The sequence below is a fragment of the Peromyscus maniculatus genome, chromosome 6 (assembly GCF_049852395.1).
Source record: "Peromyscus maniculatus bairdii isolate BWxNUB_F1_BW_parent chromosome 6, HU_Pman_BW_mat_3.1, whole genome shotgun sequence".
Classification (NCBI taxonomy): Eukaryota; Metazoa; Chordata; class Mammalia; order Rodentia; family Cricetidae; genus Peromyscus; species Peromyscus maniculatus.
In genome coordinates this window covers 137,957,886-138,029,974 of record NC_134857.1, presented here as the reverse complement: position 1 = coordinate 138,029,974, position 72,089 = coordinate 137,957,886, and the positions used below count along the sequence as shown (strand labels likewise).

Here is a 72,089-nt window from a genome sequence, read left to right as displayed (position 1 = left end):
GTTTTGTTATCTGTAATTTTACTATGTGAAAGTTAAAAACCTTCCTTTTTGAAAAAAAGAAAAGGGGAAGTGCTGTGGGATGTTCTATATGTTAAAAGTGTTGCTCTGATTAGTTAATAAATAAAACATTGATTGGCCAGTAGCTGGGCAGGAAGTATAGGCAAGACAAGGGGAAAGGAGAATTCTGGGAAATGGAAAGCTGAGTCAGTGAGACACTGCCAGCCGCCGCCATGAAAAATGAGATGTAAGGTACTGGTAAGCCACGAGGCACATGGCAACTTATAGACTAATAGAGATGGGTTAATTTAAGATATAAGAATAGATAGCAAGAAGCCTGCCATGGCCATACAGTTTGTAAGTAATATAAGTCTCTGTGTGTTTACTTGGTTGGGTCTGAGCGGCTGCAGGACTGGTGGGTGAGAGACATTTGTCCTGACCATGGGCCAAGCAGGACCAGAAAAACTCTAGCTACAAACTTTTATCTTTGGAAAGGCTTTCACCTGATTACTGATTATCAATTCCCTAGACTACACAAGACTCCATAGCTTGACCAAGATTCACTCCATGAACAACTCAGATCTTAAGACCTCTAACGGCATGAAGTTTGGAGTAAGGAGAATTTGACAGTGCAGAGAGAGCAGGGCAGGTGGCTGTTGAACCCTTATGGAATGTGAGAACAGTATTTTGCTTTAAAATGCAATATCTTATCAAATATTCCCAAGGACCAATTCAATGGCTAGCAAGGGCCTGTTCCTAATTCCCAAGGTGAATAAAGGGAAAGGAAGCTTTTAAGCTGTTGGCAAGTCTATCATGGATTTTCCCTTCAGGAAGGGCCTTCTCATCTTCATGACTTTCTTGAGAATTAGCTCTCTCTGTGCCCACCATCCTTCATTTTTTCAGTCTCTCAAAGAAACTACACTCAGGAACCACTGGGCAATTAGATAGCAGGTTAGATTTATCTTTCGCATAATTCTTTATTGGGACAAACAACTTCAGTTTAGAGCTGGAGAGATGACTCAACAGTTAAGAGTGCTTGCTGCTCTTGCAGAGGACCAGAGTTTTGTTCCCAGCACCCACACTGGATGGCTAATAACCACCTATAACTCCAGCCCCAGGGAGTTACACTCTCAATACCCTCTTCAGGCACCACACACATTATGTGCATACCCACAGTCAGGCACATGCATGTACACTGAAAAAAACTTTAAGGAAATCATTAAAACTGCTTTGTTTCCTTACCCTATATTCAATTATGTATTATTTCCAGAACTTAAAATAATAACAACAACAATAATAATATTCTCATAGAAACTGAGCAAAAAGGTCAGATAAGGCAATCCTTGGTATAGATATGGCAATCCTTGGTATAGTTCACAGGATCCTGTAAAACAAAGAACTTGTCCATGATTAGGAATCCTCTATTCTTTATAGAAATGAGTATTCATGGCTCCCATCTAGTCTTTAGCTTGCTAGGTTTGGGGTGTGAAGTCTTTTAGCCAGACACAAAGTCTTTAGTACAAGTGAGCTCTGCCAGACAGGTTACTGTTGCTTCTAGGAGTGCCCCACGATCTGGCCTTGTTGGAGGAAGTAGTCACTGCAGGGTGGGCTTTCAGGATTCAAAAGCCCACGCTAGTCTCTGTCTCTGTCTCTGTCTCTCTCTCTCTCTCTCTCTCTCTCTCTCTCTCTCTCTCTCTCTCTCTCTCTCTCTCCCTCTCTCTCTCTCTCTCTCCCTCCCTTTCTCTGATTTCAGATCAGGATGTAGCACTCAGCTACCTTTCCAGCACCTGCCTCCATGCTACCATGCTCCCCACAGTGATGATAATGGACTCGGCCTCTGAAATTGTAAGCAAGTCCCCAATTAAATGTTTTCTTTATAAGAGTTGCCTTGGCCGGTCGGTGGTAGCACAGACCTTTAATCCCAGCACTCAGGAGGCAGAGGCAGGAGGATCTCTGTGAGTTCAAGGCCTACAGAGCAAGTTCCAAGACAGGCTTCAAAGCTACACAGAGAAACCCTGTCTCGAACCCGCCCCCCAAAAAAGAGTTGCCTTGGTCATGGTGTCTCTTAACAGCAACAGAACAGTGACTTAAGATGGGCATATACCACCATACCTAGCTTTGTTGTTGTTTTCAAAAAGCTAGAAATAAATTCAAATTCTATAATGTGTGTATGAATATATGTGTTTTTGTGTTTACAAGTGAACACATGTATGGAGGCCAGAGGACAACCTCAGCTCTCATTCTTCAGGTACTATCCATCTTGGGATTTTTTAAATCTTGGGGGTGGGGGGAGGACAGGGTTCACTATGAGGCTTTGGCTGGCCTGGAACTCACTATGTAGACCAGGCTGGCCTTGAAGTCATTGCCTGCCTCTGCCCCTCCAGTACTAGGATTAAAGAAAGGCACGTGCCATCACACATACTTAAATTATTTATTTTTAATGTGTATAGATGTTTTACCTGCATGTATGTCTATGCAACATGTTCACATAGTGACCACAGAGGCCAGAAGAAGGTGTTGGATGCCCTGGAACTGGAGTTCTGGACGGTAGTTGCTGTGGGATGGTCTGTATGTCAAATATGTTGCTCTGATTGGTCAATAAATAAAACACTGATTGGCCAGTGGCCAGGCAGGAAGTAGGTGGGACAAGGAAAGAGGAGAATTCTGGGAAGCAGAAGGCTGAGGCAGAGACACTGCCAGCTGCCGCCATGACCAGCAGCATGTGAAGACACCGGTAAGCCACCAGCCACGTGGCAAGGTATAGATTTATGAAAATGGATTAATTTAAGCTATAAGAACAGTTAGCAAGAAGCCTGCCACGGCCATACAGTTTGTAAGCAATATAAGTCTCTGTGTTTACTTGGTTGGGTCTGAGCGGCTGTGGGACTGGAGGGTGACAAAGATTTTTCCTGACTGTGGGCAAGGCAGGAAAACTCAAGCTACAAATGGCGCCCAATGAGTTGGCAAGAGTTTCTACCTAAAACCTGAGAAAAGATTCTAAAATGGAGCTAAAAACAGCTTCCTAATTGTCTCTCTCAAATGAGCAGCAGCTGCCGGTTTGAGTTACTGGCGGGTTCCTGGCGTGTGCGCTCGATCTGCAGTATGGCGGGAATGAGGCCTCTGCAAGTGGCACATTAAGCTGCATGGTGGATTTAGCCTTTGCTAGTACAAAACAAAAAGAGGTTTCTGGGCTACACGCTGCTTTGATAAGAAGCATAGACCCACTATTTCTGAGAGTTGATGGCTCCCAGAGCTGGCGGAAAACGTACCACCGCCATGTTGGGAAGCTGAAGTGGGCAGAGCCAGCAGCCACAGTGATAAGAAGGCTGCAGTTTAAAGCAATAGGCTCAAGGTAATATAAAAAAAAGAAGCCACATAAAGATGGCTACCACACAGAGAATCTGGATTATGTTCTCTTTGATATTCGTAACTGAAGAAAAACATTTGATTGCAAAGGCTGTTGAGTTATGCCAAAATGTATATTTTAAAGGTACCTTGACTTCAAAATTTGGATATAAGGATATGTTGCTTTGGAAAAGAGGCTCTGCTTTTGTTTCTACAGAAAGCCAGAGGCTATGGATTTGTTCCAGATTAAGATACATCAGGTTTGACCAGCCAAGACCACCTGAAAGGTCTCCGATGACACCATGGCCCAGATGATCCAACATCCAGAATCGTTTCAAGGCAACTGGCTCAGACAATACGGTCTCACGGACTACTCCATGATCCTAAAATTTTCTTTGTGTCCCCATAAGATACAGCGCCCCCCTCCAGCAGGAAGTAGTAAGAGAAGCTACGCCCAAATTCCCAAATATACCAAGCTGACTTTGGAGATGTATAAAAGTTAAAACCTTCCCTTTTTAAAAAAAGAAAAGGGGAAGTGCTGTGGGATGGTCTGTATGTCAAATCTGTTGCTCTGATTGGTCAATAAATAAAACACTGATTGGCCAGTGGCCAGGCAGGAAGTAGGTGGGACAAGGAAAGAGGAGAATTCTGGGAAGCAGAAGGCTGAGGCAGAGACACTGCCAGCTGCCGCCATGACCAGCAGCATGTGAAGACACCGGTAAGCCACCAGCCACGTGGCAAGGTATAGCTTTATGAAAATGGATTAATTTAAGCTATAAGAACAGTTAGCAAGAAGCCTGCCACGGCCATACAGTTTGTAAGCAATATAAGTCTCTGTGTTTACTTGGTTGGGTCTGAGCGGCTGTGGGACTGGAGGGTGACAAAGATTTTTCCTGACTGTGGGCAAGGCAGGAAAACTCAAGCTACAGGTAGTAAATTGCTATGCAGATGCTGAAAATCTAATCTGGGACTGCTGAAAGAGCAGCCAGTGTTCTTAACTACTGAGCCATCCCTCCAGCCGTCACCTTGATTTTTGAGACAGGTTGTCTCATTAGCCATTAGCCCAGTAGGCTAGGCTAGCTGCTAGCAAGGACCAGGAACGTGCCTGTCTTTACTTTCACATTGCTGTGATTTCAAGCATGTGACACCATACCCAACTTAAGGACTCAAACTCAGGTCCTCATGCTTGTATGGCAGGCATTTTATCGACTGAGACTAGTCCTGGTTTTTTGCTTTATTTTGGTTTAGTTGGGTTGGTGTTTTTTTTGTTGTTGTTGTTTTGGGTTTTGTGTGTGTGTGTGTGTGTGTGTGTGTGTGTGTGTGTGTGTGTGTGTGTGTTTACTTTTAATGGACATTGTCAAATGATTTTATTAAAAGGCTCTTACTGAGTTACAATGTCACTAAGGCATTGTATGCCCTTCCCTACACTCCAGAGAAATGGGAAACTGACAATACATCTTGCTCTGCATTTTATTAGCTAGGGAAGCAGTTCTCAATGTTACCTCATTATTTAAGGTAAGAATGACTGAGGCTATGAAGTGGATCAATATTTAAGAGCACTTGCTACTTTTGCAGAGGACTTGGGTTTGGTTCCCAGTATCCTCATGGTAGCTCCTAACTTGTATGTAACTCCAGGTCCAGGGAATCTGACACTCTCTTCAGTAAATAGTGAAGAAATGATTCTGCGGAGTTATTAGCTATCCTAATCATGTAATTCAAAACTTACTTAAGTATCTTCTTAGTAAGTGAACATTTAACAGGAGATGAGTAGTGGGCTTAGTGCCTGTGTTAGTATCTCAGGAATAGATCTGGTCACAAAGAATGTTCTGTTACAAAGGGATTTTCAGCCCAGGTGTGGTTTGTATTCTTGTATTGTGTTCTTGTATTCTTCACACTTGGTAAATTTAGGCAGAGAATTAGGAATTTGAGGGTATCTTTGGCTACATAGGACCCCATCTCAAAAACAAAACAACACAAAATATTAAAGGGTTTTACAGTGTAAGCATACAGTTATAAATGAAGGAACCTGCTTTTAGGATCGGTTGCTTTTAATTTTTTCATGTTATGGGGCACTAAATCTAGAGCCTTGTGTATCATAAGCAACTGCTCTACCACTGAGTATGTACACAGCCTTCTTTTTATTTTTCACTTTGACACAGGGCCTCACTGAGTTTTCCAGGAGGCCTTGAACTTGCTTTATAGCCTAGACAGGATTCAGTCCTCCAGTCCTAGCTTCAGACCTATTTGTAAGAAAGGACATTGTACTAGGAACTCAATAGTGCTGAAGTTCAGTTGGATAAAATTACCTTGACACTCTTTAAGTGGAGTAGTTTTCTTTGCTGCTGACTCTACAAGGCCACTTTAGAGGAGGCACAGCAGGAAATAGCCCTGTACTGGCCCTGCATCCTCCAGGGTTCCCTTCCCTCAGAGGGCCATGCATTCAGGGGATAATCAGTCCTTGACTTTGCTGCAGAAAAGATGTTCAGGACCAACTAGAATGAGGCAGAGATGGAGTTCATTAAAAAGATTTTTAACTAGTCGGGCGGCAGCGGTGCACGCCTTTAATCCCAGCACTCAGTATGCAGAGTTCGAGGCCAGCCTGGTCTACAGAGTGAGATCCAGGATAGGTACCAAAACTACACAGAGAAACCCTGTCTTGAAAAACCAAAAAATAAAAATAAAAATAAAAAAAATAAATAAATAAAAAGAAAAGAAAGAAAGAAAGAAAAAAGAAAAAAAAAAGATGTTTAACTTAGATTTAAACACTGCAATTAATAGGAAGAAGCACCCAGGGAAAGAATCACTTATACTGAGGATGTGGATGTCAGCCTCATAAAAGAAACTCCTGCTGAGGTGTATTAGCAATCACCACATGTCATTTTGGTGACTCTAAAGTTTTATCTTAAAGGTCACCAGAAGCCTTTCTTACTTCTTTGTGATAAGTGAGACTATAGTGGACTCTGGAAGGTGCCTTAGATGGGTTTACAATCCGATAAGATGAAGTGTGGGTGTAGTGTAACATTAGACCTAGAAACTGCAATATTATGTGATAAGGAAAGAGTGCAGGCAAAAGGACACATGAATCCTGAAAGAGGATATGAAGTTGTTTCTCTAGTTTCAACTTTATCACAATTTTTGTGGTACATAAGAGAATAAAAATGTAATTGAGGTAGGTGTGGTGGTACATGCCTTTAATCCCAGCACTTGGGAGGCAGAGACAGGTGGATCTCTGTGAGTTCAAAGTTAGCCTAGTCTACATTAGTGAGTTCTAAGACAACTTTGGCTACACAGTGAGATCCTATTTCAAAAAAAAAAATGTAATTGATAGTGAAAAATGTAAAATCCTGAGCAAAGCTCCATGACTTCAGAATGGCTTTTTTAACTATACAGAAATGTCCGGAGATGTATAGCGTTTGCAGCTGGACAAGTGTTTGTTTGTCTGCTTCTATTTAATTGGATGCTGTTTTTAATTTTGAGTTCACTACAATTAGATGATTTTACCTTAAAATTAAAAAAAAGTGAAAGCATGGGTTGCAAACGTTGCACACAGTGAAGACTTTTCTTATTTCAAGAGTCCAAGAACAGGTCAGGTTTGCTGCTGGGAAAGGAAATGGCCATAGATGGTGATGTACACTCAGGCCTTCAGCATTCTTTACTGTGGTGTTGACATTTCTCACTTAGAAACACCACTACTGAGAGCAATATTATCTCTATACAGTCAAATGCCACAGCAAATATTACCTTTATTGAAGTTTTTGACTCTCAGCTGGTGAGACAGAGACTTCAGCCGTACTCTGGGGTTGAGGGCTCCTCTCTCTCCTCCAGGTCCCTTAGTTTTCCTTGCCTTTCTGCCCTCTGTCCTGCCTGAATCAAGGGAAGCAATAGTATTCTATGTTGTGAGTGCAATCAGAAGGTACAGAGCAAGGAGCAGCTGTGCTATGCCCCTCTCCCTTGGCCGATGACCACAGGAAGATGACTGTATGGTTTCCTTATCTGTTACTTTCTCTTTTGGGTTTTGTTATTTTTGTCTTTTTGTTTGTTTGTTTTCTGAGATATGATCTCTTTGTAGTCCCAACTCTCCTGGAACTGATTATGTAGACCAGGCTGCCCTCGAACTCACAGAGATCTGTCTACCTCTTCCTTCCTAGTGCTGGGATCAGAGACATTCACTACCATGTGCATATCTATTACTTTCTATGATCCAGTTTTTAGTTCAAAAAGTCTATTCTCTGGGCTTCACAGGGTCTCTGATGTATCTGCAGTCTCTAATATTCTCATACATTGTTCAGTTGGTAACCACATTTACTTACTGAAAAAGGTCAGGGCCACTTAAAACAAGCAGAAAAGTCAACAATGGGGCAACACAGTGCCCTTCTGCTCTTTATTTTACAGACTTTCAAGGACAGAGACTAAGTCATAGTATCTCCTCTTTCGTCAAGTTTATCCTGGCAATTAGAAAGTGTTGTTGATCAATGTGCTTATGCCAGAGTCAGAACTAGGTGTTAGTGACATGAAGATAAACTTGATATGTTTTCTTCTTTTTCCAGAGCATATAACCAAGCAAGACACATCCAAACAAGCAAGTACAGTAAGCATTATGGGGCCATATAAGTCGGGGACAGAAGTGGGACACATTTTACCAGAAGAGAAGCTTGAGCTAAGATATGGAGAACCAAAGGACATCTGGGGAGAAATTTTGAAAGAAATTTGAGAATAATAATATGTATAGAGTTGTGAACAGATGTGGGTATCTGTGAGGAAAGTAATGTAGCATAATGTGGAGAGGAGGGAGGAAATGAAACTGCATAACCAGGAAGAATTTGGGATTAGAGGTGAAGGAATATGATCTTCACCTTGGGTGGATCCTGATGCTCATGGCAAAGCATTCTACTGTGGTTTTGTGGGTTAATTTTCAAAGTTTTCTCTGCTAGGAGAATGTAGGCAGTAAAGAACCAAGACATGGAAATGGACCTGAGTCAGGACACGCCATCATGCTTGCCCATAATTGGGACTGAATAATTGTTTGTTCATGAATGAATGAATGAGTAAATGTAGGTGAAAACAGTTCACCATTGTCATTTTTTGGCACACCATATATATATATATATATAGATAGATAGAGAGAGAGAGAGAGAGATGCTCTATGCTCTGGGGACAGAGAAATCACAGAGTTTCTTTGTTGGTTCAGAGGACTTTAGAGTATTTTTATGGTAGAAACAACTACAACAACAAAAACCATACAAAACAAAAAAAATTGAGAAATTATTCTGACCCCCTACATGCAAGATGAGCCAAAAAAGGATCAGTCCTGAGCACACATTAACTGCTGGCAAAGGAGGACATATCAAAAGCTTGGGGAAGGGACTGGGGAGGGCAGGGTGTGAAGGTCAGACACTCCATTCATGCTGTGCTCCTGGGAAAATGTACCGGCTCTTCACCCTTTCCTGTACTCTCTTGTGGAGCCGACACAATGTCTACTCTCTGGTATTCTCTGAAGGTATTAGCAGAGTTCTTAGACTAGGCTCAATATAAGACATCTAGGGTAGTCTGTTTTTTAGTGCTGTAATGGAATACCTGAGGCTGAGTACTTATTGACCCCATGGGCACAGCAGGGCCTTGACCAGTCTGCTGAAAGCAGACAGCATTGCATAGGTGGCAACATGCATGCGAGGAAAACATCACACATCAGGGCAGAGAGCAAGACCAAGACTGGGGTGCAAAGAAGAAAGTCTCTTTGCTTCCTTTCTGGGCAGCACCTCCTGCCTCATACAAAGAACCAAGATTCCACAACAGGTGTCTTTGGAGGCACACTAATTCTAGAGCCCTAGCAATGGCTTCCATGGTATAATTACTGCTGTGGACATATACCTATCTGTTCATAGAGGAAAAGCACCAAGGGTGTTGCGGAAGCTGGGATGCAATGGGGAAACTGAGTCAGTTCACATCACCTTTTCTGTAAAGATGGCAAGAAGAGAGTGAGGAAGGGAATTCTGGAGTGGGGATTTAAGAGAGAATGACACAAACACAGGATGGTGACATTGCCATTCAGAAAGGAAATGGCTGACAGTGTACCCAGTTCAGGTCTGTCACCCCAGCACTTGGAAAGCCAAGCAGGGATACTGGACTCAAGGCCAGCATGCTCTACCAACGGAACAGCCCCTCCCCCCACAAATGTGACAATTAGAAGTTCAACTTGGCCATTTTCTATCTATTCTCTTTTGCTGTCTTTTTTTTTTTTTTTTTAAATAGGTCTCTCTTTGCAGCCCTGGCTTTGCTGTCCTGGAACTCACTCTATAGATCAGACTGGTCTCAGACTCACAGAGATCCTCTTGCCTCTTCCTCCTGACTGCTGGGATTAAAGGTATGTGCCACCCTGGCTTCTCTTTTCTTTTTTTGAGACAGGCAGGGTCTCATGTAGCCCAGGTTGGCCTGGAACTTAATATGTAGCTAGTTGAAATGAACTTGAACTCCATTTCCTTTCCATCACTATGAGTGGAATCACTTAACTTCTCTATAGTCAGCATCGAAACAAAGCCTGACAGCCATTGATTAAGTTTTTAAACTTTCTTAGTCTCAAAAGATGCTATTTTTAATTATTTCCTATTAAAAATATAATGTTTCTTTTCCTACTGGTTTAAAAAAAATAGTATAGATGGTGCTGGGGATGTTTCTCAGAAGAAAGAGTTCTTGCCCAGCATGCAGGAAGCCTTGGGCTCAGTCTCCAGCAGCACATAGACTAAGCATGGTGGTGCACACTGGAGGCGGGAGGGGCAAATTCCACATCGTCCTCTGCTACAAGGCCAGTTTGAGGCCAGCTTTGAGAAACTTGAGACCTTGTCTCAGAACATACAACAACCACAAAAATAAAGTAAAAAGAAGGAAAGAACATGTGTCCTTCCCGAATCTCATTCCCAAGAAGAATCCATGGCTTAGCAGTGTAGTGATAATTTTATGATGTTGTTTGCAACCTGCTCTAAATGAAAAAATCAGCATTCAGAGGACATTTACTGTATTTAAAGTGGCCATCACTCATTCACTTAAAAAGGTTTTTCTGGTTGGCTGGTTGGATGCAGTAAGGATTGCCATGAGTTTGAGGTTTGCAAGGGGTAGTGCAAGACCCTGTCTCAAAAAGCCAAAGAAGAAAAAGATTTCTTTTACTTTATGCATATGAAATGTAAAGGGAATTCATTTTCCCCTGTAGATCTATGATTTCTGCTACCACGATTGTTTCAGATTCAAACAATACATGTATTTAAAGATTGTGCATCATAGCATGTGCTCCTGAATCCACACACTGTTTTACAGTTTCCTTTGCTGTCTTGGAAATGGCCATGCGGGTTCTCTTCAACTCTTCTGCTCATTGGCCACTTCGTGAGTCTATCATAGAACTATCTCTCTGGGCTCTGAAGGGTGGGTAGTTAATCTGCTTTTCATTATAGCTGAGAGTTTTGTAGTCACCTTTGCACACATATATGATGATGTCTGAGAGAGATACTGCTGAGTGGAAGGGAAATTCAGAATCATGTGAATAGAGAAATTAAATCTTGGGCTGCCATCCTGCAGCCTCCTCTCATTTTTATCAGAGGCCTCATTTAGAGGGTCTGTATAGGAGCCATTTCCTTCCTTCCTTCCTTCCTTCCTTCCTTCCTTCCTTCCTTCCTTCCTTCCTTCCTTCCTTCCTTCCTTCCTTCCTTTCTTTCTTTCTTTCTTTCTTTCTTTCTTTCTTTTTCAAGACAGGGTTTCTCTGTGTAGCCTTGGCTGTCCTGGAACTCACTCTGTAGACCAGGCTGGCCACGATCTCACTGAGATCCGCCTTTGCCTCCCAAGTGCTAGGAGTAAAGGCTTGTGCCACCACCCAGCAAGGGGCCATTTTTCAAAGAACTCTCTCTGACAGTTAAGCTAAAGAAAATGTCAGGTGGGAAGATGGCTCAGTGGTAAAAATGCTTGCCCCACGGCCTGACACTCTGTGTTCGATCCCATCCACCTTAGCGGTACTGTGCACCCGTACCAGCCAGCACTCCTACTGTGGGAGGCAGAGATAGACTCAGCTGAAGCCCTGGGTGACCAAGCCTGGAGCGAGCAGTGCGGAGACTGCCTCAGCAGGCTGATAGGAGACTGACCTCCACGCATGCGCCACACACGTTTGTGTAACCCAGGGTTTATCAATTCTGCTTAGAACTGGAATCTGAACTGTTTCAGGCTATTCTGACCTGTTCTGTGTGGTCACACCAAAATGTACCGCTCAGCTGTTAAGAGTACTGGTTGCTCTTCAAGAGGACTCGGGTTTGTTTCCCAGCACTCACATGTCGAGCCCATCTGTTTATAACTTGCAGGTCCAGGGGATCTAACATCCTTCCTGACTTCTGTAGACACCAGGCATGCATGTGGTGCACAGACATACACAAAACTTAAAAAAAAAAAAGATATCCACATATATGCATAATCGTTGAAATGTGTTCAGGTTGAAAACATATTTTAAAAGGAGAAATAGTAATCACACAGATATACATGCAGGTAAAACACCAATGAACATAAAATAAAGATAAATAAATTGTTTTTTTAAAAAGAGAAATAGTAATCAAATAGGCATCGCAACCCATTGGTTTCAGAGACATTCTGCTTCCCTGTGGGCATGGTTTCCCTTGGCTTCCAGCCTCTCACACTTGTTGCTGGAAGGTGACTGTCTCTGAAGCTAATTTGAAAAGCAAATGGACTGTTTGCCTTTTCCAAACCCTTGTTTTTTGTTTTTTATTTTTGTTTGTTTGTTTGTTTTTTGGTTTTTCGAGACAGGGTTTCTTTGTGTAGTTTTGCGCCTTTCCTGGAACTCGCTTTGTAGACCAGGCTGGCCTCGAACTCACGAAGATCCGCCTGCCTCTGCCTCCCAAATCCTGGGATTTCGGCCTGCCTCTGTCGGCGTGCGCCACCACCGCCCGCCCAAACCCTTGCTTTTTAAAAGTGTTCCTTAATGCCTTCTAAATTTGTTCTACAGTATTTCAGAGTTTTAGGTTAGGTTTCCGAGAAATGGAAACGCATTAAACTCCCTAGTTCCCTGACATGGTGTAAAATTAGGTCACGGATGGTGTCTTTTGGAAGCAAAGCTTCCTCCTGAAAGCCTGATCTTAGCGAGGGTAGGCCCGCAGGCGCTGGGGACGCAGCTCGGGCGGTCCTCGGATCATCCCTGCTTGACACCAGCACCTGGGGTCCCGCAAGGCGGCGGGAGGAGACCCGCACCGGGGTCTCTACCCTGAGGACAAAGGGTGCATCTGGGATCCGTGCTGCAGCCTGCTGTTAAGGTTTCCGCTGCTCCAGGTCCCAGCCGGATTGCTCACCACGTGGGCGCCACTGGGAGGCGGGTCAGGGACACTCGGGCAACTCCTCCCCTGCCGCCCAATGGACAATGGCTTTGCTTCGGGACCCGCGCTGATTGGCCGCGTCAGACCCGCCCCTCCCTGGATATAAACTCGAAGCTCGGAAAGACTCCAGTTGGTTTCATACTTGGCAAAGTCCTGCTCTTCCCGGCGCCAACATGCAAAAGAACGTCTCCCCGAGCGGCTACCTGCCCAGCTTCCAGCACTTTGCCACTCAGGCCATTCACGTGGGACAGGAGCCCGAGCAGTGGAATTCACGCGCCCTGGTGATACCCATCTCGCTGGCCACCACTTTCAAGCAGGACACGCCAGGCCAGTCCTCGGTGAGCGGCAGGGCGGGCAGGGCGAGCCGGGAGGCCCGGCGGACTGCCGGAGCGCTCAGGACACGTGGGTGGTCTCGGCGATTTTCAGTTAAAAATCAGAGTTGTAATTTGGTGAATTCTGTAGCAACGAAGCCAGTCCCCCTTTGAAAAATGAAGAGCCTTGGGCTGGTGAGACGGCTCAGCAGGTGTGCTGTCTAGTTTTATATCAACTTGACGCATAATCATCTGAGAGGAGGGTACCTCAACTGAGAAAGAGAAGATTAGGCTGTGTTGATTAGGCTGTAAGCAGACCCGTAGGGCATTTTCTTAATTAGTAATCAACGGGGGAGGGCCCAGTCCATTGTGAGTGGGGGACCCTCCCTACCCCCAAGCTGGTGATTCTGAGTTCTATAAGAAGATGGGGGGAGCAAGTCAGTGAGCAGCACTTCTCCATGGCACTTGCATCAGCTCTTACCTCCAGGTTCCTGCCCTGTCTGCTTTCCATGATAAACCAGGTACATGGAAGTGAAAGAAACCGTTCTTCCCCCAAATGGCTTTTGTTTGTGGTGTTTTATCACAGCAGGTAAAGGAGCTCGTCACCAGACCTGACCATCCTAGTTCAGTTCTATAATCTCTGTGGTGGAAGGAGAGAACCAGCACCTGCACACTCAAACACACACACTAAATAATGAAAGTCCTAGAGATTTAAGATCACTTCTGATAAGTGTATCCAGTTAATAGCTACTGAATACTTACACACCAAATGCATGGTTAGAGTCTATGTGTTACATGTAGTCTCATCCATTGTTAACTTAGCCTGAACTAAGGTCTTAGTGTTCAGACTGAGATAGAGGAGATAGAGGATTACCAGCACTAGAGTAACCTAGGGTCACCAAGGCTCGTGCGCAATGAAGCTGGCTTTAATTTATCTTGAACCCCCATCTTCTGCATGGTGCTACATTGTAGCTGTGATAAGTAATAGTTTAAGCCATTTCATCATCTGAGACAGTGGTTCTCAACCCATGGGTCATGGTGATCCTTTCACAGGGGTCTCATCAGGTATTTACATTGCAATTCATTAACAGTAGCAAAATTGAAGCTATGATAGAGCAGCAAATATAATTTAGTGGTTGGGGGTCACCACAACAAGTTGAGAACCACTGATCTATCCAGTGTGGCTTTGTGATTAAGAGTACAGGGGGTTTGATTCTTACATCAGCTCTTCTGTCTGGGTAACCTGGAAGACGCTATTTAACCTATCCTAGCCTTGAGCTGACCCTGTGTAAACTGGGATAATTATAGAACACACCACATGAGCTGCTGCTGTTAAAAACTCTGTGGTACACATTCATTACTCAGAAGTACTTTGGTGTTTGCAGTCTTCATGCCTTGCTATTTCCATTTGACTACAACAGCCAGGTGAGGGGGGTAGGCATTAAATCGTTTTTATAGAAAAGGAAACTGACCCAGACTCAAACACAAGTGACCAGTAAGGCCTAAAATATGCAGTCTTGTGAATCTGGTGGCATCCTCCTTTTTGATGGCTTACTAGATGGGTCTTGGTATATTAAAAGTCTCCTGAGGTGCAGAGGACAACGCAATTGCAGCATGTTCCCAGGTCTTGACTGTTCTGGAAACTACCTTTGTGTGCTGTAAGTCAGGTAAAGTTCTTATAAACAGCCCTTGTTCTGTGAGGCAAAGTTCCAAGGGCATCACTATAGCAGGTTAGGATACTCCTAACTGGTGACTTGCATTCAAAACTCAAACACTACCTCCTCCAAGCAAGTGGTGGGGCCCTCCTATGTAGGCCTGCTGCCTGTGTGGAACAGTGTGTAGAAACTGAGTGTTTGGGTATGGTATTAATGTTTAAATGGTTCAGAGAGCAAGCAGGGGCAGTTAAATCCAGTATGTGCTCAGAATCTCCAAAAGATAATGGCACTGTAGCAATGAGAAGTATCAGAAATCTTTAGTTCCATTTGAAAAGCCATGGAATGCACAAAGTAATTTGCCAACAAAATAAGTTCTCCTACCCCGGATGTTAGACATCTGCATGCTTATGAATATTTATGGCAGCATGGGGCTGCTCTAGGAACCAAGTGTTTTGGAGGAGGTTTGATGAGTTTAGCAGCCAGGGACAGTGGTGGGTGTTGAAGACAGCTGGAGCCCTGTGAACTAAGTGTGCCCGGTTTATCTATCAGGGGAAAACTTTTAAAGTTATTATAACTAATACTAGAAGCTTCCGAGTCTGAAACAAGGGTGCAAGTTGTGATGTGCTGTATAAACCACGGAGACAAAAGTGTAGGATGTTTTTAATTATTTGAGACAGTCTGTCTTTAAGTAGCCCAGGCTGGCCTTCAACTCATGAATCAGACTTTGCCTTTACTGGGATTGCAGATGTGTGCAATCACACCAGCTCAGAGCCTAGGATTGATTCTAACCCTCACATTCCCCAGGTCTTACAACATTTGGCTTCACTTTTCTTCAAGTATTTAGTCACAAGGCTAAATAAATTATTAGGTGAAAATTAAGTATAAAGGGAGTCTGACACAAGATTTTATAAAGCAACTCATGGAGGATGTTCATTGAAAATTGCTTCCTCCTTTTGTGTTGAGTCATTTTTATAGGGTTAAGATCTGAACCCTGAGAACTTGAATGACTCGTTCAGCCCTCTTGTGTGCTAAATGAACCTGCATCATTTCTATCTTGGGAAGAGAAGCACAGGTTAGATTCATGTAATTCCCTTTTCCTAATACGTCCATCTTATAAGGAAAGGGTGAGGCTAACATAATTGCAACACCATGCCAATGTTAAGAACTGCCACCTAGACTGATGGAGGCAGATACAGAGATCCATGGCCAGACACCAGGCTGAGCTCTGGGAATCCAATTGATGAGAGAGAGGAGAGATACTGCAGGCGAGGGACATCGAGATCATGATGGGAGGACATACAGAGATGACCGGCCACACTAGTGGAAACCCATGAACTGTGGACTGGTGGCTGTGGAGGCCCCGTGGGACTGGACTAGGCCCTCTGGATATGGAAGACGGTTGTTTGACTTGAACTGTTTGGGGGGCACCCAGGCAGGGGGATCGGGATATGTCCCTGGTGTATGGGCAGGCTTCTGGAACCCGGTGCCTGTGGTGTGACACCTTGCACAGCCTTGGTGCAATGGGAAGGGGCTTGGACCTGCCTAGGCTCAGTGTGCTGGGCTCTGCTGACTCCCCATGGGAGACCTCAATTTGGGGGATGTGGAGATGTGGGGTGGCTTGGGAAAGAGGGCTGGGGGATGGGAGGAGGTAGGAGGGGCGATCTGTGGATAGTATGTGGAGTGAGTAGAAAATTTCTTAAAGAAAAATTAAAAAAAAAAAAAAGAACTGCCATCTATATAGTGGTTAGTACATGTTGAGGAACATACAGGGAATTTATGCCTTACTCCATTTCATCCTCACAATTTTGCAATTAGACCTGTATTTTTCCCCCATCTTCAAATTGACTGTTAGAATGTTGAGTCCTTTACCTAGTAGTACCAAGCTAGTAAATGGCAGGAACATCATTCCAGCTCATGGTAAGTACATCATTCTTACTCATTTTTATTTTATGTGTAGAGGTGTTTTGTCTGCATGTGTTTCTATTTACCACCTGCATGCAGTGCCTGTGGAGGCCAGAAGAAGGCATCATATCCATTGAAACAGGTGATCCAGACCTAGTGAGCTGACATGTGGGTTCTTGGAATTGAACCTAGGTCCTCTGAAAGAGTAGTAAGCATCCTTAACCTCTTAGCCATCTCTCCAGTTCCCCTTTTGGTCATCCTTTAAGCTCTCCATACTGCCATAGCCATGACAATGCCACACTTACGTCTTATATCAAAATGTGCCATTGCTAGGTAATAGAAAATCATTATGGTGGGACCATGTTTTCATTGGGGTCTGATACTAATCAAGAGATCTTAAGATGATGAATAAATCCTCTTCGTCCTCCTCCTCTTCTTATTTTCAGGGTTTTGTATATGGCCGCTCTGGAAATCCCACAAGGAACTGCTTGGAAAAAGCAGTGGCCGCTCTGGACGGGGCAAAACACAGTAAGAGACTCATATCTACAATGAAAGGTGGATTCTCTTTAGGTGTCTAGGGACCACAGAAGCACAGAAGGTATAAATAGAGGTCCTCTCATTCCAAACTCCCTTTTTCCTGAAACAGTGAATCCTTTGGCTTTATTCTTCAGTTGGTATATGCATGTATGTCCTTACCAGTTAGCAGTAAATAGGAACAGAGCAGAATGGCAGAGCTTATTACAGCCCTCATCTCAGTCTATCACTACGGCTCATTCACCAGACCCAAAATCCTTGATAATATGTTCTCAGAGGGAAGGAATTCACTCCCCAGAAAAGGTCCTAGGAATGAGTTCTGTTGAAGTCATATTTGTATTTTCAATATAAATGATGCTATATGAGCAGAGTAGTAAAGAATAAATATCTATCGTGTGTGTGTGTGTGTGTGTGTGTGTGTGTGTGTGTGTGTGTGCTTGTGTGCATAAATACATAGTGTTCTAAAAGTTTCATTTTTCAAACAGAAAGGGGTGTTGTAACATTAATTAGAGGACCTCTGAGGAGTAGCAGCAGTGGCACAGTCAGCCAGGGGAATCACGGTGCAGATGGCACTAGGTTGTTGCTAAGGTTTTGTTTTTTTTGGTTTTTGGGTTTTTTGTTTGTTGTTTGTTTGTTTTTTAAGCTTACTTGAATTTGCTTTTTATGGTAGGTTTGGCCTTTGCTTCAGGGCTAGCTGCCACCACTACAATTACCCATCTGTTAAAAGCTGGAGATGAAGTCATTTGCATGGATGAAGTGTATGGAGGTAGGTGCCCTCTCATTCACAGTGTGTGCCAGCTGGTACAAAGATAGCAATGAGCCTTGAGTTACATGAGCACCATTGCCAGTTTTGGCGAGTATGTTCTTTCTAAGGTATAGCAGGCATGGGTTTCAGACTCTGTCCCAGAAGTGCCTGTAGGAGATTGTCTAATAAGAATTGTGCGTAAGAGTTAGAACAAGGATATAGGACTTGATCAGCCTTCAGGCACACCACAGCTTTCTGAATGCACAACACACACACACACACACACACACACACTCACACACACTGTACCAGGCATGCTGAGATACCACATGGTGCCAATGAACACCATAGAACGATTTCTGAGAGTTAGTTCTCTCCTTCCACCATGTAAGTCCTGATATCAAGCTCAGGTTGCCATTCTTGGTGGCCAGAGTCTTTAACCTGTGTGTCTCACTAATGATGCTTTTAGACTTGAGTACTATGAAGAAACTGCTAACAGTCACTCGTGCCTGTGAGCCTAGCACTCAGGAGGCTAAGCAGAAGTGCCATGAATTGGCCAGCTTGAGTTTGATGTCAACTGGGCTACAGGGAGACTCTGTCCTTTTTAATACATTTTTTAAGAATTATAATATAATTACATCATTTTCCTTTTCCTCCCTTCAAGTTTCCCCATGCACACACACAACCCTCCATATGCACTCTCTTTTTCTTTGATTATTGTTACATATATACACATGTATATCTGTATGTGTATATGTATTCCTAAATACATAAATACAACTTTCTATAATATTTCTATATAATGTTACCTGTATGTTTATGATTTCAGATTATTGGATAACCAGCTAGGGGGCTCTTCTCCAGGGAAGACCTTTTCTCCCACTCTCAGCATTTCCAGTTGTCTGTAGTTCTTTGTCTAAGGCTTCATGGGTTTTCCCTTCCTATGTTAACATGTCCATTGGTTTCATTGTTCTTCAGGTCTTGGTTAGGTAGCTATGTTGATGAAATTTCAGGAGTTTAGCCTCTCAACATTTCCAGGAAGCACAATCTCACAAGAAGCCTTCTGTTCCTCTGGCTCTTACTATCCGCACCCTTCTGTAATGATTCCTGAGCCTTGAGTGCAAGAATTGTGTTGTAGATATATCAGTTGGGACCGTTGGCACCAAGTCCCTGTCCGAAACATACAGCTTGTATGTGCAGAGATTTCTACAGAAGACTGTAGCTGGAGTTTTCTCCAGTCCTGCTCGGGCCCGCAGCCGCTCAGACCCAAGTAAACACACAGAGACTTATATTACTTATAAATTGTATGGCCATGGCAGGCTTCTTGCTATCTAGTTCTTATATCTTAAATTAACCCATTTCTATTCATCTATAAGTTGCCATGTGGCTTGTGGCTTACCGGTACTTTACGTCTTACTTCTCATGGTGGCAGTAGCTGGCAGCATCTCCTGATTCGGCCTTCCACTTCCCAGAATTCTCCTCTCTGCTTATCCTGCCTATACTATACTTCCTGCCTGGCTACTGGCCAATCAGTGTTTTATTTATCAATCAATCACAGCAACACATTCACAGCATACAAAAAGACATGCCCAGCAGAAGACACTGTGTCAGGAAGCTGCTCCATGTTAAAAGAATAGAGAAAGGGGAGTTTGAGAAATGGTTCTGCTTCTTGCCACTTGTGTGTATCAAATATGTTTTAATTGGCTCTGTGGCATGTCAAATAACCATGCTACTTAGCTACACTTGCTTTCAGCTGATTTTTTTTTTGAGGGTTCTCCTTTGGGATTGGGGAAGCTTGCAAAGAGCAGGCATTTCCTCACATTGTGTTCTCTGCATATTATTTGACTGTCTTCTGCCTCAGGCACCAACAGGTACTTCAGGAGAGTGGCATCTGAATTTGGACTGAAGGTTTCTTTTGTGGAGTGTTCCAATACCAAATTGCTAGAGGCAGCGATTACACCACGAACCAAGGTAACCAGCTGGCTTTTGATTCTGTCTGTTTTCCCTGTGATGTTTTACTTACATCCTTTCTGTTTACTAGAGGATGTAATATAAATCCAAATAACATTTTATTGAAGCTGTTGGAAACACTGAGATTTATATAGGCTAGAGTCTCCATGGCTTGAAAACATTATCTAGGGTGCACATGCAAATTCTGAAGTGGAATTTCAATTGGGCCTTGAGGTAGGTGGGAAGAAAAGAGTATTAGACAAAAAATGCCACAATATATTAAAAACCACATAGCAGGGCCTTGAAAGGAAGGAAGGAAGGACTTCCGTTTAAAATTTGGAGGAGGGCTGGGCTGGAAAAATGTTTCAGTGGCTAAGAGTATGTGCTGCTCTTGCCAGGGGACCTGAATTTGGTTCCCAGCATCTACATTGGGTGGCCCATAACTGAGCTCCAAGGGATTTGATGCCTCTGTCCTCCATAGGCACCTGCACTTTCATGTATAGACCTACACATGTTCACATGAGAATGAGAGGGGGAGAGGCAGAGAAAGACACACAGGCATAGATGACTGCCATGAGAGGGATGGTGGGGGAAGCCAGGGGAGCCTCTTTGAAGTAAATCCCCACAGTAGTCCCAAGAACAAAGGAAATACCAGACTTTTGTAAGTTTGGTGGGGTTTTTAGGAAGTTTCATATCATGTGATTTTAGTTCAATGTTGTATATACAACAAAGAACATGAATGAATCAAGTCCCATAAATTAGGGACCACTGTTAGCCACAGCACAACCTGCTTCTTAATTCTGTCCCAGAGAGAGTTGTAGAGAGGCATGGCCTTTTAAAAGTAACCCCTGTCCTTTAGGGGCAGGTCAGTGTTCTAACAATAAGTTTAATTTTGTGTGTGTGTGCATTGTATTAGAAGCTAGTGTGGATTTAATCTCTCAGCTCCACCCATTTTTTTTTTTGTAAAAAATTTAAATTCAAAAGTACATAGTTCTCAGACATACCAAGCTATCAAAGCATAACATCATTCAAAGACCATTAGACCCTCTCAGTCCAGGGACTTTGATCTCAGCCCTGGGAAGCTTGTGTGCTGTGGAAGGTATTTGTGCCTGAATAGCAGAGATGGTATTTGGGGACCTCATTTAAATTCTGCAGGAGTGAAAGGCCAGTGTCTTTAATGAGTGAACCTTTCTAACTCTGTTAAGGATTAAAGTGTTAAACTTGTACCCAAGCTCATATGGCAGTGAATGCTAAAAGATAGAAATCCTTCACACAAAGGAGCCTAGATTCAAGCTCATGTGGCAGTGAATGCTAAAAGATAGAGGTCCTTCACACAAAGGAGACTTTCTAGATTAGCACTGGAGCACCTTTTACTCAGTAAGGTTTGTTTTCAAGAAAGTTGCATTTTTATATTGCTTGAGGAAAAAGAATTTATTTAAATAGCTGATCTGAGACTTCCCAAGGGAAGAAATCAGATCATGAGTATGATAAATTTTGTCCATATTATTTTATTTGCTGGCCCTTTAATTTGCTTGAATTAATATATTTTCCCCTGAAGTACAGGCTCTGCTTTTGAATATAGATAGATAGATAGATAGATAGATAGATAGATAGAAAGAAAGATAGATAGATATAAAATGTGTGTATGAGTGTTTTGTTTTCATGCACAAATGTGCACCATGTGTATGTTTACTACCTGTGGAGGGCATTGGCTCCCTTAGAACTGGAATTACAGATGGTTGGGAGCCACCATGTGGGTGCTGGGATTCAAACACTGGTCTTCTCATGAACAAATGATCTTAATTACTGAGTCATCTCTCCAGCTCCGGTAGTCAGTTTTTAAAGTCCATATAAAACCCATTTTGTACTTAGTTACTTGTTTTCATTTTTGTTTATTTTTAAATTATCTTGATGAAAATTTGTTATTCTTACCCAGGAGTCATTTTTATAGCTCTTTAAGCAAATTAAGATTTTCAAAGTAGTTTTTAGTAGTGAACTTCCAGACAGGGAATGTATTTAACTTGACATTTTGTCTGTCTATATAGGTAATGAAAAGTCATTTGTTCTTATAAGAGAAACCTGTAAGTAATACAGTTCAAAGCAGATGCACCTTATTTAACAGAGTTCTGACTTGGTCTTTTCAGTAACTGTTGAGCGTGCAAGTCATGACAGGGTTGTAGTAGATCAGAGTTCTGCCATGGAACCTCGCTTTCTATATGGCTGCCACTTCTTTTCCTCAGCCTAATGCACTTTCTCAAGTTTAGAGTTTCTAGTGCTTTTGTTGTTATCTAACTCTGAGGATGTCCTTGGCATCCTGGGCATAATTCTCATTAATGAAAATTCTAGGATGTGTAGAGTAGAGTTGCTTATATTCCAGACTCTCTGTGTAGCTGACTGTAACCTTGGACTTGTGATCTGTCTGCCTCTGTTACTTGAATGCTGGGAATATAGGCATAACCCCTAAACCCCCAAATTGCTGGTTTATGAAGTGCTAGGGATTGATCTCAGGCTTGCTTCATGTACACTAGGCAAGATCTTTACTGAGCTACTTCCCCAGAGTGAGGATATATTTTTATACAATCTATATTATTTGTCTATGAGAACAGAAGCTCCAGACACCATGGCTTTGTTCTGTAAGATAAATATTACCAACCATTTTGTGCAGATGAGGAACTTGAGGAAGATAGAAGGGAATTTAATGGAGCAATGGCCAATCTTGTAGGGAAAGGTCAGATTCAAACTTGACCATTCCACCTTCATTGTCTAAGCCTTTCCAGCATAGGAAGTAGCAGCCTTCTATGTTGTGGATTGTGTGATATTTGTGTATATGTGATATGCTTTTACTTACTGTTGTTTGCTAAATTACTGTAGCTTGTTTGGATTGAAACACCCACAAACCCATCCTTGAAGTTGACTGACATCGAAGCCTGTGCACACATCGTCCATAAGCATGGAGACATCATTTTGGTTGTAGATAACACTTTCATGTCTCCATATTTCCAGGTAAATGAAGGGAAGGGTTTCTGTTGTGATTAACAAACCACACAGTTACCTGTAATTAGGAAAGGAAGAACTACTTTATAAAAAAAAATCATTATCAAACTCAAAATAGCTATATATCAAAATATAACTATTATTGATTAGAAAAATAATAAGATTTGGACTTTTTTTGCATTAGTTAATATCTCAAGACTGTGTTACTATCTCATTGGAGGTTTTTTTGGCAACAGTGGGCCACAAGATAGGAGTAAACACATTTGCCAGGCCATAATTGATAAGAATAGACACTATGGTAATTCTCAGAGAGTCTATGCCTCTGAGGGTCCTTTATAGCAGTTAAGAGAAGTTACTTGGCCTTCCTTGCCTCTTTGGCCATTTGGGGGAAGTCCTATCTGAATAGATAAGAGAATGTGAGACAGTAAATTTGTAACAATGACCCTTCCTTGGTCATGTGGGGTGAGGCACCAGGAGCCTTTAGGAGTTGGGATCTAGAGGTTTGTTTCTACGCATTTGGTTTCTGAGCACTTAAAGCTGGTGGTTAGAGACTGGGCTTTTGCTTTTTATTTTAGCCCTTCTGGTCTCCACATAGGCCTGTGATTTTAGACTACCACCCAGGCAGCACTTCCTGATCTCTTAGGTTATGTAGAGCATGTGAAGACATAGCTTTTAGGTAGTTGTATCTCTGATATGTTCCATATTTTGACTGAGTGTTGGTTATCAGTCCATGTTAAATAAGGAATTTCTACTTCATCTGTTTTATGTTATGACAGAATTCTTAGCATGTTCGGCTGCTGTAGCATGGTACTGTAACCTGGGTGAATTCAGAATAGGACTTTGCTTCTTATAGATCTAAGGCCCACAAGTCCAACATTGAGGTATCTTGGAGGGCCAAGTCTGTGTTCTCATGGGAGAAGAATCCAGGCAGCTCTCTGGGACTATAATGCGGCTCTGATCCTGTCACAGTGGGTCTGTCGTCAGGAGCTCATCACCTCCCAGAGTCCTGACTCTTAATGCCATGGCCTGGTCATTAAGCTACAACATGTGAAGTGGGGGACACAGACATTCCACCCACAGCCATGGGTGTTTTAAGTTAGTTTGAGCTACCTAGAGAGACTTTATTTGAAGAAAACAAAACCTATATATGTATGTGTTTTAAAGATGTAAGGTTGATTAATTGGCAGCAACATTAGAGCAGGAAAATAATCTCAACAAATTTCCGTTTGGAAACTGTTTTTATTCATACCTGTATGTGTCTGTACTGTAGTGTGGAGGTGGAGGTCAAAGGACAACTTTGCAGATTTGGTTCTCTCCTTCAATCTTTAGGTTCCAGGGATTGGACTCAGGTCATGCTGAGCCTTGTCTTCTGCTTCAGCAGACTTCTTTGTGATTTTATACCTGACAAAACTAGTATAATAAAAGAGTGATTAGGAGTCAGGAACTCAGCAAACCAAGTGTTAACAATCACCTTGTACCTTGTAAGGTTTTAATGATTAAAAATCTAAGCAAAGTACTTTGTACTGACTTGGCAGAAAAATTGCTAGATGCTTCCATATCATAAACTTCTCCATGTACTTAACGGCTCATAAAATGCACATATCTCTGCTGCAGACAGTAAACTCAGAGCCATAACCACTGGAAAGAAAGGCAAGGGGAGGTTTGGCCTGGGTCTGCTTTTGTTTCGATGCAACTCGCACCTTCAGAGTCTGAGCCCAGTCTGTTTTTGGTTAGTTTGTTTTTGTTTTCTTTTGGATGCTTCTTTGGTAGAAGAAAATGTAGGGACAAACTCAAGATCTTAGAAAAACTGAAAATGTGTGGATTCTCACACAGCAGGGCAGAGAAGGATTCAACTGGGATCTGAGGCAACAGATGCAAGTGGATAGGATGGGGCATTTCACATGGTTTCTCATTTGAAGTAAACATGTCTGTTTTTTTCTTTCAGCGACCTTTGGCTCTGGGTGCTGATATTTGTATGTGTTCTGCCACAAAATACATGAATGGTAAGATAAGTATAGCCTGAATCCTTTTTTTTTTTCTTCAGGTTTAATGTGGTGGTATTGTGTTTCCCAAAATATTGTGCAGATAAACTTATTTGGGGTCAGAGACAGAACAGCCACAATATTAAACATAGAGGATAGGCAGTGGTAGCACACGCCTTTAATCCTAGCACTCCAGAGGCAGAAATCTCTCTGGATCTCTGTGATTTCAAGGTCACATTGGAAACAGCCAGGCATGATGAATCACGCCTTTAATCCCAAGAAGTGAGCCTTTAATCCCAGGGAGTGGTGGTAGAAAGCAGAAAGTTATATAAGGCATGAGGACCAGAAACTAGAAGCATTTGGCTGGTTAAGCTTTCAGGCTTTTGAGCAGCACAGTTCAGCTGAGATCCATTTGGATGAGGATTAAGAAGCTTCCAGTCTGAGGAAACAGCATCAGCTAAGGAACTGGTGAGGTGAGGTAGCTGTGGCTTGTTCTGCTTCTCTGATCTTCCAGCATTCACCCCAATAACTGGCCTCAGGTTTGATTTTATTCATAAGAACTTTAAAGATTCATGCTACAGTTTTTGTTTTTTTTTGAGACAGGGTTTCTCTGTGTAACAGCCAAGGCTGTTCTGGAACTCACTCTTTTTTTTTTTTTTTTTTTTTTTTTTCCTTAGTTCTATGGTTCTAGTTTGATTCTTTAAACTTTATTTTGTTTTATTTTATTTTATTTTATTTTATTTTATTTTATTTTATTTTACAATACCATTCAGTTCTACATATCATCCACGGGTTCCCCTATTCTCCCCCCTTCCACCCCCTCCCCTTACCCCCAGCCTACCCCCCATTCCCACCTCCTCCAGGGCAAATCCTCCCCCGAGGACTGCAATCAACCTGGTAGACTCAGTCCAGGCAGGTCCAGTCCCTTCCTCCCAGACTGAGCCAAGTGTCCCTGCATAAGCTCCAGGTTTCAAACAGCCAACTCATGCAATGAGCACAGGACTTGGTCCCACTGCCTAGTTGCCTCCCAAACTGATCAAGCCAATCAACTGACTCACCTTTTCAGAGGGCCTGATCCAGCTGGGGGCCCCTCAGCCTTTGGTTCATAGTTCATGTGTTTCTATTCATTTGGCTATTTTTTTTTTCAATAATTGAGTAGAACCGAAATTTATTATAAGCCACAGTCATCCTAGGGGCCTCCATACTATATATATAGCCTCTATGGTTCTATGGGCTGTGGTCTGATTGTTCTTTATTTTATATCTAGAATCCACTTATGAGTGAGTACATACCATGACTGTCTTTCTGGGTTTGGGTTACTTCACTCAGGATGATTTTTTCTAGTTTCATCCATTTGCCTGTAAATTTCATGCTTTCATTGTTTTTCTCTGCTGAGTAGTACTCCAATGTGTATATGTACCACATTTTTTTCCATCCATTCTTCCGTTGATTGGGCATCTAGGTTGTTTCCAGGTTCTGGCTATTACAAATAGTGCTGCTATGAACATAGCTGAGCATGTATCTTTATGGTATGAATCAGCATTCCTTGGGTATATGCCCAAGAGTGGGATGGCTGGGTCTTGAGGTAGTTCGATTCCTAATTTTCTGAGAAACCGCCATACTGATTTCCACAGTGGTTGTACAAGTTTACATTCCCACCAACAGTGGAGGAGTGCCTGGAACTCACTCTTGTAGCCCAGGCTGGCCTCAAACTCACAGAGATCCACCTGCCTCTGCCTCCCGAGTGCTGGGATTAAAGGCATGTGCCGCCACCGCCTAGCTCATAGCCTGAATCTTAAACCCTCTTCTCCATAGGTAGATGACAGTGGCAAGGGCTTGGCATTTTGGACCCTTCTCCTATTGTGTAGGATTTATTTGTGGTTTGTGTTGAAAAGTAAAATAAGAAGAAGTGCTTTGATTTTACTGTAGCTGAGGCTAGTCTGGAACTCACTACTTGCCAAGACTAGCCTTGAACTTCTGATATCCCTATGTCTCAGGCACTGGGGTATGCATCACCACACTCAGAATCTCATGTCTCATAAACAAACCTGCGTTCATGGCTCATAGGGTTTGCTGTAAGGAGTATGCTTTCATTTTGCTGGCAGCTTGGAGACACTGGCTCTTTATATGATTTTCACTTTACTGCGTTAGATATAGTCACTGCTATAAAACTGGATAAAGTTCACATAAATGATCAAAGATAAGGCTTTTCCCTTAGGCTTTTTTCAAGAGACAAATCAGTTTGGGAATTATGAAATGGAGAATAAATAGGAAGTGTTGTTGATGGTGGTGTTTTTGTTTTGTTTTAGGCCACAGTGATGTTATCATGGGATTAGTGTCTGTTAATTCTGACGACCTTAATAATCGGCTTCGTTTCCTGCAAAATTGTAAGTGGTCAAAAGTCTTATGTGTGTGATGTGTGTGTGCAGTCCAGAAGAGGACACTCTCCACCTTAGTCCTTTGAGACAGGGTCACTACTCAAACCTATAGCTAAGTACCAGTGATCCCCCTGTCTCTGTCCAGCACCGCACTGGGATTACAGGTACACACAGCCATGCCCAGCTTCCTACTTGGGTGCTGGGATCCTAACTCAGGCCCTTATTCATGTACAGCAAGCATTCTTGTGTACTGGCCCATCTCTCCACCCCCCTAAGCCTGGATTCTTGTTATGCCACCAGAGACCACCTTTGATATTTGTACTTCCTCAGAATATTGTAACACATTTAGAGAGAAGGAAAAAAGGTGATAAAAAATAATTACACCCAGCACTTCATAAGCAGATAGGCAAGAAGATCTCTGAGAGTTCAAGTCCAGCCTGGTCTACATAGTGAGGTTCAAGCCAGTTAGGGCTATAAAGTGAGACCCTGTCTCAGATAGATAAACAAACAAACAAACAAACAAATTGTGTTATAGCATAACAAGTTTTTATGACTTCATGACATCATTTAAGGAGTGAATTTTATTATTTGCTTAACAAAATTATTAAAACTGAAGTGAGTTTTTAAGACTCAGTGGATTGTTTTAAACATTGAAATTTTGCCTTTCATGTATATAAGCACTTGGGATGGTAGTTAAGTTTGAGTAATACTGAAGACCTAAACATGCACCTTTCTGTACAATAAATACCATTCCTGGTAGGTTGTTCAGTTTGCCTCAAGTATAGGTGATCACTGCAGTCTGATAGATAAGAGACAGACATGATTAAAAATTAAATATTCTTCTGTAAATCACTATTAAAGTAATTAAGGGGTTGAGGAGGAGAGTTGACTGACTGCTTGATAAATAAGTAGGAATGAGTTGGCTCAGCCTCTAAGACCTGGAACTGCTCTTGCAGAGAACTCTTGCGGAGTTCCCAGCACCCACATGTCAGGGTTAACAATCACTTGTAACTATAGCTCCCAGGATCTGACTTGCTCTTCTGGCCTCTGCAGGCACTGCACTCACATGCACAAACACACACACACACACACACACACACACACACACACACACACACACACGTATATATAATTTAAAATAAAATCTTTAAAAACATAAATAATATGTGTTTGTTAGTTGATTGTGTAGCAATAAACATGACCAAACTGTAGATTTTCTCTGTGGTGTATTTCAGAGATGTAAAGGCCCACACTATGTGATGTGTCATGTCACTGAATCATAAAAGACTGTCATCTCCTCATAAATGAAAGCCTCATTTTGGTTTCCTAGTCATAAAATATCCATTTCTCTGATTTAAAGCACTTTTCTCTAAGTGCATCTTTGTTTTCATTCCATGCTTCCTGTTCAACATAGCAATTTCTTCCTAAAACACAAACATTGAACTTCATATTTAGATTTTTCTGAGTCACTGTATTGAAAAAGAAGAACCAGAGGACTCCTTGAGCCCTGTGGTGTCTTCAAGCTAGCCCAATATTCGTTCTCTTTCCAGCAATTGGGGCGGTTCCTTCCCCTTTTGATTGCTACCTCTGCTGCCGAGGCCTGAAGACTCTACAGGTCCGGATGGAGAAGCACTTCAAGAGTGGGATGGCAGTGGCCCGTTTCCTGGAATCGAATCCCCGGGTAGAAAAGGTTATTTATCCTGGTATGTCAACCTGATTTATAAGCAGCTCTGTCTAGATTAAGACTTTATATGGGTCATTCTTTGTGAGTTTCTGTTTTCATATAATTTTACATTTGTTTATTGGCTATTGCCACTTTGTTTTTTTTTTGGTTGTGAGTCTAGCCTTTAAGGGCTGAGCCATCTCTCCAGCCCGCCACTTTGTATCAGGCTCTGGAATGACATGGTGGAGAGTGGATAGACAAGATGTTGTCCTGAATGAAGTCAGTGGATGTCAGGTGCTAAGAACAGCCTCACATGCTAGATGCTTCTGTGGTTTTTAACTCTGAGGCTTGCGTATACTCCAATCACAGGATAATTCTTGGTTGACTGGCTCATGACCCTGCCAGTCATTGGTTCAACATTATAATATGACATAAGCTTGTCCCACTGAGCCTTAATGTACCAGAATCCCCATCAGGTTCTTTTCATTTCACTGCCCTTTTTTGGTGAATTAGCAGACTCATTGTCACCCTTTGAGTTTATGCTACCAGTGACCAGTTAAACTGTCCGTGAGCTTGTGCAACCTTGTTCTTAGATCCTGTGGCTATGGGATCATGAGTATAGGGGAGTTTTGTCTTGAAGTTTTATCTTTGAAGATTTGTCTTCAAGGAGATTGGATAAGCCAGAGTAGAAATGTATAAGCTCAGATCTCTACTTGTCATTTGGTAAACACTGCTTGCTAGGGTACATTTTGGATACAGGGAGAGAGAAGATTTATGCCCCAGGAAGTGGGTAGCACTTGTTAAACACTCATGGTTGAGTATTTCCAGAGGCATCCAACAACTGTTGGGCCTGGATTTTCTCTGGGAATATGATTAATATTAATATTAATAAAAATAAGTAGATTTGCCCTCGTGGAGACAGTCTTGTTCCTAAAATATATTAATTAAGGAATTCCAGAAGGATGAAATTAACAAGGGAATCCAGACATGCAAAGGTCCTGAATGAAAGAGCACTTGCTGATGGAGTCAAGAAAGGAGATGTGGCCAGGGCATGGGAAGATACAGAAGAGATGTCTGTACCCCTGTTGTCAGGCTTACTTGAAGCTGACTTAGGGGACAGTGGACTTGTTCCCTTGAAGTTGCAATTGTGGCTTTAGAAAGAGACTTCTTTTGTGCTTTGTGTCTGCAGGGCTACCCTCTCACCCTCAGCATGAGCTGGCCAAGCGCCAGTGCACAGGCTGCCCGGGGATGGTCAGTTTCTACATCAAGGGTGCTCTGCGACATGCCGAGGCTTTCCTCAAGAATCTAAAGGTGAGCTCAAAACTCTTCTGAGATTTCCTTACAGTGGCTCATACTCACTCCCAAGCTTTGTGCTTTCAGGCCACTCCCATAAGACAGAACAAAGTTCTCCTGGCTCAAATCTAGTAAGATCAGAAGGACAGTATTAACTTCAGACATTTAGTAAAATCAAGTTAGGCAGTTCTAGCTATCTGGGACACTGAAGCAGGAGGATCACATGATCCTATAAATCTGAGATGAGGCTAGGCAACACAGTAAGAATCTGCCTCAAAAAAAGGAGTAAATTTTGTGTCACTGTAATATAATCTTAGTCCTTACTGCTGCTATAATACCCAAGACTAGATATACTAGCCCATTTTTCATTACTATCACAAAATGCCAGAGACAGGCTCCTTTATAAGTAAAGGTTTACTTCACTGGCTGTTCAAGACCAAAAGCATAAGGTCAGAGTCAAGTGGCCCCTTCCTTGTGCTGAGGGCCTAGTGTCAGATGGAATCTTACTCCTATGAGTAAGAGAAGTCACCAGTCAGGAAGGCCAATGGCAGTTGGGGGCAGGCTTGTTCTGGTGGCAGTCAGCAGTATCTTGGTTAGTTCTCTCCTCAATGGCCTCAAAGCCTCCCATCAAGCCCCACTTCTTAAAAACATGTCGCACTGAGAACCTTGACTCCAGCCCATGAACTTTGGTGGGACCCACCTCACCCAAACCAGGCAGTGGTGTAGTTGTGGTGGCTGAAGGGACCAAGCCGCCTGTCAGCATCCATGTGGCGGAGGTAAAAAGGGCGTGTGGGGGCAAGAAGACAGGAGCAAGAGTGTACAGGATTTTTAGGCACCACGCGTCCAATGAACATGAATCAGGGTGGCACCCCGATAGTTATCCTCTGAGAGACTGTACTCTGCAGGACCTGCCCCTCATTCACATCACACAGGAACCTCGGGGCAGACCATGTGCAAAACAAAGCAACTGTTGGACTAAGAAGATTCCCCTTCTCCATAGGCAATGAAAGGAGGTGTTAATTTAAGAGGTGCTGCAGAGCTGGATGTGGTGGCACACGTCTTTAATCCCAGCATTCAGGAAGCAGAGGCAGGCTGATCTCTGTGAGTTCAAGGCCAGCCTTGTCTACAAAAGGAGTTACAGGACAGCCAGTACTGGTAAACAGAGAAACCCTGTCTTAAAAACAAGTGCTAATATTGACTCATGTAGAAATGGTAGATAGTTATAGGTATTTATTTAAGGAGAAGCAACAGAGGCAGATCTAAAAGTAAACTAGTTTCAGAGCTCATGTAAGTATATTTCAGTAGGATATGTATATATTTATTGTTACTGTGGCGTTGCTTCTAAGACAGGCCTTACTCATCCTACAGTCTAGAACCCTAGTCCTTGCTGTGTGGACAGGCCGGCCTAGAACATGCAGTGACCCTTCTGTCTCTGCCTCTGGATGGTACCATAAAGTGGAACCATCTGTCTTAATCATAATATTTAATACTTGCAGACTGTTTAGTCATCATCCAAACCATGGTGATGTAGGAAACTGACTTTGTTCAGTTGATTGTTGATTGATTGATTGACTGATTGACTGACTGACTGATGACTGGTTTTGCAGTTCTGGGGATGAGACTCAGGGTCTTGTACATGCTGGGCAAGCTCTCTACCACTGAGCTACAACCTTCAGACCTTTGTACAGTTCACTGCGCTAAGGTCTCACAATGTTGCTCAGGCTGGCCTTGGACTCACAGAAATCTTCCTGCCTCTGTCTTCTGAGTGCTAGGATGACAGTCCTGGGCTACTGATCCCAGCAACTTTTTGTGTTTTAAAGGTCTAAAGGCAGTACATCTAATTGTCTTACTTTATTTTGACTTTTTCTTTGTATCTTGCCTGATTCTTGGTTTATTCATAGTTACTATCACTCTTCATCCCTCCTGAGCCAGAGATATTTCATTATAAACATTTATTTTCAGAATTTAGCACTATGTTATCGGGCAATCTAAATTCCTGTTTTCTTTGCTAGGTGTTTACTCTGGCTGAGAGCCTGGGAGGATATGAGAGTCTGGCCGAGCTCCCGTAAGTGTGATCTTGTTTCTCTTGGTTATTACTACATCTCATTTATCTAGTCTTTATTTTTAATAGTTGGTTATCTTGATTTCTTTGCATTGTGTCTCATGTTGAGCATCTGTCTCGAGTACCTCTCTCATCTACTGACATAAAAACCGTAGCTCTCATCTTAAAGGGATTAAGAACCTGGACCCAGGAACACAGACTGAGTTAACCCAAATTCCATGTTCCAATGTGGAAGCAGTTTCTCAAGGTTTTTATAGTTTTACAGGACAAAGAAAATCATAAGTCAAGGCATGTTTAAAATACATTGGTGAGTGCATCAGAGATTTGGGTACAACAAGATGTTGAGAGCATCAGAGTCAGACACAACAAAACTGTGAGAGCTATGTTATAATCCAAAGATGCTGTTGATAACATCCGTAGTTCTTGGATTGGTGGAAGAATTAGTGAAAGCTAGTGTTTTGCTAATAGCTTCTAAGAGGTTTTTATTATCACATGATGTTAGTTCAAAAAGGCTAACACTAGCCCAAGATAAAGTAATTAGCCTCTGAACCTAAAAAAGTTCTAGTCTCTCCACAGTACTGAAATTCCATTCTACCAGTCTGCAGATATAGACTCCTTTGTAGTTGTTAGTTTTCTTTTGTTTTGTTTTGTTTAATCTTCGGTGGTCCACCATCCAGCTCCCAAATAAATAAATTCAGACTTATTCTTAGCTTAGCTTGTTTCTAGCCAGCTTTTCTTAACTTAAAATATCCCATCTACCTTTTGCCTCTGGGCTTTTACCTTTTTCTATTCTCTGTTCCTTTCTTTCCTTCTTCCTCCATTGCTGGTTATATAGCTGGGTAGCTGGCCCCTGATGTCCTCCTCTCCTCCTTTCCTCACTCCTCTCTTCTCTCTTTCTCCTTCTATTTATTCTCTCTGCCTGGCAGCCCCGCCTATCCTCTCTCCAGCCTTGCTGTTGGCCATTCAGCTCTTTATTAGATGAATCAGATGTTTTAGGTGGCAAAGTAACACAGCTTCATAGGTAAACAAATACAACATAAAAGAATACAACACATCTTTGCATCATTAAACAAATATTCCACAGCATAAACGAATGTAACACATCTTAAATTAATATTCCATAACACTCCTTCCACTTTTTTGTTTACAGGTAGACACAACTCCATTTTAATGGTTTTCACTCACACACCTCAGCTTCCTCAGGGTGTGGATCACAGGCATGTGCCATACTCTACCTTTCAGGTCCCAAACCTGTGGGGACTAGTTAAAGGAGTGAGGTGTGTCCTTCTTGTATGTTGCCTCCACAGTAGTAATGATGTGCTGTGCTGCTTTTCTCCCCATCCAGTCCAGGAAGGGAGACTTTATCCCAGAAAAGCTGTCGAGATCCCCTGGACAATAGAAAATATGTCCCATACCCTTGGTTTTCAGAGGAGAGCCTGACTATACTGGTAAACCTGCTTATTCTCTTAGTGTGTTGAGTCTTTGATGGTATGCTATCTGAATAGGATATCCAAACTCTGCCTGGCATTCCACACTCTTCATAACCTGTGGGAGTCTGTTGGAGTCCAGCTCTGACCTGTAAAAGGGTTCTTGGGGGGAGGAGAGATCAATCTATTTTTCAGTCTAGTCTTCAACGCCATCAAAGACCCCAGAAGAGTGAAATATTACCTAATGACAGGGACATCTGGCTGCCTGGACAGTAACCCTAGGTTCTTCTGTTAAAGTTGGCGCATCCTACTTTGGCCTACAGGCCTAGAATATTTGACGGACATTTCTGAGAAGCAGGGAATTTTGTGTTTTCTTTTTCTTTTTTTTTTTCATTAAGATTTTTTTTTATTCATTTCACATACCAACCACAGATCCTCCTCTCATCCCTCCCCCTGCTTTCCCCCAGCCTTCTCCTCCATCCCTGCCTCTGAAAAGGTAAGGCCTCTAATGGGGAGTCAGCAGAGCCTGGTACATTCAGTTGTGGCAAGTCCAAGTCCCTCCCCCTGCATCAAGACTGCAAGGTGTCCCACCATAGGTAATGGGCTCCAAAAAGCCAGTTCCTGCACCAGGGATAGATCCTGATCCCACTGCCAGGGGCCCCTTAAACAGATCAAGCTACACAACTGTCTCGCTTGTGCAGAGGACTTAGTCCCATGGAGGCTCCACAGCTGTTAGTCTAAAGTTCATGAGTTCCCACTAGCTTGATTTAGTTGTATCTGTATTTCCTCATCATGATCTTGATGCCCCTTGCTCATAGAATCCCTCTTCCTTCTCTTCAGCTGGATTTCTGGAGCTCGGCCTGGTGCTTGGCGATGGCTCTCTGCATCTGTTTCCATCAGTTACTGGTTGAAGGCTCTATGATGACAGTTAGTGTATTCACTGATGTGATTACCAGGGTAGGCCAGCTCAGGCACCCTCTCCACTATTGCTAGTAGTCTAAGCTGGGGTCATCCTTGTGGATTCCTGGGAATTCCCTGCCACCAGGTTTCTCCATATCCCCATGATGTCTCCCTCCATCATGGTATCTCTCTTATTACTCCCCCACTCTATCCATGTTCCAGCTTGACCATCTCATTCCCCATCCCCTCCCCTCTATTGCCTCCCTCACCTCCAGTTTACTCAGAAGATTTCATCTATTTCCCTTTCCCAGGGTGATCCATGTGTCCCTCTTAGGGTCCTTCTTGTTAGCTAGCTTCTCTGGAGCTTGGGTTGTAGTCTGGTTATCCTTAGCTGTACATCTAGTATCCACTTATGAGTGAGTACATACCATGTTTGTCCATTTGAGTCTGGGTTACCTCACTCAGGATGATATTTTCTAGTTCCATCCATTTGCCTGCAAATTTCATGATGTCATTGTTTTTTATTGCTGAGTAGTACTCCACTGTGTATCTGTACCACATTTTCTTTATCCATTCTTCAGTTGAAGAGCATCTAGGTTGTTCCTAGGTTCTGAATAATTTGAATAATGCTGCTATGAACATAGTTAAACAAGTGTCCTTGTGGTATGATTGAGCATTCCTTGGGTATATGCCCAAGAGTGGTATCATTGGGTCTTGAGGTAGATTGATTCCCAGTTCTCTGAGATACTGCCATACTGATTTCCAAAGTGGCTGTACAAGCTTGCACTCCCACCAACAGTGAGGAGTGTTCCCCTTGCTTCACATTCTCTCCAACATAACTGTCATCAGTGTTTTTTGATCTTAGCCATTCTGACAGGTGTAAGGTGATATCTCAGAGTTGTTTTGATTTGCATTTTCCTAATGACTAAGGATGTTTAGCAGTTCTTTAAATGTCTTTTGACCATTTGAGATTCTTCTGTTGATAATTCTCTGTTTAGCTCTGTGGCACATTTTTTAATTCAATTGTTCGGTTTTTTGATGTCTAGTTTCTTGAGTTCTGTTTGTATTTTGGAGATTAGCCCTCTGTCATATGTGGGGTTGATGAAGCTCTTTTCCCATTCTTTAGGCTGCCTTTTTGTCTTATTTACTCTGTCCTTTGCCTTACAGAAGCTCCTCAGTTTCAGGAGGTCCCATTTATTAATTGTTGCTCTCAGTGTCTGTGCTACTGGTGTTATATTTAAGAAGGGTCTCCTGTGCCAATGCAGTCAAGGCTACTTCCTGTTTGGTTCAGTGTAACTGGATTTATGTTGATGTCTTTGATGCACTTGGGCTTGAGTTTTATGCATGGAGACAGATATGGATCCATTTGCAATCTTCTGCATGTTGACATCCAGTTATGCCAGCACCACTTGTTGGAGATTCTTTCTTTTTTTCATTGTACAGTCTTGGAGAAGGAGGGAATTTTGAAGGACTGTTCTACTTTGTTTTGGCAAAGTTTGGCAGTCACTTTTTTTTTGTCTTCTGTTGGTCCAATTGGACAATATACTGTCAAGCAGTCAAGGCAAGGGCAGTTTCTTTGCCCAAATGGCTAGCTTTTGCCATAAAGAAAGCAAACTCCACATGAAGGTTCTTCAGTGCCCATCATTTTCTTTTGAAATAAATTGATGCTGTCAGGAGCAGACTTGTCTCACTGTCATGAAAAACCCTAGGTTATTAAACATAGTAAATGCCATATGCTGTAGTTCTTTGAAGTGTTCAAAGACTATCTTTCTATCTATCTGTTGGTCTGTCTGTCTATCTATATAAATATATCTGTGTATGACCTTGAAAACATACCTAACATGATTATAAGTTTGACTATTATAGGTAACTACTATTAATCTGTATTTCTTAATTGCACATTACATTTTTCTTAAGATTTTTATTTATTATTTATACAATGTTCTGCCTGCATGTATGTGTGTAGGCCAGAAGAGGGCACTAGATCTCATTACAGATGGTTGTGAGCCACCATGTGGTTGCTGGGAATTGAACTCAGGACCTCTGGAAGAGCAGCCAGTGCTCTTAACCTCTGAGCCATCTCTCCAACCCCCTGCACATAACATTTTTAAATGAGTTGCATAAGCACAATACCCTAAACAAGAGTAGAAACATACATAGAGTATAACAAAAGTTACTTTAAATAAGCCAAAATCCACACCAATGTAATATATTTAAGATTAGTAGTTGCTTTTTTTTAGTTTAAAAGTAGATGCAATAATCCACCCCTTTATCCTGTCATTTCTATATCCCCCTTTTTCTTTTTAGAATAAGATCCCTGAATCTAATCTCCTTTGTTCAGTTTTTTCCCTGACCATTATCAATAACAACTTATAACCAACCCCCCTTAAATGATAAGAAACATACATAACCCATCTTTTGGAATGTGGACATCATTCTCTAGACTACTTCCTGTTGTTTGTGGGTGCTGATATCTTTGGGGGACCCTTGAGAAAATCAGGATAATTGTTAGGTCTTGGCTGGAGTAATTTATGGGCCTGGACCATCTCATCCAGCAGCCTTGAAGCTGTTTTGTATGCAGAATTCTGAGGAGACTGTAACAGAGACATTCTGAAGCCATGGTGGTGCATGCCTTTAATTCCAGCACTCGGGAGGCAGAGCCAGGCAGATCTCTGTGATTTCAAGGCCAGCCTGGGCTACAGAGTGAGTTCCAGGAAAGGCACAAAGCTACACAGAGAAGCCTTATCTCAAAAACCAAAACCAAAAACAAAAACAAAACAGGCATTCTGAGATGCTGGACCTGGGCCATCCATTTTCATTGGTGTTTGGTTCCCTTGTTCTGAAAATACATACTTTTAAAGGTAACATACATTACAAGTATTGAATATATGGTATGTACAAGTCAGTTAAAGATGATTTTTTTTTTGTTTTATATTTGAGCAAGTAAAATATACGTTTTGTGTTTTGTATTTTTTTCTTTTAGGTTTATTTCTTTATGTCTATAGTCAGGATTTTCAGGGAGTCTTCCCCAGTCAAACCTGATCCATACCAACCTGGAACAAATCCACAGCCTCTCATCTCCTGTGGAAATAAAAGCATAACCTCTTCCCCAAAGTAAGATATCTTTGACTTCCATTTTGAAGTCAAGACATTTAAAAAAATATATAGATTGGTTTAATCCAGCAGTTTTCATAATCCAGTGTGTTTTAGGAGCCATTGTTCCCTCATTAGTAATCAGAAAATCTAAAAACAACATAATAACATACAGAATCTAGACTCTCTGTGTATTTCCCATATTTATTACTTTATTCCCTTTTTAAGGGATTTACTATTTTAAACTATTTTTTTTAATCTGTGACTGTATATAACCTTTGTCTTTCTCTCCCAAGCCTATGTATATTTTTAAACACACTGTAACCCAGCTAGAGGTTTTTTGTCTGCATCTGTCTTTACTGCATATCTGTAATTTTTTCTGTCTGAATGAGCAAAACTTAAACCTACCATGCAGCTTAGTTCATGGCGTGAAGCCCTCGGGCAGTGGCTGGGAGACATGTCTCTGTACCACAGCTGGCATCTTTATCTTCGGAAAAACTTTGTACCTGTCTCAGTCAGGGTTTCTATTCCTATGATGAAACACCATGACCAAAAGCAAGTTGGGGAGGAAAGGGTTTATTTGACTTTTACTTCCACATCATTACCCATCATTGAAGGAAGTCAGAACAGGAACTCAAACAGGGTAGGAACCTGGAGGCAGGAGCTGATGCAGAGGCCATGGAGGGGAGCTGCTTACTGGCTTGCTCGTCATGGTTTGCTCAGCCTGCTTTCTTATGGAACCCAGGACCACCAGATCAGGGATGGTACCACCCACAATGGGCTGGACTCTCCCTAATCAAACACTAATTAAGAAAATGCCTTACAGTTGCATCTTATAGAAGCATTTTTTCAATTGAGTTTCCCTCTTTTCAGATGACTCTAGCTTGTGTCAAGTTGGCACAAAACTAGCCAGGATATTACCCTTTTTAAATCTCAATGTAGAGAGTGTGGGGGAAATGCCTGAGTTAATGTCCTGGCTCATATTACAATATTAAAAAATGTCTATTGCTATGGACTACTTTATGAATCTGTTGCATTTTTAAATACTTGCTCTTCCCTTATTTCCTCCTTATCTCCCTCCTTCCTCCCTCCTTTTTTATTTTGATTTTCTGTTTTTGTATCATGTATTGGAACTCAGTCCATGAAGGCTTACCTTTCTGAATTCTCACAGTCCATACTTTTCTAGTATGCCCTAATTAAAATAACTTCATGTACTTTAACTGATGCTTATGAAATGCTTTTAAGATAGAAGTTACGTGAAATTCCTACACATTAAAAAGTAATGGCTGCAGGCATCAAAACGCTGATAATCCCTAGCACACCTCATTTCCATATAATCACTAATATTTCTCTAATAGTAAAATCATTTACTTTTCTGAAAATGGATTTAAAATCATGAGTTTACCAATATGATCAGTAGAGTCTTTCATATTTAGAAAAGAAGGTGTGTATCCACCCTTCTTACTCATGGTATATTATTTGAAACAAAAATACTGTGCTAATTACCAGTGTTTTTACAACCTTTCTAAAATGTGTGAAATTCTGGAATGTTCCTGCTGCTGGAGAACATTTCTCAGTGTCTTCATTTTAGGAACCTGATAACCCACTCCAGGATGGGCAGCCAGTGTTCTAGAAAAGGCTGCCCAACAGCTCATGAATGCTCAGTGTCTTAAGGCTTCAGATTTTTAATCATTTTCCCCCTTAGACGTTAATAAAATTATTAATTTTAGGATAAGAAAATGATTACTTTTAACTCTTTCTCTCCTGTTCTCTTTCTTTCTCTCTCTCTCTCTCTCTCTCTCTCTCTCTCTCTCTCTCTCTCTCTCTCTCTCTTCCCCTCTCCCTCCCTCCCTCCTCTTCCTCTTTCCCCCACTATCTTTACAAAGTAAACTGTATGTAAAAAATTTTCATATTATGTATCTGGTTTCTCTTCAGACAACATAAATCTTTCAAATATTGAAAAAAAATTAATGGCTGCACACCCAGCAGTAGGTGGCCAACAGGGAATGAACTCGGTTGCTTCTTGGGAGGTTCCTTGTTTCATACCATTGTGTCAAGGCGTTTCCTTTCACTTTAAAAAAAAAAACTTTTTTGTTTACATTTATTTTATTTACATATTTTTCTCTCTCTTTATGCTACAGATTCTTTGTGTATATATTATAGCTACCAGTTTAATGTTTTTATGGGGATCCTGAGTGTGCAATCTTGTGCCTTTTTTCCTTATGTCTCATGATTACTTGCTCTGGGGTGGACCTCCTAATTAATGATTGATGTGGGTGGGCCCAGCCCACGCATTAATTAAGAAAATTCCCCACAAGTTTGCATCCAGGCCAGTCTTATGGAGGCATTTTCTCAACTATGGTTTCTTCTTCTCAGGTAACTCTAGCTTGTGTTCAAACAAAAACCACCTGAACACTTCCTTAGAGAGCCAGCAAGATAAAGGCACTTGCTGCATAAGCCTGGCAACCTGAGTTCAATCCCCGTAACATGAATTGCTAACTGGTCTTTTTTTTTTTATAAAAAAAAAAACCTCGGAGCCTGATATTGGGGTGAATGCTTAACGATCAGAAAGACAAAGGAACAAGCCACCTGTTACCTCTAGGACTCCTCAGCCTGAAAAGCTTTTCTCAGCCGAAAGATTTTAGTTTCTGTCTCCTCATGCCTTATATACCTTTCTTCCCTACCCTCATTTCCTGTCTCAACTTTCCTAGTGCTGGGATTAAAGGTGTGTGACTCTCAAGTATTGGGATTAAAGGTGTGTGCCACACTGCCCGGCTCTGTTTCTCTCCTAGACTGAGTCAATCTCATGTAGTCCAGAGTGGCTTTGAACTCACAGAGATCCATATAGATCTCCTGAGTGCTAGGATTAAAAGTATGTGCCACCACTGCCTGGGTTCTATGTTTAATCTAGTGGCTCGTTCTGTTCTCTGATCTTCAGGCAAATTTATTAGGGTACACAATATATCACCACACATCCCAGAACCCACGTAAAGGTTGAAGGACCAAACAGACTGCACACATTTGTCCTCTGACCTCTACACACATCCTGTGCCCCTTCCACCAATCACGTACACATATATAAAAATAAAAAAACTTCCTTAGAGCAACAAAAGATACTGTTTATGTACTGTACAATTCAAGTGCTTTTTTTTCCCCTGTGGTCTGAGGGTTGTTGGTTGCAGAGCACAGGGAAATAAGCATACTGGCGGCAGAACACACCTTGGATCTAGGTATCACAGCCTCCCCTGTGTGGTTCTCAGTCTATTCAGACCCTACCTTGAGCTTCCATAACCATCTTGCCAGGACTTCTTGGGTAGGTTTGTCTGCTTTTCTCCAGAACCTCCTTCATCCTCTAATGTAAGAGAACAGCTTGTTTCTTCCTGTAGTGCATGATACAGTGGAAGCCTGACTTTGCACGTCTTGAGAATGATCAGCTTATAGTTTGGAAACATTTTCAGTCCTTTCTTCCATGTGTTCTGCACTAGAATTTCTGTTGCCTGCTGCTGGCTGGTAGAGGCCTGGGGTTGCTTTTCATGGATCTGCCTCAGAAGGATGTTTCTTTTAAAGAGCAGTATAGGAGCAATTTGATTTCAGCTAAAGTCTCATTCAGACAGGTGGTCCAGTCCACAGGTGGCTGGTTTCTCCCCTACCAGGGTACCAAACGGCTGTCCTTAACCCATTTTTATGGCATGTGAGTAATAAAAGCATGACAAAAAGAGGTAAGTTTGATAATTGCTTATTTTCTATTTGCCTTTGAAAAATTATAAAAGTTTAAAAATAGGAGCAGAAAGAGACCTGAAGATAACTGCCAACATTTTAGCTAGAAATATACCTGGCACAATCCAATGATAACATTTCTTCACATTTACTTCCAGAGCAATCATGACCCATGCATCTGTGCCTGAGAAGGACAGAGCTACCCTTGGGATCAGTGACACACTGATCCGACTCTCTGTGGGCCTAGAGGATGAAAAGGACCTTCTTGAAGACCTGGATCAAGCTTTGAAGGCAGCGGTGAGTTTTGTGTGTATGCATGCATGTATACATATGTCCTCTTTTTTCTTTTATTGAAAATAGATTCTTCATATAATATATTCTGATAAGTTCCCCTCCCTCTGCACCTTCCAGTTTCTTCCCACCTCCCCTCCTATCCAGAGCCATGCCCTTTCTGTCTCTTGTTAGAAAACAAATGGAAAAAAATCTAAGGAATAATAAAAAAAAAAAGAAAGAAACAAATCAGAATGTGACAAAACAGCCAAACAAATAGAGAGCTGATGGAAAAGCACAAGAAATGACTTGTTTGCATACATAGAATAAGACCACCAAACTGGAAGCTATAATATATACACAAAGGACCTGTAAAGTCCAAAAAACGGGGGGGGGGGGGGGAGTGGTTTGTTTCCCCAATGAGACTCACTTGGAGAAAACTAATTTTTTATTAGCAAATGACTATCAAATGCAGCTACCTTCTGGCTTTAAGAATAGAGGCGTGTCCACTTTTCTCAGCTCTGGGACCTCATTTGGTGCAGACCCATGCAGGTGCTGTACATGTTGCCACAGTCCCTGTGAGTTCTTGTTGTGTCTGAAAGGCCTTGATTCCTTGCTATCTTCCATCCCCTCCAGCTCTTACACTCTCTGCCTGCTTTTCCCCAGTTTCCCTGAGCTCTAAGGGGAGAGTTGATGGAGGACATCCATTTTAGGGCTCAGTGTCTCTCATTTCCAATGTCTTCCAAGGTCTCTCACTCTGCATATTTCTGCCTTTGGATCTCTGTATTTGTCCCTATCTGCTGCAGGAGATAGCTTCTCTGATGGCTAAGCAAGACATTGGTCTATGAGTATAGCAGAATGTTACTAGGAGTCATCTTATCGCTGCGTTCGTTTATCAGAACAGTAGTAATTGGTTTCCCCCTAGGTCCCTACCCTATTTAATCTCAGGTTCTTGGCCACCCAAGCAACACTGGGCATGGGTTCCATCTCATGGAGTGCATAGATTAACTGATGATTAACTCAAATCATATATTGGTTGGTTATTACTGCAAACTTTGTACTGTTTGGTGTAGCTGGGTTGGTGTTCACCTTTCTCCTTTGGTATCATGCAGAGAACCTTCCAGTACTATGAATACTAATCTGTAGGGGTGAAATCTCTAGGTGGGCACCAGCTCCACTTCTCCATGTTCAGTAAGTTGTCTAAGTGTTGTCTTCAGTAATAGGACCTTATCGTCAGTTTGTGGAGAGCTACCAGGAGCCATGGCAATAGCCTGGGTTGTTTGTGGTTCCGTGGGAGCCTTTTGGCCCTAAAGAACTCAATTAGATGCAACCCATTCCCAATACTGGAAGTTTTATTTGATGACGAGACATGTCCAGTTGGGGCTCTGTCTCCCTGTTATTTGGTGATTTATTTAGATCGCCTTCACATATGTATGTGTGATAGGAAGCTTCTACTGTACTAGGTTTCTATGCAACCCCTCAAATGCCCTTCGTTTTAACTGTCCCTCCCCATAGTCCCTTCCTTGCCCCTCTCTTCCTTCCCTCTCCCTACTTGATCCTTCCATTGTAGCCCCCACCCACCCACCCATCCAAAGCTGTCTATTCTCTTTCCCCTTTCTAGGATAGATCCTAGGAAGATCTGTCCCTTCATCTAGTCCCTTACACTCTGTCTAACCTCTGTGGTTATGCAGTTTGTAGCTTGCTTGTCAATGACTTAACAGTAAAAATCCACATATAAGTGAATACATATAGTATCTGGGTCTAAGTTACCTTACTCAGGATGATTTTTTTTTCTAGTTCCATACCTTTACCTGTGAATTTCATGATTTCATTTTTTTTAATGGCTGAGTAATACTGTATAGTGTAAATGTACCATTTTCTTTATATCCATTGTTCTGTTGAGGGATATCTGGGTTGTTTCCAATTTCTGGCTATTATAAATAGAGCAGTAATGAACATGGTTGAGCAAGTGTCCTTTAAGTACATGTCCAAGAGTGGTATAACTGGATCTTGATGACATTTGATTCTCATCTTCCTGAGGAACCACTACACTGCTTTCCATAGTGGCTTGTACAAGTTTGCACTACCACTAGCAATGAATGAGTATTCCCCCATTACACATCTTCACCAGCATGAGCTGTCATTCATTTTATTGATATTGGTTATCACTGCCTGTGGGGCAGCCTCCAGCAGCACAGGGCTCAAAGGGAAATCCACAGAGTCTGAGTGTACTCGACTTATCTGAGGAGGGTTAAGGGAAAAAGCACACTGTCTCTTGATGGTTTCCTTTTTTATCCTCTATTCTTTTGTGTTCTTTCTTTGTTCTTTTCATTGTTGGTTGAAGAAAGAAGGCACTCCAAGATGAAATTTTAAGGCCCATGTGACAGTAGGAAGGTCTACCCTCTGTTGCTGGAGGGCTTCTCTCCAGGTTCCACCAAGCCCAGCAGTCCCACAATCCAAGTATCAAATAATCACTCAGACGCTTATATTTCTTATAAACTGTATGGCCGTGGCAGGCTTCTTGCTAACTGTTCTTTTATCTTAAATTAACCCATTTTTATAAATCTATACCTTGCCACGTGGCTGGTGGCTTACCGGCGTCTTTACATGTTCCTTGTCCTGGCGGTGGCTGCAGTGTCTCTCCCCCTTCTTCCTGTTTCCCCAATTCTCCTCTCTCCTTGTCCCACCTATACTTCCTGTCTGGTCACTGGCCATCAGTGTTTTATTTATATAGAACGATATCCACAACAACCCTCTTCTGATGGACTGAACCCTGTACAGCCATACAGAGGAATATTTAATGATTGTTACACAAAGTATTTCCTCATACCAAGATCCCTAATCTAAATTTACATGTCTTACTGAAGGAGAGCATCACATGCCTCCATCACTCTAGTCCTTTGTTATGTATTGTGTGCAATACACAATAATACAAGAGCCTCAGGTTTGCCTGAGGCATCTTGTGAGCAAAGTCATGGGATGGCTACACAGCCCCTTCAGCAAAACAATAGCTGTCTTCTACAAGGATTCTTCAAGGTCAAGGTACTTCTAAAAAACAGCTGTTAATTCTAATATTTCCCCATACAGTGATTCTGCTAAATTCCTGCAGAGTACAGGTAAAAACACATTTGTTTGTTTTTTGTTTATCTCTCTTACATGATTAAAAACAAATTCTTCCCAATATCCCATATAAGCTTATATCTAAGTAACTGGTTACAGATTAACAGAACATGAGTAAACAAAGTGTTTTTTTTTAATTTAATTTCTTTTTCTTTACTTTTTTAAAATTTTATGTGTATGGGTGTTGTTTTGTTTTTTTTAAGATTTATTTATTTATTTATTATGTATACAGAAGAGGGCACCAGATCTCATTACAGAAGGTTGTGAGCCACCATGTGGGTGCTGGGAATTGAACTCAGGACCTCTGGAAGAGCAGTGGGTGCTCTTAACCTCTGAGCCATCTCTCCAGCCCCACAAAGTGTTTTTTTCATAGCCAACTCCTTTGTTGGCAGGCTGCATGTTGTGGTTACAAAGAAAGAATCAATCATTTTACTATTTATCCCGAAAGTTAATCTTATAAGGAATCTTAAAGGAATCACAAACCTTAACTTCCGTACATAAAGAACAATCAGTCAGCTATATTCTAGATCCTTAGGATGCATTCCATTCATCAATAGTTCTTTATACCAGGAGATTGAGGGCACGAATGGGTACAAGCAATTAATCACTACCTTTGATCATAAAGCAACCCTAACAAGAAAATACATCAGCCAGTAACAGTTGGGCTGCTCTGTATTTTTCACGCTAGCTTTGTGTCCTTGTGAACTTTAGATTGTTTTCTGCGGTTTTTGGTCTTAAGGCTGTTATCACAACATCTGATCTAACCTGAAGTGATGCACACCAAAACCTGTGACTGTGTCTTTCAAAAAAAAAAAAAAAAGACTGAATTTGAGCCAGCCTGGCTACTGGGACTCAATTGTTTCTCTTAATCATTAGCTTGAGCTACGATCTATGCAGGTCCTAAGTGAAACTCACAGGCCCTAGCTGTGTAATATTTCCTTGTAGTTATTTTTATTCATCAAAACTCTGTATAAGCTAACGTTATTATCAATTAGATGGTACAGCTTAGAGAGGAAGTCATCTTCATAATAATCCAGAGGTAAAAATACCCAGTAGAACGGAATATTTCCATGAGATAAACACACTACATCACAGGCAGTGGGGATCTCCCCACACCCGTCACACCATGCCAGATACCAGAGACAGATGGCAGCAGCAGATGTGTAGACACAGCAGAAGCAAAAGACATTCCGGGGTCTGTGGTCTTGGGGACCTTGCCTAACGGAGAGTCACCGGTCAGGGGATTGCCTCCTGGTGGGCTGACACCTTGAACTTCAATTGCCACCTGCTGCTCCTCTGACAGGGCCATGCTGACTGGAATAGGATGAAATCTCAAAGTAGTTTTAATTTCCATTTTCCCGATGATTAAGGATGCCGAACATTTCTTTTTTTTCTTTTCTTTCTTTTTCTTTTCCCTTTTTTTTTTTCTTTTTGGTTTTTCAAGACAGGATTTCTTGGTATAACTCTGGCTGTCCTGGAACTTGCTCTGTAGACCAGGTTGGCCTCAAATTCAGAGAGCCACCCTCCTCTGCCTCCTGAGTGCTGGGATTATTAAAGGCATGTGCCACCACCACCTGGCTGAGCATTTCTTTTAAGTGCTTCTCTGCTAGCATGTGTCTAATCTTGAGGGTGGGTGTCATCATATTTACAAAGAGTGGCCTCGCTAGAGATTCATACTCCAGCAAGTGTGCCTAATACTTACCTGGCCAACATCTGTGAACTTGGTCCCTCAGTCTAGAGTTGACTTATCCCCTCTAAGAAAGAAAAGCCCCCAACCCACCCAACATCTCCTACCATAATATCAGCCTCACTGAAGACATTTGATGATTCAGACTTCCGGGCCACCTTTGGTATCATCTCCAGCTTCTTGGGTTCTCATAGTATTGGGCATCTGACTCACAACTCCTTCCTCCATCCACCACAAACCCAGTCTAGAGCCACCCCAGTTCCAATCTGACCATCACCAAAATTAAAGTGTCCTCACTGTCACCTCTAAAGGTGTCACTTTCATACAGCTGACATGGGTGAATAAGCAGGAACCTCAGAAAGAGCTCTCCGAGTAGGAGTGTGGAGGTCACTGACATTCTTTTCCTGTGCATTATTGATACAGCACCCTTGAAGTCTGAGTTGAAGCTGGCATTCCAGTGCTGCCGTCAGGAGCTGCATCCAAGGGGTCAGATCTTCCAAATAACTGGACAGACCATTAAGGAGCATTTGCAGAATTTCCCGGAGAACATTTTAAAGCACCTAATGACTTTTACAGCTATAACCTTCTGGGGATCTTCCCTGTTAAGGATTGTCTTCTGTTTGTCTTCCTCTAACTGACAGGTTGGTTCTGTTAGTATCTTTTTGATAATTTTGCTACATTTGTATCCAAGGAAGTGAGAATTGTGCTGTTTGGGGGATTATGTTGTTGAGCTTTTCTTTTTTCTGTAGCCTAAGATATATTTTAATCATGTTTACAGTGTCATAATTTAGTATTGTTTTATGAAGTTAAATTATTAAATGATCTTAAGTCAACCGTGATTTTTTCCATTCTGTTGAAAATTATTGAAAGTGATGTTTTTTAACATCACTTTATTTACCACAAGCCAAAAATCAATGAAATGATTGAAATGCCTACTGTGAAATTCTAGTGATTAAAGGTTGTACTTGATATTTGTTATTTTTCTTAAATAAATCCAGTTATCAAATGCACCCCTCCCAGATACTGCTTTGCTATTTTGGGGTTCTTTTTAGTTCCCAGTGGCTGCTCTAGAGGTCTCAAACTTTATTGATTTTTATAAATGTAATTGACTAATTTTATCCTTAAAGTTTAATATTTGCAGATTAGGTACAAATTATAAACTCAGTGCTTTTTATACTTTTCATATTATTATCTTAAATAGTAAAGCTATTGAAGTAAGCTTATTTATTGTATTTAAAACCAGAATATTTTGGGTATTTCTCCCTCAACAAGAGTTCTTTCTAATTTTTCCTTAGTAAATCTACATGTGTTCTGTAAAACAAAACAAAAGAAACCACAGTTTTTCATAGTTGGGCACATTACATCATGAGCAAATGATTATGAACAGCTGTGAGTCCAATAATTAGAATTTTAAAACTGTTTTGGCCGAAAGCTTTTTGTCTGATCAGGCATGTTACAACTTGCTGTAGATCAGGTGTGTGCAACAGCAGGTAGCTCTCACTGGAAGTAGGCTTTCTTTGTGAGTGGGTAGCCAGCATACTTGGCCAAGTCCTGAGCACTAGTGGCTGAGTGATAACTAAGCTCTGGATGATTTCTGAGAAAGCAGTCTGACTTCCTACATGTCCACTGACAGGATGGCTTCCTGCATTGTAGAATGTAGGCAATGAGATTGATTTCCTGGCAGACTGGCCCAACTTCTTCCATTTATGTAGGGTCCAGCCATTGTATGTTCAGTGTCTTAGAACTGGGAGAATTAAATGACTAGTATTGTGATTGTTAGGGGTTATACAGACTAAGAGGGGTGTGTGTGTGTGTGTGTGTGTGTGTGTGTGTGTGTGTGTGTGTGTGTGTTCTGCCCGTGTGTCTTTGTGGTTCATAGGGTCACAGAGCTTGAGTCTCAAGTCTGAAGGACATTCCATCAAACTGGAAGCAGGAAGAATTTAGGTGTTGAGGAATTGAGGCAAAATCATTTTTCTTTAAGGAAACCTATCTTTTGTCAAAAAGTCTACCAGTTGGGGAAGGCCTCCGTTGCATGCAGGGTTAATATCCTTTATGTTAATAGCAGCATCTAGCCTGGTGTTGACCAAACAACTGAGAACCGCAGTCAACACTGAAGTAACCATCACAGCCATTCTGTAGATGCTGTTCCTCAGTCTGAGAAGGGACTGCTACCTTTCTTAGAGACAAATTTTATCTGCAGCTTTGGGTTACCTGTAACCATGCCTCCCCCTAGTAGCAGTTCACACTGAAGGAATGGTTCTGTTTTTAAACTCTCCACATCCTCCCTCTTAGTAAGTCCATGTGGCCATGGAGGGAATGGTCTGCTAAGCTCAGACTTCCAGGGTGCTTTTTCACTGAGCTGTTTGATACAGCATGCTGTACAAGGCACCCTTCAGACCTGAGGTGCCCTCCCTGCACTGTTGAAATCCCACACATGAAGCTGAGAGCAGGCCACAGCCTGTCTTGAATGGGCACTCCAAGGTATCTGTGTTCTCACTCGGGTGTTTGAGGAGACATCCTGGGAGAGACTGAGGACTTCCTATGTCCAGTAATCTCATGCAAGTGAACCTGATCTCTTCCTCCTGTTTATTCCTGGGAGAAACAACTCTTGCTTCCTGGTGTCTATAACAGTGGCTCTATCTGAACCTTGGTCTAAGATCTCAGACTCTTATGGGAGTTACCAGAAAAGGCAAAGTCTCATCCCCTGTGGCTTAAGCCTGCCAAAGTGTGATGTGTACCAGCAGAGCTACTTCCCCATTGTGAAAGGGACACCGATCTGAGATGATATGGCATCTCCAAGATACGGAAAACTGGGTGGGCTCTGGTGGATCCATCCTAAAATGTAGACCAATGCTGGTACATGCGGTGTTGTGGAATAGTAGTTGAAAATGTGTTACATTTTTTTATGCTATGGTGTGGTGATATTTTATTTGTACTGAAATGTTATTTTAATTTTATGTTAATAAATAAAGTTGCCCTGGGGTCAGAGCTATTAGAGCCATAGTAAGAGTGTGGTGGTTAGAAGAGCTAGGTAGATTTCTGTGTGTTCAGGGATACAGCCAGTATTGGAGACATACGCCTTTAAGACCTGGAGGGCGGTACTTACAGGCAGTGATGAGGCAGTCATGTGGTTGGGTTTACAACCAATGAGAAGGCAGAACAGAAAGAATATTTAAACAGGGACACAGGAAGTACCTCCCTCTCTCGGGGAAGCTAGGAGCACTGCAGGAGGTAAGATTTTATCTCTGAGCTCTGACCTCTCGGCTTTTCTCTTTTACCTTGGCTCTGTGTTTCTTATTTTAATAATACGATTGGTTACATCTACATCTGGCGCCCAACGTGACAAGAATCCATTAAAAACTGCTTGGGGCCGGCTCCCTAGCCGGAGCAGCCGGCTCCCTAGCTCCGGCCCAGGTCTGCTTGGGCTCAGGCCGGACTGTGAGCTGCTTGCTTAAAGCCAGTGCTACAAACAGCTCAGGCCTGCCCTGCTAAACAGGGCCCCTGGCTGTAAAGCCAAGCCTTGACTCGGCTCAGAGGGAACAAGTGGCTGGCTTTAAGCTTTAGCCGGCTACCCCTTCGCTTTCACTTTCACTTTCACTTTCACTTTCGCTTTTGCTTTCTCTCTTGCTTTCTCTCTGTCTCTCTGTTCTCTCTCTCTCTCTCTCTCTCTCTCTCTCTCTCTCTCTCTCTCTCTCTCTGGATTTACACCTAGGACTCTAGGTGGCTGTTTTGAAATTCGCTCGGATTTCTACTGTTCTACGCAGATTTGGTAAGTCATAAAGGAAACTATTTAAAAGACAAATTTTTTCCACATTTAAAAAAATGGGTTTCCTGTGTACATTGGAAGAAAATTGGGTTTTGTTTGAAATTTTAGGCAGTCTGACAATGGAACAACTATATGAAAAGATTAGTATTATGGGAATTATGCAGTTAATCACCATGCTTATTCTCATTTTACTATTTAAAAAGATAGTTGATTTAAGTGCCAGGATAACAGCTTTAGAAAAACCTGTTAATTTTAACAGTGAAGTTGGTTCAAGTTTGGATCATAAGGTTACAGAAAGAAAGCCTGTTTTCACACAATCATCCTTAATTTATCCTGTAACCGTACAGCAGATGCCTGATCAAATGGCTACACAAAATATCTGGGCTCCAATTGAACTGATGGATTTTAAAAGGTTTAAGGAGGCAATAGTATCTTATGGCATGCATTCCCCATATGTAAAGCAAATGTTAAACTCTTGGTCAACATATAATAGGATTATACCACAGGACTGGCGGGACCTTGCACAAGCTGTTCTGGAACCCAGCCAGAGAATTCAATTTCTGACTTGGTTTAAGGAGGAAGCTAGAAACGTAGAAACACAATGGAGGGATAAAGGAATACAAGTTTGTCAGGATCAGCTTATTGGAGAAGGCCAATATGCTTCAATACAAACACAATGTTTATATGATGTTCAAACCGTAATTTTATGTCGAATGGCAGCCTTGAATGCATGGGACAGAGTTGATGAACCAGGAAAAAAACATGAGTCATTCACAAAGGTTATGCAAGGCCCTAAAGAATCTTTCACAGATTTTTTAGAAAGATTGGCTTCAGCAGTAAACAGAATGGTCTCAGGATCAGAAGCTAGTAAGGCAATAATTGAAGCTTTGGCATTTGAGAATGCGAATGCAGCATGCAAAAGAATAATCAGGCCGTTAAGGGCAAGATCTGCACCTTTGGAAGATTGGATTAGAGAAACAATTAATGTTGAGGTTGATGAGCATGATACGTGGGTAGGAGAAGTAATTTCAAAAGGTTTGAGGAGTGTTAGATGTTTTGGGTGTGGAAAGCAAGGACATTTTAAAAGGGACTGTAAACAGGTCAATCCTAGAAGCAATGTTTCTTCAAGGAACAATGGCAACAGAATGCCCCTTCCTTCTGGAGTATGCAGAAGGTGTGGTAAGGGAAAACACTGGACCAACGAATGTAGATCAACAAAGGACAGACAGGGTAATCCTTTGCCTCAGTTTTCGGGAAACTCCCGGAGGGGCCTCATGCAGGCCCCCATAGCAAAACCAGTTCAAACCTTTCCTGCAGCTGTAGAGGAAATCCCTGCTCTGAGCGATTAAATAACCAAATGACTATTGGAATAAATCAGGCTGGTCAGGATGATGAAAAAGAGAGAATAGAAAATTCAGGAGAAAACATAAAGAAAATTTTTTGGCAAACTTCTATTAATGAACAGAGACCAAAATTAACGATAAAAATAAATGGTGTTTTGTTGTCTGGTCTGGTAGACACAGGTGCGGACATTACCATAATTGCACCAGAATTTTGGCATCCAGCTTGGCCTCTTCAGGAGGTAAACGTTCAACTGTTAGGAATTGGGACATTATCTGGAGTGAAACAAAGTGCAAGATGGCTGGAATGTATAGGTCCAGAAGGACAGAGAGGAAAATTAAAACCATATGTCGCTAACATAGCTATGAACCTGTGGGGTCGAGACTTGTTGCAACAATGGAATACTCAGATTAAAATCCCTCCAATCTCAGAAACAAATCATAAACTAGCACATGTTTCTGAGAGAAATATTAGAAGGCATTATTTTGAGTGGTCACCAGCCATCCATATTATACAGGAACAGGGCACAACAACTGATAATCTTCCAAAAATACCAACAGCTCTACCTTTAAAATGGTTAACAGACAAGCCTGTATGGGTTCAGCAATGGCCTTTAACAACAGAGAAACTCCAGGCTTTAGAAGAGCTGGTAGAAGAACAGTTAAATGCTCAGCATATTGAACAGTCAACCAGCCCTTGGAATTCTCCTGTATTTGTTATTAAAAAGAAATCTGGTAAATGGAGAATGGTAACAGACCTTAGAGCAATTAACAAAGTAATTCAGCCGATGGGCTCTCTACAATCTGGAATTCCTTTGCCTACTCTGTTACCAAAAGGATGGCCTCTCATAGTTATTGATTTAAAAGACTGTTTCTTTTCAATACCCTTACAAGAAAAGGACAAAGAAAGATTTGCTTTCACAGTGCCTACTTATAATAATTCTCAACCGGTTAAAAGATTTCAATGGAGGGTCCTCCCACAGGGAATGTTAAATAGCCCAACTCTGTGCCAATATTTTGTACAACAGCCATTGGAAGTGATACGTAAAAAATTTCCTAAATCTATAATTTATCATTATATGGATGATATTTTACTAGCTGACTCAAATGCAGATACTTTAGAAAGAATGTTTGAAGAAGTAAAGAAAATTTTGCCTTGCTGGGGATTACAAATTGCTCCTGAAAAAATACAAAGAGGGGATTCTATTAATTATTTAGGATATAAAATAGAGCTACAAAAAATTAGACCCCAAAAGGTGCAAATTAGGAGAGATAGACTACAGACTCTTAATGACTTTCAAAGATTATTTGGAGATATTTCTCATCTACGAACTATTGTTGGGGTAAAAAATGATGAACTGACTAATTTGTTCAAAACCTTAGAAGGTGACAAGGACTTAAATAGTCCAAGAGAATTATCACCTGAAGCTGAGAAAGAATTGGCCTTGGTAGAAAAGAAAGTACATGAAGGGCACGTGGATCGTATTGATCCAAAGCTGGATTGCATTTTGGTTATTTTACCTTCTAGGCATTCCCCTACTGGAATATTAATGCAGAGGGAAGATATTATATTGGAATGGATATTTTTACCAAATAAGCCAAATAAAAAATTAAAAACTTATGGGGAAAAAATCTCTGACTTGATTTGGAAAGGAAAATTGAGACTTCGTCAATTAGCAGGAATAGACCCAGCAGAAATTGTCGTACCTTTAACTAAGGAGGACATTGAAAAATTATGGACAGAAAGTGAACCTTGGCAAAGAGCTTGCAGTAATTTTTTGGGAGAAATTAACAGCAAATATCCCAAAAGCAACAGAATTGATTTTATAAAGAGAGCTGATTGGATCTTGCCTCGAATTGTACGGCAAAAACCCATATCTGGAGTTCGTACATTTTATACAGATGCCAACAAACAAGGAAAGGCAGGTTACAAATCAGAAAATTTAAGTAAAGTGGTACAAAGTCCTTATAATTCAGTGCAAAAATCAGAATTGTATGCTATTCTGTTGGTATTAATGGATTTTTCAGAACCTCTCAACATAGTAACTGACTCTCAGTATGCTGAAAGAGTGGTATTACATATTGAGACTGCAGAATTTATCCCTGATGCTTCAGAATTAACTTCACTATTTATTCAATTACAAGATACAATCAGGAAAAGGAGTCATCCTTTATATATAACTCACATCCGATCTCATACTGGTCTGCCAGGCCCTCTAGCACAAGGCAATGATGAGATTGATAAATTATTGATAGGAAATGTGCTGGAGGCCTCAGAATTTCATAAAAAACATCATGTCAATAGTAAAGGTTTAAAAAAGGATTTTCCCATAACCTGGCAACAAGCCAAAGAAATAGTAAAGAAATGTCCTACTTGTTCCTTCTATAATCAAACACCATTACCAGCAGGATGTAACCCAAAGGGTACTCAGAGGAATGAAATCTGGCAGATGGACGTGTTTCACTTTGCAGAATTTGGAAAACTGAAATATGTACACCACACCATTGATACTTATTCAGGATTTCAATGGGCAACTGCTTTGAGTTCTGAAAAAGCTGATTCTGTAATCACTCATTTGCTAGAAGTTATGGCCATCATGGGTATACCTGCACAAATCAAAACTGACAATGCTCCATCATATGTCTCTGTTAAAATGAAACAGTTTTTTGCTTATTACAATATAAAGCATATTACAGGTATACCACATAATCCTACAGGTCAAGCAGTTATAGAAAGGTCAAACAGAACTCTAAAGGATATGCTAAATAAACAGAAAGGAGTAACAAAAACCCCCAGAAATAGACTGCATAATGCTCTATTAACTTTGAATTTTCTGAATGCCAATGAGAAAGGAACAACAGCTGCAGAGAGACATTGGGTAATAGAAAAAACTACAGAATTAAATCAGCCTATATACTTTAAGGATGTGCTGACCTCAGAATGGAAACCAGGGTATGTATTACGTTGGGGACGAGGTTTTGCTTTTGTTTCTATAGGAGAAGATAAGCTGTGGGTACCATCAAAATTGATAAAGGTTCGATTTGAACAAGAGAAACCTCTTAATTAGAGGAGGTGATAGTTCATCAACCAGCATGAACATCCAATTTAAACTAACTTGTACCTGTAACACATGTCTTTTCATTTAATCAGATAATAACTTGCCAAAAAGGAACATCCCCAAAATTAGTCTTGGGGGAAGGTTTTTGTTTTTGTCTTTTAGGAGAATGAAGGTTAAGGAATCTGAAGGACACAAGACAAATGAGACAACTGAAGAAAAGGGACAAATCATCTATCCCAGGAAACAGAGTATATTGGAGTATATGGCATATGGGTATATATTATCTAAAAAATTTTATGTCTTCTTAAATGTTTGTTTCTGCTTTTCTCTAAAGATTTAACACTATTGGTTTTCTAATAGTCCCAGTTCAATTAAAATTTAAAGCTGACTTTGGAGTTGGAGAATGGCTCTCTCCTTCTTCAAACTCAAGCATGTTGTTAAAAGGAAAATGCAAACTCCCTATATCATGCCAGAAAGAGCCATTTTCTGCTATGGGACAGGACAAAAGCCAAATTAATTAAGGGACTATTCTATTACTAATCTCAACTCTTTGATTCTATTCTGATTCTTTAAACTTTTCTTAAAGTATAAATTTTATATCAAAATTTACAAGATTAATATATATATACATTTTAAACTTTGTTAAGATATGAATGGTCATATAGAGTACTAACTAATTCTAGAAAAAAGGCTTCAGTTAGCTGCATATATATGTCTTTGTGTTCGAGTCTCTTATCAGTTTTCTGCAGGAAATCACGGCCAGGCCTAACATCAACTGAAGTCTCCGGAAAGAAGATGGGGCCCCACAACAACAACAACAACAACAATTCCACGTGGACAATAATAATATCACTAAGCTGACAAACATCATCTACAGATCAGCTTTGAACTACAAGGTGCTCAGAACAATTTTGAGATGACTAGCTGAGATGATCCAATCTCAAAGACTACTTGAATAAGGACTTGAGATAAACCCTGAACTTTGGCTTTATACACAGACTGGATAATAATGAAGGATATAGTTACCTTTCCTAGAATTTGACAATTAACCTAAATTTTTCTTTCAGGATAAAGATAACTTCGCCCATACCCAGCAGGAAGCAATTTTAAGAATATGACACCCACATTGCCAAAGAAGTGGTGTGGGGCGGGTGGTTTTTTGGTTCTTTTAATGGGTTTTGGGTCTGGGATAATTTTCATTATTTAGGGGTTAGGTTACAAGTTGTCAAGGGTTAGGAAAAAGGCTAAGCAAAGGAGATTAGATTTAAGGTTCTTGTTTTAAAAAAAAAAAAAAGAAAGAAAAGAAAAAGACAATTACTAGTTTTAAATACTTTACATTATTACCAACTATTAGGATATAAAGAAATGAAAGTTAGTAGTTAGACATTACAATAGAAATTGTAGTCATATTAGATATGTTTTAAAAATTGAGCAGATGTATTTTAGACAGGTCATCTTCAAACCCTTCAGAGATCTACAGAATATGGCATTTAAAATGTTTTAATAACTTAGAAATTTTTCGTTTTTGAGACATGTCGGCTCCTGGCAGTACCAATCTACTTCAGAGAAAATATGGGCATTGAAGAAACTGCATATGGAGTTAATTTTCATTGTGGCAAAAGTTAGCCACTGGACAACAAAGTATCCTCGTATCAACAGGACAAAATGGACAGACAGAACACGAAACAAAGGACTACCAATTCCTGCCAAAACAAGTGTGGTTATGGCTTTATCAGACGGCATCTTCTGAGGCCAGGACAATATGGCACCATCCCTGAAGTGGCCTTCACAATCTGGAAAAGGTACAGTGCCCTTTTCTTTGAAGGCAGCTGAACAGGCAGTGGGCCGATGGCTTCTGTTGTGCAATGGAACAGCAACTGAAAGCTCACGCCTCTCAATAGTAGACTGGCATTTAATAGAGGGATGTGGAGAAGGGCATGCTTAGATGAAGCCATATATACACAGACAAGAAGAATGGACAGCTGAATTTAAAAACTGTCAACAATTTCCAGAATTTAAAATCCTGAATCATGACATGACACTAGTGGAATTCAGGTGTTTCTGGTACATGGACTGCTCTCACCCAATGTGAGGTTGAACTGTTGACCTTGTGTACAACCTACTTCACAAATGAGTCTGTCAGATACCATAAGCCTATAGGCTGAAGATGATGCCCCAACACTGTGGAGAAACCTCAGGTGACTGTCCAGGCAGCTGGCTGTTTCTGTCAACTCACAAAATTTTTGGAAGTTGCTTTTGTGCACTTCCTGTTTTTATTTTTGTTAGCTAATATTATTTCCTTCTTGGGTCTCTGAGGGAGTTGAAGATTAGTTAGTTATAGTTGAAGATTAATTAGGATAGAAAGTGAATTAGATACATTTTGGACTTACTAAAATAGGATAGATAAGGGAATTATTTTCTCTGATTTGTCAAATACAAATGGACTAGACATCGTTTAGGTATTTGTTACTTGTATATATTGTATATAGTTATTGTACTTTTGTATATAGTTTTTCTTTTGTTAGTTATAACCTTTTGCCTTTTTTCTTTTTATTAAAATAGAAAAGGGGAAATGTGGTGATATTTTATTTGTACTGAAATGTTATTTTAATTTTATGTTAATAAATAAAGTTGCCCTGGGGTCAGAGCTATTAGAGCCATAGTAAGAGTGTGGTGGTTAGAAGAGCTAGGTAGATTTCTGTGTGTTCAGGGATACAGCCAGTATTGGAGACATACGCCTTTAAGACCTGGAGGGCGGTACTTACAGGCAGTGATGAGGCAGTCATGTGGTTGGGTTTACAACCAATGAGAAGGCAGAACAGAAAGAATATTTAAACAGGGACACAGGAAGTACCTCCCTCTCTCGGGGAAGCTAGGAGCACTGCAGGAGGTAAGATTTTATCTCTGAGCTCTGACCTCTCGGCTTTTCTCTTTTACCTTGGCTCTGTGTTTCTTATTTTAATAATACGATTGGTTACATCTACACTATGGAATATTTATTTAATTGTTGCTGGATTCTAACGGCTCCCTCAGGGAAGGGGTGAGAAGGCGTGGCATCAGCGACACAGACACCAGGAGTCAGTTGAAGACAAACAACAAACTCCTTTATTTAATAATGAGGAAGGCCTTATATACCCTTCTCCCATCATCCAGTCTGTGTCCCAGTATGGTAGCATTGCGTGGTCATCCCTCATTGGCTGGGCACAATCAGGAACACTGACAGTAACTAGGAACTCTGACAGTGCCTGTTGCTAGGCCCTCAGGCAGACTTCAGGTTGGCTCATTAGGAAGTATGTTATGTGCATGCCTTGGCAACTGGTTTGAGCCAATTTCCTTGACCCTATGGACCTGTCCTACTACATTTAATGATGCAAAGATGTGTTGCATTCTTTTATATTGCATTTGTTTAATTCTGTGAAGATGTGTTACTTTGCCTGTTTAAAACATCTGATTAGACATAGAGAGCTGAATGGCCAATAGCTAGGCAGGAGAGAGAAATGGGTGGGGCTGGCAGGCAGAGAGAATAAATAGAAGGAGAAATTTGGGAAGAGAGGAGAAAGAAAAGGATAAGGAGAGAGGACACCAGGGGTCAGCCACCCAGCCACACAACCAGCCATGGAGTAAGAAGAAAAGAAAGGAATAGGGAATAGAGAAAGATAAAAGATTGGAGGCAAAAGGTAGATGGAATAATTCAAGAAAAGCTGGATAGAAATAATAAGCCAAGCTAAGGCAGGGCATTCATAAGAAAGAATAAGTCTCTGTGCATTTATTTGGGAGCTGGGTAGCAGGTCCCCAAAGAATAAGAGTAAAAAACAAAAACAAACAAACAAAAAAAAACCTATGTGCATCCCATGAACAAGCCTCTCCCCACTCCTCTTCTTCCTGCTTCTCTTCCTCCTCTGTCTTCCTCTCTTCCTTTCTACTCCCCCCACTTTCCTCTCTCTTCCCCTCCCTTCCTCCTCCTACTCTTCCTTCTCCTGCCCCCTCTCCCCCTCTTATCCCTTTCCTTTCCTCCTTCCCTTCCCCTCTCCTTCATTCTTTTGTTTTTACTTTCATTAAGCCAATTTTTCTTTTATCTTTTGTTGCCACTGCTCTTAGTAACTGAAAAGGTTTTATCTGATATTGAAATGAAGGGAACATGCACTATATGATTAGGTCAATCTCACTAGATGTTGCAAGAAAATCTGATCTTCCATCTCAAGATCCTTATTCTCATTCAGTCCTTGTAAGATGTTATTTTGAAGACCCAGCCATACCACTCTTGGGCATATACCCAAGGAATGCTCAATCATACCACAAGGACACATGCTCAACTATGTTCATAGCAGCACTATTTGTAATAGCCTGAACCTGCAAACAACCTAGATGCCCATCAGCTGAAGAATGGATAAAGAAAATGTGGTACATATACACAATGGAGTACTACTCAGCAGAGAAAAAAAATGACAGCATAAAATTTGCAGGCAAATGAATGGAACTAGAAAAAATCATCCTGAGTGAGGTAACCCAAACTCAGAAGGAAAACATGGTATGTACTCACTCATAAGTGGATTCTAGATATAAAACAAAGAACAATCAGACTGCAACCCACAGAACCAGGGAGGTTTTATATATATAGCAGGGGGGACCCTAGGATGACTGTGGCTTATAATAAGTTTTGGTTTTACTCAATTACTGAGCAAGCCTCAATGAAACATTTCACTATTAAGATAGGAATTTATACTGTATCAAACTGATAATAGAAAAATAAATAAATTTTTTTAAAAAGATGCTTTTTTAGCTACATAAAAACTTTTCATAAGATGTCTAACCTCATCACTGGGGCTTCAACCCCATAACCTCATGTAATCCTAATTATTTCTCAAAGGCCCCACCTCAAGTCTCATGACATTGGGGAGTAGGGAGGTAGGGGTAGGAACAGGGGTGAAGGCAGGGAGCTATATTGCAAGCATTCAGTCTATAACAGAGAGTGCAGGAAAGATACTGAAGGATGAATTAACATTTGCCTGGTTAAAAATAATGTGTATGGAGGTGTGGAGGACTGAAAAAGTAACTCGGGCAGGAGAGGTCTTGCTTAGCGTGTATAAAGCCCTGAGTTCAATCCCTAGCACTCTATAGAATGGTTTTGGTGGCACATGCCTCTAATTCCATGACTCACAAGATAGAGGCAGGAGAATCAGAAGTTCAAGGTCATCTTCCACTACATGACACATTTAAAAACGTGTGTATATGCATGCACACTCAGAATAAAGTAGTCAGTTATCATTAAAATCTTGGCATGGGTCTCTCTCTCTCTCTCTCTCTCTCTCTCTCTCTCTCTCTCTCTCTCTCTCTCTTTCTCTCTCTGTTTCTCAGCTATTTTACTCTGGGATGGAACATCTAAGCATCATCAAAACCTGAAGCATTATAGAAGAGAAGAACCATTGACAGAGAGCCAGGCAGTGTGGCAGGAATATGAAAAACATTTGGGAGGAGCGGGGGAGGGGAGGACAGACCTTGACTTTGACTTCATTCTTATATTTTGCTTCTTCTTCACCTGCTGGTGATGTAGCTCAGAGGTAGAGAGCTGGTTTTGTTTAGCTAACACAAGGCCCTGGGTTCCACCTCCAGCACTGAAGACAAAACAAAGCAACAATAGCAGCATCTAAATACCAGAAGAGCTGGGTGGCACATACTTTAACACCAGGACTCAGAAGCTAGAGGTAGGATTTTTTAAAGTTCTCAAGTTCAAGATCAGTTGTGGGCTATAAAGCAAGGCTATTTCAAGATAAAAAGAACTGAAGGAAATTAATTTTACTTCATCACTGCCCCTACGTTTCTTTCTTGTTTTAGACTGGAGAGTGCTGGGAATTTAACAGCTTGTGGCTATTTACCCAGATAAGGTGAGGCCTTGGCAATTTATCATGGCATTTATACATATTGATCTTTTCAGAGGTAGACTTGGCAATTTGCTTGAGAACCTTTGAGCTAATGACTGTTAAGCCAGGTAAAAGAGGCAAAGAGGATTCTGCCTTCTGCTCTATTGCCCCAAGCTCATTGACACAGATAACATCTTGAGGTCAGAATAAATTAAACTCAGCTCTTGAGTCTAGGATGGGAGAGAAGGTTACTCCCATCTCAGCAAATACAAGGTTGACATCTGCCCACCTTATGCTTCCTCAGACTGGGTCAGGGATCCAATCACCATGAAAGAAGAATCATAATTTCTGTTTGTGTGGTCACTGTTCGCATAGAGATGCTACATCCAGATACACTCTGGTCTTCCACCATCCAAGGCATGATTACACTGGCGGCTCTGACACTGAAATTAAGTTCCTAACAGGTCATTGGCTACTAGTCAGACTTTCTTGCAAGATAGAAAAAGGTGTATACTTCTGAGATGAAGCCATCCAGGTTTGAACACAATGGCTGCTTATGGAACTGCTTAGCTGTTCAGAAAAGATTAGGGAAATAGCTAAATATTCAAAACATTGATAGAGTAAACACTTTGACTTATGAACACAACCTCAATTAATTAATTTTTTTGTTTCAGGACAAGGTCTTTTCTTTATTCATTTACTCACCACATAATTATTAAACTTTTACTATATGCCATGCCTGAATCAAGGTGCTAGAAGTGAAACAGCAAATAAAACTGATAAAATCATCCAAACAGGTCCAACACAGGAGTGGGGTGTGTGTACAACACAGGGTGTGTGTACAAGCTATGAGAATGCCCACCCCCCAGACTTCCCACAGCAGAGAGCAGGGAAGCGGGGAAGAGAGCTCTGCTTGATTGGATTGCTTTGTGAATATGGCAAAGAATACTGATGTGCTTGTATGATCACTGACAGGTAACCTTGTCCACTACTCTTGCATCTTCACAAAAGCCTGCTACATAAGTTATCTGTTCCGTTCCTCTCTTCATCTTGCAGAAAGCAAAGAAATGAATCCAAATTTCCATGATGAAATACTTACATCATGATAGGTGCTAATGAAGAGTTCTTAGGATCAAGAGGTCAGCCTTGGAATGCATGGAAGCTTTGCAAAAATCCTGGCTGGGTATACAGTGGGTTAAAATTGGACTTAACTGTGTCAAGAAGGATAATAAAGCAAATATATCTAAGTTGCCAATATTTTGCTGGAAAGAGTTTATCTTGTGTCATATTCCAGAAGGCAAGGAGCAGGGGCCCTGGGCAACCTCACTGCCTGGATGCCAATGAAGAAAAGCCTCCGTATGGGGCATGGGCATTCCAGACTTGAACGTAGAAAGTGTTGAAAAGTGGGTGACTACTCAGAGAGTGTCTGTAATTGTAGCAACCCTTGGGTGCCTTTGTGGTCTTACTAGTAAGGTGACCATGACAATGACTTCTGCAGATAATCATCGTTTCTGTTCATGCAGATACTGATTTCAGTGCCTGTTTACTTTGAAATGTACTTAAGGTAAAGTGAAATCAGTATAGAATCTCTCCAGGAATTTCTATTCTTATCCAGTTACTTTAAATGATTTAAAATGTATGACTTGGTAGGTGAGACAGTTGATTGCCTTGATCTGTTTGGGAGGCATGTAGGCAGTGGTACCAGGTCCTGGGCTCATTGCATGAGTTAGCTGTTTGAAACCTGGGACTTATGCAGGAACACTTGGCTCAGTCTGGGAGGAGGGGACTGGACCTGCCTGGACTGAGTCTATCAGGTCATCTCAGTCTTCTTCTGGAGAGGCTTTGCCCTGGAGGAGGTGGGAATGGGAGGTGGGCTGGGGGGAAGGGGAGGGGAGCAGGAAGGGGGAGAACAAGGGAATCTGTGGCTGTTATGTAGAACTGAATGGTATTGTAAAATAAAATAAAAAAAAAAAATGTATGACTTGGTTTTGTGTGTCTGCATTTGAACTGACTGGATCTTGGGTCAAAATCACTGTAGTCAATGAAATTTTAGATCCATTCACCCAGAAATGCTGCCACTAAGGAAAAACAGCTTTAGAGCCCACAATTTGGTAGCCTCATTAGTTTTTTAAATAAACCTGGAGATCATAGTAAACAAAAGAGTTTAATTATTGAGTGAGGCAAGGCCAGTTTCTATCCAAGTAATTCTACATGATCTGGTATGGCCATGTCAGAGCCAGTTATTAAATTCTGTTACTCTGCAATACAGGTAAAAATTGAGGAACAGAAATTCAGCGCCAGCCCCTATCCTGTGACAATCGGAAGTTCTGAAGTAAAGACTGAGGAAGAAGCTTCTATTAGCAGAGGCCTCCTGAGGCTGGGGTGGGCAAGAACTGTTCACGACACACTTTAAAGCAGTGGTTCTCAACCTTCCTCAACCTGCCATGACCCTTTAATACAGTTCCTCATATTGTAGGGACCCCAACCATAAAAATTATCCCATTGCTACCTTGTAACTGTAGTTTTGCTACTGTTATGAATTGTAATATATATATATATATATATATATATATATATATATATATATATATATATATATATATATATCTGACATGCAGGTATCTGATATGTGACCCTTGCGATGGGGTCATTTGACCTTTAAGGGGTCAACACCCCAGGTTGAGAAACACTGCTTTAAAGTATTGGGACATTTTGGGGGTACATTTGCTGTGATTAGATGGCATTTGTGCTGGAATGAATAGTTTCTGTCTTTCAATACTATGCTGCTTGAATAAGACTCATGGCAACAGTCAACACATAAGAGCCCTGGCCTGCTTTCTACTACAGACACAGTTATGTTTTAAAACTGACATCTTTTACAAATACACACTGAAACTTTTGCATGTAAAATTGTCTAGTGCCTTGGATTCTGTGAGAACATGGCCATAATGCTGTCATTTCAATCTGGAATGTTCCCCAAAGTTTGGTGCTTTAAAGACTGCATCCCAGAAAGGTGTTATTGAGAGGCAGAGCTACCCCTATGCAGCCAGCTGGTCTGTGGAAGACCTTAATGTTACTGGGGGCATGCCCTGGAAGGGTGTTATGAGACCCTGACCCCTTACTCTTTCTTTCTTTTCTTTTCTTTTCTTTTCTTTTCTTTTTTTTTTTTTTTTTTTTTGTGTGTGTGTGTGTGTGTGTGTGTGTATGTGTGTGTATGTTGGGGGTGTCTCGCTGTGTGTATGTGTTGGAAGGGCTTGCTGGTTAGAGGTTGCAGTCTATCATGACCTGGCAGCTTTCTTCAAAGCTTGACAACACAAGGACTCCCTCTCCCCTAGTGAGACTTCCTGCTCTCTACCTAACCTTATCTAGAGAATGTCTCTAGTCCTGGATGCCTGATGTATCTCTAGGGTGGCTGTTGGCACAGTGTCCTGCTAGAAGCCTTTCCCCTACTGCTCATATGGCAACTAAGACTTGTACTAGGATATTTGCTGTAGGACCCTGCCTCCACATATGAAGACTTATGATAGGAGTATGCCACTTAATACTAGGGTTTGTCCCCAGGCTCCCCAGTCTGTAGCTGAAAGTTTCTCCGGTCCCACCCTGCCCTGTGGTCCCACTGCCACTTATAAAATAATCACCCAGAGGCTTATATTAATTACAGACTGTATGGCCAATGGCTTAAGTTTCTTGCTAGCTAGCTCTATCATCTTAGATTAACCCATTTCTATTAATCTGTGTTTTGCCACATGGCTGTGGTGTTACCAGTCTGCTGGCATGTTGCCCCTTGGGCAGCAGGCTGGTGTCTCTCCCAACTCCACCTTTCTTCTTCCTGCCTCTTTCTCAGATTTCCCACCTAGCTATAACCTGACTTGCCATAGGCCTGAGCAGCTTCTTTATTAACCAATCATAGTGACACATATTCACAGCATACAGAAAGACCATCCCACAGCACCAATCCTATATGTTCCCTGTACTCTAGAATAAAGCTGAGCTGATTTGCTGAAGTCATCTCCTGGAGGATCTCCATTGTATCTACAACCATTTGAACCCTGTTTCCCGCTTCTGCTCCCTCCTCCCTTGTGGACTAATGCACTAATGATCCCGAGGAAGAAGCAGAGCCACGTGTATGTGTGTGTGCACGCATGTGGAAGCACAGGATTGATGTTGACTTTCTTTCCTCCATGACTCTGCTTTTTATGATTTTGAGAAAGGGTCTCTTATTGAACCTGAATCTTATTAAATATATCATCTAGGCTGGCTGGCCAATGAACTTCAGGATCTACCCACCTCCCCAAAGCTGAGGTTATAGACATGCGCTGCCATGTTGGAGTGTTACATGAGTTCTGTGGATCTCAACTCCACAAGATAGAATCCATACCCTGTACTGCTTTCAGGGCCAAGAACCTGGGGCTAGACAGCTCATCGGCCCTAGGGGAGAACCTAATGTTATTTTTCTGCAAAATGGACATAGCATTAAGATGACTCCTCATGACTCATTGCTATACCCATAAATTAGTGAGTTTCTCAACCCTCATCAGAGAAGATTCATCTTGCAGTAGAGGGCAATTAACACAGAGATTCACAACTTGCCAAGGTGCAGAGAACAAGAGACTGCAGATTTCTTGGCCCTAAATGGGACATCTAAATCACACCTCTTCCCACAAAGGCTCAGAGGTCTTTACATAGGAGGGGACAGAAAGATTGTAAGATCCAGAGGTGGTGGATGACTACAAGAAAGCAGTGTTTTTCAGATACAACAGGGAAGTTGAACATATGAACTCAGTGATTTTGATAGCAAGCACAATAAGTTTGCAAGCTCAAGCCAGAGAAGAATCCTAGCATGGAGGTTGGGAGGAAGGCATAAGGTCCCAGCCCTAACTGAAGAGCTATATTTGAAAGCTACTGGGAGAGGGAGGGTCAGTTTTCTTAAGAGTGTGACTCCTGGTAAATTGATAACACTCCACAGCAGGCCCTACACCCAAGAGTATTTGAGCAGCACAAACTAGACTTGGTGGATTTTTTTTTTTTTTTAAGAGAAAGACATGAAGTTCGGTGGATAGGAAGGTGGGGGTAGACCTAAGAGAAGTTGAGGGAATTACATGAATATGATCAAAACATACTGTATGAAATTCCCAAAAGAGTTAATAAAAATATTAAATATCACCAAAAACAGCAAAAAAAACACAGACGACATGGCAGGTACATCTCCTTAGTTCATGGTAGTGGGAGTACTTGGAAATAATTCTTCCCCAAAATATAAAATTATTTCAGTTACACAGACAAATGCTACCAGTTTTTAAAAAATTTGCCTTCAACACAAAATGTTTATCATACCAGGTATTGGTGGTGCATGCCTTTAATCTCAGTACTCAGGGAGGCAGAGGCAGGCAGATCTCAGTGACTTCGAGGTCAGCCTAGTCCATAGAGTGAGTTGCAGGACAGCCAGAACTACACAGAGAAACTCTGTCTCAAAAAACCAAAAACAAACAAATAAATGTTTATTGTAGTGTTAGTGTATATGTTTTGCAAGGGAACAGATTAGGCACAAATCAGCCATGCCCTGTGTGAGCTGCAAGCCTTTCAGCAACACATCTTCAACTCAGCATCTGTCAAGCAGAGAATTATGGTTCTTTCCTTGTAAAGTCGTGGAAAGCAAAGTTCAATAATTTCTAGAAAGATTTTGGCATCTTCTGTGACTAAAAGAAAAAGCTCCCAAGTGGAACTTACTGTTATTCACAGATGGGTCAGGGGCAGGGGCAGAGACTGTGCCCCTGGCAGGGGGAAGATGCAGACTTGGTTTGAAGAGTTATATCAAAGGTTCTCATATGGGATGATGAAGAGGACAGGTGTGCCAGTTACTCTCTTGCTGCTGTGGCAGAATTCCCCACAAAAGCAAGTTAAGGAAGGAGTTTATTTCTGTCATAGTCAGAGAACAGTTCCTCACTGTGGGGGAGGCATGGAGAGGGTGAGGGCTGTTCACAGTGCAGCCACAGTCAGGAAACAGAGAGATGAGTGCTGGTGATCACTTTCTCCCTTTTTATTCAGCCCAGGAACTTAGAACCCACATCCAGGGTAGTCCTGACCACCTTTGTTAAGCTTTTATGGAAATATCCTCTTAGAGACTCCCAGAGAGTTCCGCAGAGATTCTAAATCATACCAACAAGACAAGGAAGGTTAGCTATAACCAGTAGGAAGGTCCTTGTTTAAAATGGGGGGAACAAGTTAAGAAAGGAAGCAGAAAATATTGATTCCTCCAGGTCCACTGAGGTGTAAGTGAGTCACACAGGGGACAGCCAGATTCTGAGACCCCTCTGTCCTCTCAGGTGCAGTCATATCTTGTCTCCACTCCCCTTGAGCATCTTAGCCCTTTGGTGGTTGGATGAGCTCTCAATGTTCAACTTTTTTTTTTCCCTTGGCTGGATGTTGCTATGTAACCCTGACTGATAGGGAGCCTGCAGCAGCCTCCTGCTTCCACCACACCAGCTTTAGGCTGTCATTGATGTCCTATTTAAGGCAAAGGACAAGGCCCCACTTTGAGTGGTTGATGTGAGCAGGGTTGAAACCTTCTGAAGAAAGCCTGGGGTTCAGGAAAGCACATCCATATGTATGCTTGGGTTAGAAAGTTCAAATTCACGGTTTTCCTATTCTGCCAGGAAACCTGGCCTTTGGCTACTTTTCTCTCCAGGCTGTGCTGCCTCTTCAGAGGTGGTTTTTTGTTACTCATGTGACTGAACTATGTTAAACCTTTTCCTTCTCTGCTTTCTTCTTCTCACGCTCTGAAAGAAAAGCTGTTGTCAGATCTCTTGACTAGATCACTGGGAACAGACATAAATCCCACTCTCCTGGGTATTTATTCTTAGGCTACAGATCCTGTGTCTCCAGCTTTCACTTTTCTAGCTCAGTTCTGTGGAGTAGTCTTTCCCATCAATTCTACTTCAGAGACAGCAAACTCAGGATGACATTCCCTGTTGCCAGGCCATGTCAGCTCTGGGACTTGACCCAGGTATGATGTATGGGCTTCCTGAGGTGTCAGTAACATGCAGCTTTCCTATCATTGAGGTACCAAAGATCAGACTTGGTATGATACAAACTCTTATATCACAACAGGGGAATGAAGAAATGGCTGGAACCAAGTAAGAACCAAATAGGGGGTTTATTCATTTTACAGTTTTACTCTTTATAGGTTCTTCCCAGACAAGCTGCTTAGAGGAACCTGACACAGGGAAGTAGAGTTGGGACCACTAATGTCCCATGACCCCAGCTTAGTTCTGCTTCTTGTCTGTGTAATTGTCCAGTTGTCTGGAAGCCACTGCAGAAGGCAGAAGGCTGGGCTTGGTTCTAGGCCAACAGTCTGTTCGGGTCTCTTTTTACCAATTTATATGTGCATAAAACTGAGTAAGAACACTGATTACTGTCTTGTCTTCTTTTTAGTATTGCTTTAGACTCCCTTAATATTTTTCATCCAACATAACCCACATGGAATCATTAATGATATCTCTTTATACTTAGATATCTGGTCAGGTTTTGTTTTTTACAGCTCATCCTTTACCATGCTAAAAGCTATTCATTGCAAAAAATTCCATTTCTTTTTTTTCATTTTTCTTTATTAAGAAATTTTTTACTCACTCTACATACCACCCACAGATTCCCCCCTCCTCCCACCCTCCCTAAAAAATAAAAATCAGTGGAGCACCCACATTCAGTAAGGTGTAACTTTTTCAAGTCCAAAGGAAACATGTTTGTATTTCACCATAGAAGGCTGCTGGAGGTGAAGCATTGTTCACTGTGATGAGCATGGTGTCCCTGACCTTTCAGTGCTGTGGAATTTAGGAACTCACAAGAGATACGGAAGGATGGCCATTGGCTAGTTCAGAATGGTGTTACCCAGTCGTAAAACATTAAGAAGCGCATAGGTGGGTACCAACCACCATTGTGTAACCAGGTCATGATATATGAGGAGGGACATACGTGTGTACTGCCCAACTTCAGTCTCCAATTCAACTCATCAGCAAAATTTGAAAGTCTGGCCAGGTGGTGGTGGCACACTCCTTTAATCCCAGCACTTGGGAGGCAGAGGAAGGCAGATCTCAGTGAGTTCAAGGCTAGCCTGATCTACAAAGTGAGTTCCAAGACAACCAGGACTGTTACACAGAGCAACCCTGTAAAAAAACAAACAAACAAAAAAACCCACCTGTGGGATGGTCTATATGTCAAATTGCTCTGATTGGTCAATAAATAAAACACTGATTGGCCAGTGGCTAGGCAGGAAGTATAGGCAGGACTAACAGAGAGGAGAACTGAGAGAACAGGAAGGTGGAGGGAGTCACTGCCAGCTGCTGCCATGACAAGAAGCATGTGAAGATGCCAGTAAGCCACAAACCACATGGCAAGGTATAGATTTATGGAAATGGATTAATTTAAGCTGTAAGAACAGTTAGCAAGAAGCCTGCCACGGCCATACAGTTTGTAAGCAATATAAGTCTCTGTGTTTACTTGGTTGGGTCTGAGCGGCTGTGGGACTGGCGGGTGACAGAGATTTGTCCTGACTGTGGGCCAGGCAGGAAAACTCTAGCTACAAACCCCAAAACTTCAAAGTCTGCCTTGGTGGCGGTGGCAGCACTCAGAGGCAGAGGAAGGCCGATATCTGTGAGTTCAAGGCTAGTCTTGTCTATATAGTGAGTTCCAGGACAGCCAGAACTACATAATGTCTTCCCCTCCCCCCCCCAAAAAAGAAAGTAAACCCCTGCAAACAAAACAAAACAACAAACAAAAAGAAACCCAAATGTAACAACAACAAAACAAAACCAACCAAACAAAAAACCTTCCCTCTTCTCATAGGGGTCACTTAGGGTAGAGTGACAATTTTCAGCTCTGGCTTATATGGACCCAGCAATTGTATTGTGGGTATTCCTCCAGCTCTAATGAACCTCACTCCCATGATTCATTATTTACTGGCCAAGACAGAATGTTTTTAATTCACTACATATGGCAAACTTATTCCTGCCTCAAGGAGTTCCTCTTTGCCTTGCTTTGCCAGAACCCTTTCCAGTGATCAGGTCCTCTTTGGCATTTGGACCTAGGCTCCTCTCCAGCATTCTGGAAGGTCATACCTTCTCTGTTGATCGACTCTGCTGAGTAAGGAAGATTCACTTCTCCTGCTATTTATGGGGTCATATGTTGGGAACAGTCAAATTTGGAGCTTAGCAAGCCAAAGGCTCATGGTCCTCCCAAGCCTTTCGTTTCTGTTCATGTGCACCACCCCTCCTGTGAGCCTTCTCTTTGTTCGCCCTAATAGGCAGCATGGGAAATAGGAAGTTGCTGTGTTCCCAGCATGCCCATCACAGGCTTGGACTGTGGAACTACAGGAGCTGTCATAGTTGGAGTTTTCTCCAGTCCTGCCCAGCCCCACAGACCCCACAACCGCTTATAAAATAATCACTCAGAATCTCATATTAGTTAAACTGCTCAGCCATCAGCTCAGGCCTACCACTGTCTAGCTCTTACACTTAAACTCAGGCCATTTCTATTAATCTATACCTTGCCACGTGGCTCGTGGCTTACCAGTAACTCACATCTTACTACTCATCATGGTGGCTGGCAGCATCTCCTGACTCAGCCTTCTTCCACCCAGCATTCTCCTCTCTCCTTGTCCCACCTACACTGTCCTTTCTGCCTGGCTACGGGCCAATCAGTGTTTTTGTTTATCAATCAATCATAGCAACATATATTCACAGCATACAGGACATACCACAGCAAGCTGTCATGCTTCTCTACCATAGGCATGGTGTGTTCCCTCCCACAGCAACCCTACAAAGATAGAAATGACTATCACCCAATTTTACAAAAACAAACTGCTCAAGTTTGTACCCAGCCAAACCTCCAGGGCAGCACAGTCCAAAAGAAACTTCCAGGGCTATGGTCAGCCTTTCACAAATCAACTCCAGGGAAAGTCTTTGCCCTGGAAAGCTGTTTTGTTTTGTTTTGTTTTGTTTTTTTCCTTAATGGAAAGATGTTTGCATCTCTGAAGTCAGAAATTTCACTCCTGAGTTTTTAAGTGGAGATGATTTATCCAACTCACACCAGCTTCCTATATTCCCATAACAAACTAGACCACCCCAGTATCCTTATTAGATGACAGGAGGGATCAAGTGCAGTGCATGTCTTTGTCCACAAGAAAGATGACCATTTAGGCTTGGTAGCACAATTAAAATGATAATCAAATGATTGTTGGTAACTGTAACCCATTAATTCAGCCAAAATTGGTTTGGTGTGTGCCTTAGTCTATTTCCTCTTCCTATAACTCAATACCACAGTACATAGAAATTTACTTAGTCCATGTTTTTTAAGGCTGGGAAGTTCAAGAGTATGGGGCTGACATCAGGTGAAGGCCTTTTTCCTGCATCAGAACATGGCAGACAGTACTTGATGGAGAGTCTGAACAAGCTTTGCAAACATGTTAGCCTTTCTTTTTATAAATTCAGTAATGTAGTAGTCCAAATCCAAGCACCTCTGAATACTGTTATGTATGAATTTGGGACTTAAGTTTTCAACACATCATCTCTAGAAGTATACACATGCAACCTAGGTAGCACAGTGCTGGGCTCTTCAGGTAAACAACAAATAAACACAGCTGTTCACATTTTTAGCATTTAAAAATTATATTTATTTAATGTATCTTATGTGTGAGTCGTGTTCCTGCACGTATGTCTGAGCACCATGTCTATGAATGTCAGAAGAGGCTGTCAGATACACTGGGACTGGAGCTGCAGATGGCTGTGAACCACAGCTGGTGCTGGGAATTGAACCTGGGTCCTTTGCAAGAGCAGCAGATGCTTCTAAGCTCCAGTGAGACACCCCGCCAGCCCCTTCAGTGCCCAATTTTATTGCCCTTCCTATTTTCACTTAAGTACTAGGATTTTTTTCTCCAAAACCTCTGTTAGAAGGCTTGTTCTATATTGAGATAAAATAAAATGACTGGCAATAGCTTGAAGAACCAGAGCCTTCTCAGCATTATTATCTTTTAAATGAGTATTGATATTTGTTAATAATATAGAAAATGTTGAGGTTCTGTGTTTTCCTAAACTGTGAAACCACATTCTTTGGCCACTTATTCTGTCTATGCAAAAGCCATATTTATGACCCAAATACAAGATAGAAAAGTGTTTGGAGGGTCTCTAAGACAGTGAGAGGCTCTGTAAGGACATGGAAGGTCTCTAAGGACACACACAGGAAGTCTCAAAGGCAATGGAAGGGCCTCTAAGGACATGGGCAGGCTTCTAAGGCAATGGGAGAATCTCATGAGCTTAGAATTTGTGGGTTTTCTTTTTTCTTGCACTCTAAGGTTCAGGCCAGAACTGACCTTCTATTCCCATGGGATTTCTTGGGAGGCCATTAATTAGGCAATTAAGAATAGTATAATCGGGCTGGAGAGATGGCTCAGTGGTTAAGAGCACCGACTGCTCTCCCAGAGGTCCTGAGTTCAACTCCCAGCAACCACATGGTGGCTCACAACCACCTGTAATGAGATCTGGTGTTCTCTTCTGGCCTGCAGGGACACATGCAGGCAGAATACTGTATACGTAATGAATAAATCATAAATCTTTAAAAAAAAAAAAGAATAGTATAATCATGGGCTGGAGAGAAAGCTCAGCTGTTAAAGATGAAGATTCACAACCAAAAGCTTCAAGA

At 41.6% G+C, this 72,089-nt stretch overlaps 1 protein-coding gene and 1 long non-coding RNA gene across 2 annotated transcripts; both read left to right on the top strand.

The window, feature by feature from the left end:
• The first annotated feature begins 12,814 nt into the window (after positions 1–12,814).
• On the top strand, positions 12,815–47,388 carry Cth (cystathionine gamma-lyase). The gene is made up of 12 exons (XM_006974906.4): positions 12,815–13,033; positions 17,010–17,091; positions 17,768–17,863; positions 19,704–19,813; positions 22,664–22,795; positions 24,732–24,789; positions 27,078–27,155; positions 28,697–28,849; positions 29,999–30,120; positions 32,115–32,167; positions 41,460–41,598; positions 46,802–47,388. Exons 1-12 carry the CDS (start codon positions 12,869–12,871, stop codon positions 46,808–46,810), a joined length of 1,197 nt encoding a protein of 398 aa, XP_006974968.1. The 5' UTR covers positions 12,815–12,868; the 3' UTR covers positions 46,811–47,388.
• Positions 47,389–60,111: 12,723 nt separating this feature from the next.
• On the top strand, positions 60,112–61,594 carry LOC143274025 (uncharacterized). Its single transcript, XR_013052458.1, has 3 exons — positions 60,112–60,245; positions 60,376–60,425; positions 61,458–61,594. It is a non-coding gene; the product is annotated as an uncharacterized LOC143274025 (long non-coding RNA).
• Positions 61,595–72,089: the final 10,495 nt, after the last annotated feature.

Excerpts from the sequence above, each read along its gene's own strand:
- Cth (XM_006974906.4), top strand. The coding sequence starts at position 12,869 with ATGCAAAAGAACGTCTCCCCGAGCGGCTACCTGCCCAGCTTCCAGCAC. Across the intron at positions 19,814-22,663 it reads CGATTACACCACGAACCAAG|CTTGTTTGGATTGAAACACC; the intron begins GTAACCAGCTGG and ends AAATTACTGTAG. Across the intron at positions 27,156-28,696 it reads GCTTCGTTTCCTGCAAAATT|CAATTGGGGCGGTTCCTTCC; the intron begins GTAAGTGGTCAA and ends TTCTCTTTCCAG.